The sequence below is a fragment of the Triturus cristatus genome, chromosome 4_1, assembly GCF_964204655.1.
Source record: "Triturus cristatus chromosome 4_1, aTriCri1.1, whole genome shotgun sequence".
Classification (NCBI taxonomy): domain Eukaryota; kingdom Metazoa; phylum Chordata; class Amphibia; order Caudata; family Salamandridae; genus Triturus; species Triturus cristatus.
Genome location: NC_140585.1, coordinates 915,444,335 through 915,516,423, shown reverse-complemented (window position 1 = coordinate 915,516,423; position 72,089 = coordinate 915,444,335).

Sequence of the window (72,089 nt, the reverse complement as noted above, 5' to 3'; positions counted from 1 at the left end):
TGATAGTATTTTAATTAGATAGGAGTAGTGGAGAGTTATTTGTGAAGAATTAATAGATGTCAAATTTTTATGCCAAACTGAAGTGGTGTGGAGTGATGCTGAGATGGTTGTGAGTAGTGGCAGAGGTGATGCTCAGGTGATCCGGAATGATATTGAGGTGATGCTGAAGTGGTGGTGCTCTGGTTCCGAGGTGATGCTTATGTGATGCTGAATGATACATAGGTGGTACTGAGTGATGCTGAGGTGGTGCTGAGTGATGTTGTGTTGATGAGTTATGCAGATGTTGTGTAGCTGAACTGGTGCTTATGTGGTGCCAAGTGATGTTGTTTTTGTTCTGTGTTGAGGTGTTGCTGCATTGAGGCTGAAGTGGTGCTTTGATGGTTCTGAATTGCTGCTGGTGTGGGGCTTTGCAGGTGCTGAGCTGGTGTTGCACTGGTGGTGGTGCATTGATGTGGCAGTGGTGCTGTGCTAATGCTGAGATGGTGCTTTGTTGATAATGAGGTGTTGCTGCAGTGCATCTGAGGTAGTGCTGTGTTGATGGTAACTTGTTGCTGCACTGGTGGTGGTGGTGCCCTGATGAGGAGGTGTTACTGTGTTGATGCTAATATTGTTATGTGGTGATAAGGTGCTTAGATGGTGTTGTGCTGGTGCTTAGGTGGTGCTGAGTGATGCAGAGGTGCTGCTTAGTGATGCTGTTGGGGTGCTGAGTGATGCTGTGGTGGTAGTGAATGATACTTATGTGGTGCTGAGTGATATTGAGGTGGTACTGAGTGATGTTGAGGTGGTACTGAGTGATACTTTGTTGGTGCTGTGTTTGTGTTTAAGTGGTGCTTAGTAATGTAAGTCTGGTGCTGCGTTGGTGCTGAGGTTATGTTGTACTGGTGTTGATGTGGTGCTGTGTTGATATTGAAATGGTGCTGCATTAGGTATTATTTGCTGCTGAGGTGGTGCTGCGCTGGTTCTGAGTTGGAGGGGAGGAGGCAGTGGGAGGGAGAGAGGGGAAGAGTGAAGGGGTGGGTGAGGAGCCAGTGAAGGGAGATAAATTGCAGTGATAAGAAACAATACACAGACTGTTTAATTTAGAGCCGTCTGTTGGAAGTGTGGGAGGGGTGGTGGGTGTGCCTCCTGTTACAGTGGCAGTACTGGTGTGCTTCCTGTGTCTGGGCAGCACAGGGGCACACATATTGCTGCTGATGATTTAAAAACTAACAAATATTGTAATAAAGGGCAATAATGTCAATGTCAAAGTTGCTAGGAATAATACAATTAATAATATTATCATACTATCACAGCAGCTTGTGGTGAAGGAGTTTGTCCCTCAGCCGGGTGGAGAGGATGCGCCTTGTAAGGAAAGCTGCAAGGTCCAGCGCCTTGGTGCTTCTGTCTGGGTGCTTTATAATCCAGCTTATGGCGGTGTGGTCTGTCCCTCGGCCGGGGTGGAGGGGACGCGCCTTGTAAGAAAAGCTGCGAGGTCCAGTGAGTTCACAAATGCTAACATTGGAAACATGGGCATCTGTGTGTGAAATTTGTTTATTAAACAGAAAACGTGAGAACCACATGGGTGTGATGAAGGGGGCACGTGCAGTTGGGTGAAGGAAACACGCACCACAGCTGTGCACTGTGCAGTAGGGTGAAAGGAAGCATGCACCACAGCTGTGCAATGTGCAATAAGGTGAAAGGAAGCACGCACCACAGCTGTGCACTGGGGTGAAAGGAGGCACACACCACATATCTGCAAAGTGCTGTGTTGTGAAAGGAAGCACGTGCCACTACTGTGCAGTGGGGGGGAAGGAAGCAGGCACCACAGCTGTGCACTGTCCATGGATGTCAAAGGTTGCACACACCACAGCTGCGCAGAGATGTGAAAGGAAGCACGCACCACAGTGATGAAAAAACGCGAATGTTAAAAGGTGCGGTCCATTTTTAAGCTGTGTACTGTGCAATGGGGGTAAAGGAAGCACGCTCCACCGCTGTGCACTGTGCAGAGATGTCAAAGGTAGCACGCACCACAGCTACGCAGAGGTGTGAGAGGAAGCGCGCACCACAGTGCTGAAAAAACTTGAATGTTAAAAGGTGCGGTCAATTTTTAAGCTGTGTACTGTGCAACGGGGGGAAAGGAAGCACACACCACAGCTGTGCACTGAGCAGAGATGTCAAAGGTAGCATGTACCACAGCTGCGCAGAGGTGTGAAAGGAAGCGCGCACCACGGTACTGAAAAAACATGAATGTTAAAAGGTGCAGTCAATTTCTAAGCTGTGTACTGTGCAATGGGGGAAAGGAAGCACACACTGCAGCTGTGCACGGTGCAGGGATGTGAAAGATAGCACACACCACAGCTAAGCAGAGGCATTATTTAGCAGCCGGAGCCAGCAAGCACGCACAAAAGCAAGTGCTAATAATTAAGTGCCCATGTGCGCACGGGCAGATACCGGCTCAAATTAAGCCCCCAGCAAGGGCCTGCGTTACGCCCCTGATTCGAGCGAGCACCAAAAGCAATGTGGGGAAAGGAAACACGCACCACAGCTGTGCACTATGCAGAGATGTCAAAGGTAGCGCGCACCACAGCTGTGCAGAAGTGTTAAAGGAAACGCACATCACAGTGATGAAAAAACACTAATGTTAAAAGGTGCGGTCAATTATTAAGATGGTACCGAAAAAGAGGTGACTATAGAGCCCAAGTACAGAGTACAGCAAATGTCTTAACAATAACATACTACTGCAAAGATAACGGTGCAGGAAGAGAGTGCTGGCATAGATGAAATACGAAGGCTGGAAAAAGAAGTGCGCACTCTTGTGGTGGTAGGGTCTGTCCCTTGGCCGGGGTGGAGAGGACGCGCCTTGCTAGTATCTTATTGTCATGAATGCGAGTGCTGGAAAAGAAGCATGCACTCTTGTGGCGGTGGGGTCTGTCCCTTGGCCGGGGTGGAGGGGATGCGCACACCACATATCTGCACTGTGCTGTGTTGTGAAAGGAAGCACGCGCCACTACTGTGCAGTGGGGGGGAAAGAAGCAGGCACCACAGCTGTGCACTGTCCATGGATGTCAAAGGTAGCACACACCACAGCTGCGCAGAGATGTGAAAGGAAGCACGCACCACAGTGATGAAAAAACGTGAATGTTAAAAGGTGCGGTCCATTTTTAAGCTGTGTAATGTGCAATGGGGGGAAAGGAAGCACGCACCACCGCTGTGCACTGTGCAGAGATGTCAAAGGTAGCACGCACCACAGCTACGCAGAAGTGTTAAAGGAAACGCACATCACAGTGATGAAAAAACACTAATGTTAAAAGGTGCGGTCAATTATTAAGATGGTACCGAAAAAGAGGTAACTATAGAGCCCAAGTACAGAGTACAGCAAATGTCTTAACAATAACATACTACTGCAAAGATAACGGTGCAGGAAGAGAGTGCTGGCATAGATGAAATACGAAGGCTGGAAAAAGAAGTGCGCACTCTTGTGGCGGTAGGGTCTGTCCCTTGGCCGGGGTGGAGAGGACGCGCCTTGCTAGTATCTTATTGTCATGAATGCGAGTGCTGGAAAAGAAGCATGCACTCTTGTGGCGGTGGGGTCTTTTCCTTGGCCGGGGTGGAGGGGATGTGCCTTGTAAGGAAAGCTGCAAGGTCTTGAAATGAAACATAATCCACAACAGATAGCATGCTGCACGCAGCTGCTCGCAGCTGCTCGCTCCTGACAGTTAAACGCTGTGGGAGTAAACATTTTCAGAAACGGTGGGACATGCACCCGCCTTTGGCGAATTGCGTGCTTTCATTTTTGAAAGCCACACGCAAAGGCCAATAGCATGTGTGGAAAATCGAACACTACATTCACAAGTTTCCAGAAAGTCTGAAGTGATTCCAAGAGGCCTTCTCCTAGACAGTGCATGCGCGCTGTGCTAGGCTCGACCTAAAAAAGATCAATATTGTCAGTAAGAATGAAAGGGCATGTCCTTGAAGTGCCGACAGTGGTCCCATTTAAGTGATTTGGGGGTTTCAGGTGCCTGGACAAGTAGTCACAATGCATGCCGTATAAGCTCCAAATTCATATAGAAAATATCCTCATAACCAAACCTGACCTGGTATTGGGCATGGCAGTAACTCAGTCCCAGTCCAAGCCCCAGCCTTATTTAACTGGCAGCAGTATTATTAAAACTTCTCCAGATTTTCAAGTAAACTAGTCCAGATATGTAGTCCTTCAGCTGAGGACTATCACAAGAGAATGGCAATGTGTAGCTAGAAACCAAGACTCTGCAATGTAGTGTTAGGCCTATTCTATCCGACCCTGTGCGGCTGAAGAGTAATTAGCCACTCCACACGACAAGCGCTGCTGCTGTTCTTGGAGACACAGCAACAAGGTAATCTTTTTTGAATTGCTCAGTACGTTTTAAGGCTTTGACTTTCAGGAGGCAGCAAAATTGAACACTCAAGGTTTAATATGAGGGTCAGGCGGTGTATGTTATTATGTCTAGATCAGGATATCACTCACAATAAAGAAAATGACGAAGCGGTGTTACTCCTTTGAACAAATATATAAGACTTTTATTACGCCAAAAGTAATATGGTCAGCACGAACGTCAATGCACCAAAAGGCCATGGGTAGCGGAAGTGATATCAAACACCATTTGACCTTTACGTTCACCCACACACATGCTTACACATGCACACGATCTCTCACATAAGCACACTCTCACCTATAGGTCTGCACACAACATACATTTAAAAGCATTTTTTACTTACCTCTGCTGCCAGGGAGAGTCATATTCCAGCTAACTGTTCTCTATTTTTTATTACATTAATAGTGAATAATGTACTATTATTTACTATTCAGACCCCCAGAATGAAATTAAATGAGGTGTGCAATAACCATTAATTGTAGGAAAAAAGAAACCACGGCCTCACTTCTTGTGTTATCTTGTTTACATAATGCCCGGCAATTCACTTTGCAAGTAGCACTCATGACCTGCCTCTGTGTCCCTTCCCTGCTTCATGTACAGGGCTGGCATTAGGGCAGTGCAACTGGTGCGGCCGCACTGGGCGCTGACCTGGAGGGAGTGGGGGGGGCACTGTACTCAGGAGGGTCGCAGTAATAAGAAACTTTTTACAATTTAAAAACGCCTGCTGTAGAGTTCCTTGTGCATCCAGCTTTCAGGCAGCAATTAAAATGTCAAGATAACTCTTGCAATTAATGTTCCTGCTAGAGAAAGAGATCAGAGTTTTGTCTAGTGGAAGTTTTGACTCGCCATAAAGTAGCACAGAGGGTTAATATGCCTGCTGCACAGAACAGATCTGTATTTTATGAGGCTAGGTGAGTGGATTAGTAAAACCAGCCTTTACCAGTGCTTTAAAACAAATTGAATGTATGTGAGAGAGGGACTATGGAGAGATGAGGGGCACTTTTGCCAGATGACAGTGAGGGAATCCGAGGAGGAGATAATTGGAGGAGGGGCGCCAAAAAAGACTGTAGCATCGGGGGCCACCAGCGCCACCTGTTCATGTATATGGGAAAGCTGGTTATTGCTTTCAGTTCTGCACTGTGAATTTGGCATCCCCCTTCCCTGAGACAGGACGGGTTACTGATGAAGATCCACATGTATGTCTACAAGGCAGACACAGCAGAGAGATGACCTTCCCCCACTCCTCCTTCCTCGCTGCAGAAATTGTTTTGAGAAACAGAGCGAGGTCTCGAGGCATGCCTCTTATCCATAAAGCCTTTCACAGTGGCCCAGATAATCAGCGCAGAATTAAAAAAAAGAACTTCCCTTTTTTCCGTGCATCATGTTCCTAGGAGGCCTTGTGAGTATATAGTTAATAGATTATGATCTGGTGTTCCTGATGGGTATTATGACTTTGGCATCTCACCCCACAAGGCACTACAGAGCGCTGACGGAGATAAATTGCAACTGCCAATGTATCATTAATTTGAGAAAAAAATATGAAAAACGATAAGAGCAATAAAGAGCTTCCTGCATTGCACTGGACCCTTTGAGAGTGCATCTTACTTTGCAACTAGTAGGATTAATTTTGTCCGGATCTGGGTTTCCCGGCATCACGCACCACCTGATCACGGGCTCGTTGCCAGAAGGACCCGTTCTTTGGTTTTGGAATATATATATATATATATATATATATATATATATATATATATATATATATATATATATATATCCATACGCAATCCCTCCAGCCGGAGAGACCAACGGGACGCACTCTCTCAATCCTTTTGCACTTTTTGTTTATTTTTTAATCTCTTCATTAGCGAGATGCAGGCAAGAACAGAGCTACGCATTTCGGTATACCACGATACCTTGCTCACGATCAACTGTTCACTTTGCACCGTCCATTCAAATATTCAAATGGTTGTTACATCATTTCCTGGTGGTGTCATCAGTGCCCCTTTGCTTTATGAAAGATGTAGTTTTTACATATAAATCGTGAAGGTGAATAAACAAAACATGATGTTATCTTTTTTTCTTTCCTTATAAACAATAGTGAAAATATGTGAAAAAATCAGTGTGATTTTCATGTGCTTTCAAAGGGATAGTTCAAATTAATAAGTCAATTCATATTTTCATTAATGATGTTTTTCTTTTTAACTCTTTTGTGTGTTGCTACAATTAATCTCCATTTTTTTCAAATCATTCAGTCATTCTTTTACCCCTCCAGTGGGGAATGATATGATTATAATTTCCATTGATTATTCCTTTCCATGATTTTTCTTTCTTTACTTGTATCCCTCTGGTGGTTCATCACTTCATACTTGATACAGGGAGGAGATTCCGTTCACTTTCTAAGCTCCTCTGAGCATGCTTCCTCTAGCTGTTATCAGGGTCAATTATTAATTGTTCAACTATGCCATTTTATTTGTACTTTCCTTGACTCTTTTCTTTAAAATGATTTATTACTTGTCTCCTTCATTGTTTGTTCGCAGTTTAAGAGAAGCCACTTCCGATTAAAGATGAATGTAAAGAACTTCTGATTGATTCAGGCCATGTGGATGGACCGTTCGCAACTTTAAAATGTACCATGATTCTTTTTGGCGCCATTGTTTTTCTCGATCTCCACCACGTTCCTTCCTTGGGATTGTTTCAATACCAAATATGTTTTGTTGTTTCCAATCTCCTTGGTGATATTGCTCCATATGTTTCGCTACCTCGTTTGTTCTGTCCTTATGTATTGTCCCTCTTACATGCTCAAGTATTCTTTTCTTTAGTTCAAAAATCGTGCTCCCTACATACCTCAGTGGGCACGGACATTCCACTGTGTATACTGTGTACTGTGTCTTGCAAGTGATTAGCTGTCGAATTTCCCATAGTTTATTATTGGCCAGTTTTATTTCCTTTGTTTGTTTGGCAATTTGATAGGCTTTACACATGTGGCATTTTACAAAGCCCTTAGTATTGAGCCATGAGCCTTCCTTCTTCTTTCCTCTAAAGAGGCTGTGGATTAGATGATCCTTTAGGTTTTTAGCTCCCGTGTATGTCACTGTTGGGTGTTTCCCCACTATTTCTTTTATGGTGCTGTCCAGCTGAAGAATTTTCCATTTTTTTCTTAGTATTCTCACTATTTGTTTACTCTCCAGTGAGTAATCTGTCATCTGACGGATCGGTTCTTGATCCACCACTTTATCTTTTTGTTTCTGGGTTAAGCATTCTTCTCGTGCCTTATTGTTTGTTTCTCTCCCAACATTTTTTTACAGTCTTCATGTTGTATTTTCTCCTTTTGAATCTTTCGGCAGTGTTGTTCCCATGTTTTCGCCATTCTTCCTCCTCGCTGCAGATTCGCTGAATCCTCAAAAATTCCCCATACGAAATACTTGAGATTAGGGGCTTCTGATGAAAACTTCTGGCTTCCAGGGTGGCATTCGTTGCTGTGCTCTTCGTATGTAGCGTTGTGTGGATCTGGCTGTTTTTTATTTACATTTCTGTATCCAAGAACACTATACTTTCGTTACTTATTTCATAAGTAAATTTCAAGTTTGTAGTACTGTTGTTTAGCATTTCAAAGTATGCTTGGAATTCCACTGCTGTGCCATCCCATATTTAGAATAAATTGTCAATGAATCGCTTCCAACTGACGATTTTATTCAATTTTGCATCATTTCTTGAGCTCCACGCCACTTTCCTTTTCCCAGTACCCCATAGCTAAACAGGCGTAGCTGGGGCTAAATGAAAACCCCATTGCAGTCCCGTTCTTTTGCCAATATACCTCTTCTCCGAAGAAAAGATGTTCTTATTAAGGCACATTGATATCATTTCTAAGAGCATGTTGTTGTGCTCACTATATTTGATGTTACGCTGTTGTAAGAAGAAATTGCATGCTTCTAACCCCATGTCATTCCCTATGTTTGTATAAAGGGATATGACATCCATCGTTATCAATTGATACATTTCTTGCATTGGTGTATTCTGTAGTATCCTTAATAAATCCGTTGTATCCTGTATGTAGGAGCTAAGTTGAGTTACGTAAGGCATCAGGAAATAGTCAATACAATTTGCCATTGGTTCCAACAAAGATCCTTTTGCAGACAATATCGGTCTGCCAGGTGGATTTTTCTGATCTTTGTGAAGTTTAGGTAAAAAATAGATTGTAGCTCTTATCGGGTGGGTCACTGTTAAGTATTTTCATTCATCCTCATTTATTAGGCCCAATCCTGACCATTCCTGAAGCTTGTCATCAACCATTTCTTTAATTTCCATGGTTGGGTTCTTTTTCAATTTCACATAGTATTTTGTATTCCAAAGTTGGCGATGTGCTCCCAAGATATACGTTCCTGTTTCCAAAATAACTATGTTTCCTCCCTTGTTCGCCATTTTGATTTCAATCTGGTCATCTGGTCATCAGTTGTTAGATTAACCAGTGCTTCCCTCTCTTGTTTTATTAAATTGTCTTTGAAATCAGGGCCTTTCAATTTATATAAATCTTGAATGACAGCTATATATATATATATAAAAAATAAACCAAGCACTGCATATGACCTCACATATGACATCACTCATGACATGGTCACTGACATCACTGAAGACATCTCAAATGACATCACAGATTACATCACTGATGACATCATCCAGTGAGTGTAAGTGTTTCGTTAATGTTTCTGAGACTTAAAGATATATACTAAGTTACACCAAAAGTTAAATTACTATTCTTTCTGGACTTCTAATGAGTGATACTGTTTCTAACATATGTCATATGAGTGGCTTTGTGACTGTCGGTATCGTGTGTGAGTGGGTGTCTAAGTGGCTGTTTGATTGTGTGAGCGGCTGTATGGATCTGTCAATGGATGTGTGAGTGGCTGTATATGTCTGTCAGTGGGTATGTGAGTGGCTGTATGGGACTGTGAATGGGTTTGCAAGTGCTTTTCTGGGTGTGTGATTGGGAATGTGAAATGTTGTATGGGTGTGTGGGTGGTTGTATGGGTGAGTGAGTCGGTGTGTGAGTGTTTGTATGTGTTCGTGAGTAGGTGTCTGAGTAGCTGTGTGGGTGTGTAGTGGATGTGTGAGTGGTTGTATGGGTGTGTGAGTGGGTGTATGAGTGGTAGTGTGAGTGGGTGTCTGAGTGATTGGGTATGTAAGTGGGTGTGTGAGTTCTTGCATGTGTCTGTGAGTGGTTTTGTGGGTGTGTAAGTGGGTGTGTGAGTGGTTGTATTGGTGTATGAGTAGTTGTACTGATCTGTGAGTGGGTGTGTGAGTGGTTGACTGGATGTGTGAGTGGTTCTGTGGATGATGTCATCAGTGATGTCATTTTAGATATCATAAGTGATGTCATCAGTGATGTCACTGACCATGTCATGAGTGATGTCATAAATGAGGTCATAAGCAGTGCATTGCGGGGTGCATAGGTTATTGTTAGCTCAGGTAACTATAACTGCTGAATTACACTGGTTTTGCACGAGTGAAATCTGAGCCTAACTTTAACGTCCCTGTAATCTTTGTGTTTTCAGTGAATTTCTAAGTTTTCTGTAGTCTATTACCTAATGCAACCTATAACTTTAAAACTGGATGTGTGAGTGCTGTACAGGTCAGCGAGTGGCTGTGTGAGTGGCTGTATGGGTCTGTGAGGGTGTGTGTGAGTGGCTGGATGGGTCTGTGACTGAGTGTGTAATTGGCTGTATGAGTCTATGAGAGGGTATGTGAGTAGCTGTCTTGGTGTATGACTGATTTTGTGAGTGGCTGTATGGGCCGATGAGTGGGTGAGTGATTGGCTGCATCGGTGTGTGAGTGGCTGCATGGATCTGTAAGTGGGTGTGTGAGTGGCCATATGATCCTGTAAGGGGGCATATGAGTGGCTGTATGGGTGTGTGAGTAGTTTTATGGGTTTGTGAGTGGGCATGTGAGTGGCTGCATGGGTCTGTGAGTGGGTGTGTGAGTGGTTATGTGGGTGTATGAGTGGCTCTATGGGTGTGTGTATGATTGTGTGAGTGGCTATGTGGGTCTGTGAGTGGGTGTGTTAGGGGTTGTATAGGTGTAAGTGGCTGTGTGGGTCTGTGAGTGTATGTGTGAGTAGCTGAATCGGTGTGTCAATAGTTGTGTGAGTGTTGGTGTGGGTGTGTCAGTAGCTGTGTGAGTGACTGGGCCAGAATGGAACTTCACCTGCCCCTTTATCAGACAAGGCTCCACAGTTTTTCAGAAAAAGTCTACCCAACCAGAGTACTTTCTACTGGTTAATTAGTAAGTGCTACCTCATTGGGTAATAACTAGTGCATATTCTACACTACAGCTACATAATGGACCACAAGGGAATGTCTCCAGTGACCTTGTATGCATGTAATTTCAGCAATGTGATTGTTCCTTAAGGGTCTTGATCAACAAAACTGTGATAACATGAATTCTCATCTAGTGAAGAGGACAAGACTACAAAGAGGGGAATCTTCTCCGAACAAGGGTACTTCCTCCTAAATATATGAAGTAAGTGCTTCTTTGTTTGGTGGAGATGTCATCAAAATTCCTCTGCATCATGAATGCATCACCAAAATTAAAGGGAAACGCGCTCAGAGGCCTTTTGGCAAGCTGTCCATCAACATGGGAAAATGCAGGAAGACCTTTGAATACTACTAAGGAAAACGGGGTTCGTCCAAATGGATGGACCTTGCAGATGATTTTGGGCATTTGCATACTCATGGTAATTTGTGCTGCAAAATGTTGTTGTCTGTGCCTCAATATCCTGGAGGGTCTCACTATTAGTTTAATAAAAATAATAAAAAAATTGGGAAAAAACAAGGAGATTGGGGCCTCAACCAATGTCAATAAGGACGAGCTGCCCCTGTGTTCCTGCACTGATTTTGCTACCTCTGAGCCCTGGGGTCGCAAATGCAGTGCCAGCAGTTGCAAAGGGCAAGCCAGGGGCCTCAGCTGCAGCCCCTGGTGACCCATAAATGATGTCCATGATGCTCAGTAACTCTAGATTTTTCATGACAATTTCATTTCTTCTAACTGTACATCTTAAACTGCCTTATTTCTTAGCTGAGGTGCAGTGAAGAACAAGAGTAATGGGGTAGAACCAGCAGTAGCTGGTAAAATCTGAAAGTGGTGAGGCATTAAGCCTACAAAATTAACTTACTTTACCTGCCACTTGACCATTGTAATTCGCTGGAGTTTGAAAACTCTGATCTCCCTTTTCTCTGCGTGCACGAGTATAGTCAGTGCCTGCTCCTCATACATAGCCAATCACAGCGCTGCTTTCAGGCTCTGTATTTCAACACAAAGGTGGAAAGCAGCATCGGGATTGGCTGGGCTGACCAACCCAGCCCTCCCTCCAAGCAGAGGGTGACTGGGTCTCTGTCCACATAGTGCTCTCATCCAGCAGATTCAGAGGGCAAATGTGCGCATGTAAGTCGGACGCATTGAAGCTAACGGCCAATCGAACATGCGCACTTCATGGCAACCATCAGGAAGATGGATGATGTCAAATTCTGCACTGTGAAAGGACCATGCCTCCTCCCCTGACAATACTGCACGTACAGAACTGCTTCCTGTCCCTTATCTTCACCTACTCCAGATGACCTCACCAAGACAGCAGTGATGCATGTGTCACCACTGATAGCTCTAGTTGGGGAAAGAGAGGGCTCAACTGCTGGTCAAATTGCAGTCAAGCACCACGACTACTGAACTCTTGCAGTCTCCTTCAAAACCTGATGGAATCTAGATGGAATCTGACATGTTTCCTTGTTTCTGGAACTGGTTAGCCTGCATATGCTACATGCCATAGTCTATGAGCATGATGCAGGAGGCTGTCAGGCCAAAAAGACTTAGAACACACTCTTCCAAGACCCTGGACTGAGGCTGAAACATCGGGAATGCAGTTCAAATCTCCTGGACTTGCTGTGACAGAAGAAAAGGCTCTGAACTGCACCATATCCAAGACAACTCCTATGAAAGGAAGCCTCTGTGTAGAAATCAAGTGCAACTTCGGCATGTTGATCGAGAACCGTTATGATGTCAGGATGTCCACCATTTTCTGAAGTTGGCTCCTGACTGAGTGTTGAAAGTGTGTCTTCAACAGCTAGTCATCGATATAGGGGAAAACTGGTATCCATCGCCATCACTTTCGTGAACACACGAGGGACATTGGTGAGGCTGAAGGGGAACAAGGCAAATAGAAAATGTTCCATGCATAACTTTAACTGCAAGTAACATCTGTGGGACTGCACAACAATTATACGAACAGACACGACCTGCAGGTCCAAGGCTACTATCCAGCTGCCCTGGTCCAGGACACACAGACCTGGGCCAGCGTTAGCCTTCTTCATCCACAGAAAGGCATATTGGGGTGAAGATATAAAATAGGATGGAAGCCTCCTCCCTTCTTCGGCATAAGGCAATAGTGGAAGTAATAACTCATCCCTAACTCTGAGGTCAGAGCCCTCTCAACAGCAACTTTTGACAGCAGAGCAGACACCTCCTACAGCAAGATAGAAATATGTTCCTCTGAATGTTGCAGTGATGAGGGAGGATGCTGTAGTGTGTCAGAAAGGAATAGAAGCGCACATTCCTGTGGAAAGATTTGGAGGACCCATCTTTTGGATGTGATGGATCCTGCCTACCACAGGGTGGCTATGCGCTGCTAAGGATAAAGTAAATCACCTTGCCAGTCGATGGCGCAGGAATGCCCTTGTGTACCTGTACAGTGACTGCTTGATTCCCGACCGAAGCCACAAAAAGACTGGGGTGACTGCTGCAAAGGAGGAGGGGTGAAGCCCCTTGAGTAGCCTCGGAGAGGCCAAAACTGTTGGAAAAACTGTCTGGAAGGGGTGTAGAGGCCTAAAGAATGTACTGTGGTCTGGCTTTTATTAAAACGTTTTGAAGCACAGTCAGCTTTTTCACCAGATAGGTGATATCCGTCACAAGTCGTATCTATAAGGGATGTCTGATATCTCCTGAAAACTCTGTAGAATGCATTCTCATGTGGTGAAGGAGCACCACACTGGTGCCGACTGGTCTTCTCAAGGAACTGGTCATATCCAGACAGTACAAATACTGGGGCAGATTTACAATAACTGGTGCATCCCTGCATATCAGCAGGGATGCGCCAGTTATTGTGCGTCACGGCTCTGCCACCATGGATGCGCCGCATTTACAATGCGGCGCACTATGGGGCAAAAATGGACAGATGAGTGACGTATCTGCTGCCGTAAAGGCAGTGCATTGCTGGGATTGCATCGCAAGCGCGACGCAGCTCCAGCAAGGCTCGGGGGTGCCCTATCTTTAAAATTCTGCGTCAATCCTTACGCCTGCTTCAAGCAGGCGCAGGGTTTTGACGCAGCATGGCCTTAAAAGTGGCTGAGTGAAATCTTGTAGATTTCACTCAGCCACTTTTAGGAGGCGTTCCTGCGCCAGAACGCCCCCCCTGCGCCGGAATGCCTACATGTGGCGCAGGGCTTTACAACGTGACGCATCTCCCAGATGCGTCACGTTGTAAGTACCCCGCACCATGGTGCTGGCTTTGCGTGGCCGCTGCGTCACAGAAGTGACGCAACGGCGGCGTAAAAGAGGCGCAAGTGGCTTGTAAATCTGCCCCTATGTATTTAGCCACATCCTGAATAGCTTGAGGCACAGAGGCCCAAACTTCGTCCTGAACTGCCAGCAAAATCTCTTTATCCATGTCGGCCTAGTGGTCTCAGTGGATTGACCAACCTCAAGGCCAAACTATCTCAAGAGAACATTTGTTTCCCGAATGCCTCAGTCTTTTTTAAACCACTGTATGGAGGGTGGGGGCACAGGGAAAAGAGTTGTAGTTCACCCTGCTGGTGAAAGCCTAGCCCACCAGACTTTCAGGAGTGGGATGCTGTGTCAGAAAGTAAGTGTCACTTGGTGCCTGTATGTGGCATCTGGTCACCTTCTTGTTCACACGAGTGCAAGAGCAAGATTAAGACTGGGTGCTCACCAGGGTATCAGTTAGGACTTCGTTGAATGGAAGTAAGGGCTCAAAGGAAGCAAGCCTGCAGGACCTATGTGAGGACATTTGTTTTAACCTCAGCAGAAGGCAGTTGTAGGTCTGGGACCTCAGCAGCACATCAAACAACCACTACAAAAGAAGCACTCTCTTCAGTTGGCAACCCAATGGGATAACCCTTCATCAGGGTAAGTATCAAGACCACTGGCCTCATGTACACCCATGTAAAAATTGTCATCATAATGTAGGTATAATCATCCCCCATTGTTTCAATTGTCCCATCTCTGGGAGGCAAACTTTCTTCCAGTCAGAGCCAAAAAGGTGATAAATTATCAGAGGATGGCTTCATGGTAGTGGTTGTATATTGTCAGAATGAGGTTGTACAGGAACCATGTGTGGATTCGGAGCATGACCTCGGTCAGGGTCAAGATGGATTTCAGGAGAGGGTCAGACATCAAAGTCGGCAATGAAACCCTCTCCAGCATCAGTGATGTCGGTATCACCATCCTTTCCCCATGCCATGAACACAAGAGGTGTCTCCTCCTAGACAGCCTCTCCTCCTGCAGTGCCAGGCACTAACCTTCCATCTCTCAGAAGGCGGGCAGGCTTTGGAATCTAGGCAGACACTCAGCTCTTCCAGCAAGTAGTGCAGACTTCAGGAAAACTTCCCTTAGTTCTGGTAGGCTGGCTGTCAGCCAACCCTGATCATACAGCAGTCTAGTCGAATATTGAGTACTATGTGGCGAACTCCCTTCCTAGGTCATGACGAACATGGAATTGCAACAAAGTGGATTAGTTCAAGTCCCACTTTTAGACACATTTTCATGACAAGAGATGTGGATCAACTGTCTAAGATTTTATAGCTGGTTTCGGTAGGTTCTGAAACTCCCATTACCATGGACAGGACCTCTGACCACACAATAGCTTAGGATGACTACAGGACCAAACAAAAAGTCAGGATACCTGATTTAAATGCAGTCTGGCACTCAGGACAGGGGTACAGTCTTGATTATTATGCAGGGGACATTCTAGAACCAACACAATACTTCCCGGGGTCAGCTGAATGGTCATGTGCTCTACATCCAAAACTTCCTACTTTTGAACAATGGAAGGCACAACTTCAATACTGTTTCAAGTCTATGAACTTGCATAATATTCACCTCCTTGTAGTTTTTCAACCTCCTTGTTTTATTAAAGATGTGAGGCAAATATATTTAGTCCTTCTATTAACCCTCTTGAACATGTTTGTTTTCTGTTGTTTTGTTCTTTTCATCCCCTTTAACAATTTAGACTTGCTGCAGATTTGATTATAGATTTGAGATGCTGTCCAATTTCCTCTCCTTCCTGTTTGACTCACAGTCTAAAGAAGGGAGCATAAATGGTATATATATATATATAAGGCCATGTTTATGTAATTGCTGTGTATATAAGTGACATTAAAGATACTTGTACTTAACATTAGCGAGTGTTGTCTTTAATAAAATCAATATTTCTTACCCACAAGGGAGAAATCTATATGTATTGCCAAAGCCTTAATCTATTTCCATTAATGTAGTCTGTGGCATTTTTTAGTTTTGTCCATGTGTTCTATCTAATTGTACTTCACAAAATGGTGTCTAGACTCTGTTAACTTTAGTTCAAAGCCATAAAAAAATATTGATATGATTGCAGACTCAACTGCAACCATCGCAATGCCCCACACTGCAGCTGTACTACAGGAGAGGACATGAGCACAAATGGTTCTGCATTGATTTCAGTACTCAGAAGTGAAGCTTTTGTGCCAAAGAAGGACAATGCATTAAGAGCTAGATAGCATAACGGATGACTTACCTCTTTGGAAATCTGCTGGGTCCTCGGGTGGTTGTCTGCAAGGAGGATTTCTACAAGTGGAATTGCCCCTTGTGCATGTGCAGACTGGGTCACTCATTGAAGTGTGCTCCAGCGACTGAGTGCATTTGAGGTCACTTCTGGTAGTATCCAGCACTGACTGTGTGTTGGAGTGCCCTTCACTTACAGGATCACTGCAGATGTGGCCTGTCCAGGTGGAGTCATCAACTGGCTGCATACAGGCAGGATCTCTCCAGGTAGGGTTCTCCACTGGTTGTGCACCCATGGGATCTCTACACACTGGGCTGTGGTTTGGTAGCAAGCAAATGGGATCGCTCCAGGTGGGTTCCTCCGGTGAAGGGAGTTCTTCAAGGCTGCAGGAATAAAGGATCTCAACAACCCTGGCCCGGTCCCTCTCTTGCGTAAGAAGCACCCAGTCAAGGATGGTTTGCTGTTGGAAGACAAAACAGTGGGCATATGTGAGATGACTTGGTTCTCATCGGTTCAGTAAAGGTAGCACCACAATTTAGAAGACTATGGCATTATCTTGCTCCTTTTCATGCAAATGTACACATTTGAGTTGTTCAGATATACCAACTTAACTACTGAGCCTAGAGGGCCAATTGCTAAGACACATGTGATAAGTGAAAGTCATTATGTACAAATCAGAATTGGTGATGGCCAAGTCATCAATATATTTCCACAATTGCTTTATCAGTCTGGCATTAAGAGCTTATAATAAAATATAATACAATAGTGATTTCAACCAGAATCTGGCCTAATAACAGATGTTAGTTACTGTTACTCAAGTCTATGACACTCAATTTGTCAAACCTCACAATAGTGTAAGACTTAGTCTGCCTGTTGGGTCTTGAACCTGCGTACGGCAGGCAGCACTCATGTCAACAGTGAGGAGTTAACTTAACCTCTTCTGTGCCCATGACGAGATAGTCTCGTCATGGAGCACGGTTGCGCTGTGCCCATGACGAGACTATCTCGTCATGAACCCCACCCACTAATACAACGCCCGGCACAGGAGGGGGAAAGGGCGTGGCACTGAAGGGGTTAATAATTAACCAATTTACCAGCTATTATTGCAAGAAGCAGATCGCTTGACACAGGAATCCTAGTAGCCTTAGTTTGGCACTGATATTACTCGAAAGAGGTGCATTTTTAGTATGTATTTTGTGCTTAGGCATTGTTAATGTTACATGATTTTAGCTTCCATCATCCAGATTTTCATTGTGGGATCAAAGGGTTCTCCATATTATTTCTCACCTGTAAGTATCCCGGCAGTTTAGGCATTTTCTCGTGGCCCATCTTCCAATCCAGTGTGGGTCTCCCAACCTGTGATAATCTGAGTCTGGCCAGCTCCTCTTGACAATCGTTTAACGTGGCGGGGCTGGAATCCCTAAACCTATGAAAAAGGTAGGTGTGCAGGTCAGCATAAATTCCCCAGGAGTTTCCCAGAAATAACCCTGAGATTACATTTACAAGCCACAATAGCTATTTCCACAGAACCAAACTCAGCCCTCACAATCCCTAAAGCTAACATTACAGCACCTGAGACAGCCTTCCCCTCTCTTTCTCTAGGTCTCCCCTCAAAATCTTTAACTCTACTCAAACAACTAAGAAGATGCCTTCAATAAACGTCTACTAGCACACGTTCCATTCCACATCTACCTATTAAGACTATTATCGAAACTCACAACCAAAATGCCTATTTTGACAACACTTACTATTAACGTTGCAACCTGTGATGTCATGGAAAATTACCAGATGCAATCCCTTTTTAAATTTTTTACAAAAAGAGAATCTATGATTGGCTTAGATATGTCTAACTTCTTATGGTCCCATAACTCATATGAATTTGGTAAATGTAGTTAAATGAGTAGACAGATTATTTTAAGATAACTACTATGGCCCTTTAGTTTTCAATAAAAGAACGTCTTAGTAAATATATCCGATAGCTCGGGTATGCATCCTGAAGAGAACAGGAGATGGAAGGGGCACAGAGAAGCAGAGGATAGATGAGCTCCCTTTGAAGACTACAGATAGACAGATGTGCAGGATCCTGTAAGTGATTCACCTCGTCCTCCAATGATGTTCCACTGCAAGAACAGCTGCTTGAAACGTAGGCGCTCGTTGGGCCAGCACTGCCTGCACGTGGAGCTGAAGCAACCTCTGCTTGTGCATCGAGACAGTACTGTCAGAATACAATGATTGAAATTCGTGAGGATGAAGTAGCAAATTAAGTGCATAAAACTTGGAGTTCTTCAGCCACATGTGACAGCCACCCAACATATAATCATATTCTGTTTGGATCATACACGCGACAAAAGAACTGAACATAATTAGTGAGCTTTCCCGTCAGAATTAGAGATTTTTTTTTTTTTTTTAAACTCTTGCAAACAGCAAACTCACCCATGCTTCGCAACAAGTGTCACCGACCATGGCCACTAAAATTCTAAACTGCCTCCCAGTGAAACACATACTAAATGTAAAATGCTATTTCTTAAATAAAAAGGAGTGCTTCCAGTAGCCCTATGTAATTACTGATGTTAAGTCCTCAGAAGATCGAATTACTCCTGGAACTTTCAAAGCACCATGGCAAAGTCGAAACATTGTTAAAGAATGAAACAAAACTTGACGGTTTCTCTCTAAATGTTTCACCGGAAGTACTAGGATTCATCCTAGACAACATCGTATCCCTCTCTTCTATGTCAACAAACTACTTCCAACACTCCCTCAGAAAATATAAAAACTCCATCCTTACACAACCATAAATTAAGTCAGGCCGGAAGCTCAAGCACACGGATTGAGGCAATGCCCTGCTCGCAGGAGCACCTCAAGCAACCATAGTTCCTGTAAAAGCAATATTTCACTCAACAGCTAGATCGGTGTCATCAAAGGAAAAACTCGACCACGATGTAACGGTCTAGTTGTTGGAGGCGCTTCGCCAGTGCCGGAAGTACATCTACACAATGTATCACTCTCTGGCCAGGCGTGGCCAGAGAGCTTAAATAAAGGGGCCGGGGTCGCTCGTGACCTTCCGGCCCATATCACTGCAATAGCGTGTGTCGCAATCCTTATTTGCTGCCTGCATGATGCGTGTATATGCTTGTCTCATATAACGGTACCGGCGCACCTTACCGGCGCCGTAACACTAGCGACGAGGGTGGGATGAACTCTGCCCACGAACCGCTGATGAAGGAGCCGGTGAGCGAGGGTGCCTCCCAGTCGACGGAGACCGAGTCTGCTGCAGCCCCGAAGATCAGGCGCATCGGCCGATGCGAAGGAAGCCCCTCGGCCGACGACAAGCGAAAGGTATTTGGCCCCGTGAGAGTCGACGCTGCCCCCAGTGCGCGCTCAATAAATCACAGCGCTAATAACAGAAGAGACGCGAGGCGCGTCTGAAGGTCCCGGTTGAGCGCATAGGGCGGAATGAGGCGCGCATGCGCAGTGTCACAACCGAGCAGCGCTGCCTTCAAACAGTGAAGCCGGCGAGAATCAAAGCGGACGCGAGTCCGTTGAGTCAGACGCTCTGCCAGCAGCATATGGGCAGCATCAATCATCATATCAAAAGGAGCAAAAAAAAAACAAGCTTTGAGCAATACAATTGCTAGGTGGGAAGCAAGCACAGAGCAACACCAGCACGAGGGGCAGAACCAGGCCATCAAGCAAACAAGCATTGGACCACACAAGCAGACAACTAGAAAAGAGAACTTTTCAAGAGCAAGTGGGCCCCAACACGTTCACTCTAATAAAGAGGAACAGCATCTCTTACTGGCTATGAGCTTCCAAGTTGCAACTGCACCACAGTATAGCCACATAAACTCTGAATATGGTCGACCAGGCAGAAGCGCCACCTCCACAACAGGTTGCACCGGTGGCCCCATCAGCTCACATACACTCGCAAGTCAGTGCGTTACCCCCTTTTAGCGAGCTGATTGACCCTGCAACAGCATCGCCCAGAAGGAAAGTGTGGATAGGCCGTCTCAACAACTATTTTATAGCCACCCGAGAAACGGACGGTGGAGTAAAGAGATCACTCCTACTGCATTTCGCAGGAGACAAAATATATAAGCTGTTTGCGCATCTACCTAACACAGGGCCATCGACGGACTACGATGCGGCAGTCAGAGCATTGAACGCTCATTTTGACCCCCAGCTAAACCCAGATTACGAACGCTTCAAACTGTGACAGGCTCGGCAAAGAGAGGGAGAATCAATAGACGCGTTCCACGCCCACCTACGAGAACTAGCTAGCACGTGCACAGAGGATGACCCAATAAAAGAAGTGCGTGCGCAGCTAATCCAAGGGTGTCGGAACAAAACACTGCGGACGCTCATCCTTCGGCAACCTCGCATACTGCTAGAAGATATACAAATCCTAGCTCGATTGCATGAGCCTTCGGATGCCCGGGCATCCGCGATGGAGGCTGTCCTCAACGCGACGACCAAACAAATGGTGACAATCAAAACCGAACGAGTAGACGCTGTACGCACAACGTCTCGGGGAGCACGAGGAAGATGGCCGAACAGGAGCCCACGACAAGTACACTGTGGATACTGCGGGAAGGAGGAAGACCCACAAGAAAGTTGCCCCGCAAGAGGGAAGACGTGCACGAAATGCGGCATTCCCAACCACTTCGCGAGTGTGTGTCGTGGAGGTGCGAGGCCCAGAGGGACTTCAGAGCGCAAGCCACCATACAGACAAGTGAAACAGCTATCACTGGACGAACCCGCACACTCGAAGTCAACAAGCACAGGCACCCAACGCCGCCAATACCTAGAAGATTCGTCATCGGAAGATGAGGAGGAGTGCCATTTTGTTTCCTTTGTGAACGACCTTAAGCGCCGCCGCCGCCCGCAGCCCACAGGTGCCATTAGGATAGCCGGGACTCCGGTCACAGCCCTCATCGACACTGGAGCGTCGGTGAACGTCATGGGGTACCAACATTATCAAACGCTGACGCCAAGACCAGCACTAACGCCATCCAAAGTGAAAATTCTCACGTATGGAAGCCAGACACCACTCCCACTGAGAGGAAAAATGTCGGTACCCGTTCGATCAGACGACCAAGAAGTAACCACAACTTTTCATATCGTAGATAGGGAAGCAGATATATTACTTGGAAGCCACACTGCCGAAGACCTAAGTCTGATCACTTTCACCAATGCTGTGAGATCCGTTCAGACCGAAGACATCTTAGAATCCTTCCCACAGCTGTTCAAAGGATTAGGAAACATAAAGAGGCCTCCCATAAAGCTACACATGGACACCGCAGTGAAACCGGTTGCTCTGCGACACAGACGGATCCCATTCCATCTGAGGCCGTTGGTAGAACAAGAACTGGCAAAGCTCGAACAACAAGGCATCATAGAAAAGGTGACAGGCCCGACCCCGTGGGTATCTCCCATGGTAATAGCAGAGAAGCCCCGTCAACCAGGGAAGATCAGAATCTGCATGGACATGAGAATGTCCAAACAAGCCATTAAAAGAGAACGACATCTAACACCAACGGTTGATGATATACTGGCAGACCTAAATGGGTCGTAATGGTTTTCCAAGTTGACTTAAACGCTGGTTACCACCAGCTGAAGCTACATAAAGAAAGCAGGTACATCACGACGTTTTCAACACACTTGGGCCTGCGAAGATACAAAAGACTCAATGTCTGGATATCCTCTGCGGCAGAAATATTCCAAAACGCAGTAAAGGAGGTACTGTCAGGATTGCAAGGGGTCATCAACATCAGTGATGACATTCTAATACACTCTGCCACCTTTGATTATCACCATCGGCAACTCAAAGCAACCCTGAGATGGCTCGCAGAACACGGAGTGACACTCCACAAGGAAAAATGCCAATTCTTCCAGCGATCAATTGAATTTTTTGGGTATGTCTTCAGTCACGACGGAGTCAAAGTAGACCCAAGAAGTCGGCGGCAATTCAGCTAGCCCCTGCACCTACCAACGCCTCGGAAGTTAGAAGCTTCATGGGAATGGCGACCTACTGCGGGAGGTTCATCCCGAACCTTGCCACAATTGCAGAACCGCTACGCAACCTGACAAAGAAAGACTCTGTGTGGCGCTGGACTCGCGAGGAAGAAGAAGCTTTTCAGAAAGTGAAATCAGCACTGCTAGCCAGCACGACCATGGCATATTTCGACACTAACCGACAGACGGAGCTCATAGTAGATGCCAGCCCAGTCGGGTTAGGCGCAGTGCTAACCCAAGAGACAGAGCCAGGGACCTGGGCGCCACTAGCGTTCGCCAGCAAAGCGCTGACAGCAACGGAAGCTCGATACTCCCAGATAGAACGGGAAGCGCTCGCCATAAAATGGGCGTGCAACCATTTTCACCTATATGTCAGTGGCCACCCGTTCAAAGTGGTGACTGACCACCAACCACTAGTGCCGCTTTTCAGAGGGACAGCGCCCCATCCCCCACCCAGGATTGAGCGGTGGGCTATACAACTCCAGCACTATCACATGGAGCTAGTATATCGACCTGGAGCCAAAAATCCAGCAGATTTCCTGTCGCGCCACCCAACACTGTCGGCAGAGATAGAGTCTGGTCAAGAGGGGAAGACAGAAGAATTCATCAATATGATCTCTCAATGGGTATGCCCACAAACTATCTCGAAAGATGAGATAAAATCCCACATGGAGTCTGACATGGTCATCAAAAGAGTATTAGATGCGATTCGAAAAGGCTCCTGAGATGGATTTCTGCAAGGTGTCCAAGGATGGAACGAGACAGAGAGGTCCCGATTAGGGAAGATGTGGAGGATCCGGGATGAATTGAGTACCGCAGAATGCGGCCTCCTGCTGAGAGGGTCACACATCGTCATCCCTAAAAGCCTGCAAGAACGCACGACCACACTAGCGCATGAGGGACACCAAGGCACAGGAAGGATGAAATCTCGAATGAGAGAAAAACTATGGTTCCCAGGGCTTGAAGCAGCGGTGGACGATGTAGTCAGGAACTGTCGAGCATGCCAACTTACAGGAAATGCGCAATTGCCAGCACCAATAATAACTGAAGATCCTGCCCCAGCACCATGGTCGTGGGCAAGTCTGGACTTTGGGAGCTTCCCAGATGGGAGGGTCACAGCAGTACTAGTGGACAGCTACACCCAATACCCCTGCTTGGAAGTCCTATCGTCCACTGCCTTTAACCATCTTGAGCCAGTGCTCACAAAGATATTTGTGCTATTTGGGTTGCCCCACGTGATCAAGACCGACAACGGACCTCCGTTTCAAGGCAACAAATTCAAAGAGTTCTTATCTCGGCTAGGGATAAGACACCACCGCATCACACCCCAGTGGCCACAAGCTAATGCGGAAGCTGAGCGCTTCATGAGAACTATCAATAAGATCTTACGCATAGCCGTAGCAGAACACACAGACCCGGAAGTGGTGCTACAACAATTCTTACGAGAGTATCGAAGCACACCTCACTGCACAACTCAGAGATCCCCGTGGTCGCTGATGCTAGCAGGACCCCGGAGCGATGACTTCCCAGTGGCTGACAACTGGGAACCCGAACCTTACAACCCATCGACTACCCAAGATCGAAGAACAACAAATAATGACAAAGCAAGTTACCGAAGACGAGCAAAAGTCCGAACACTCATGCCAGGGTGCATGGTACTAATACGGAATCGAAGGAGTGGAGGAAAGTTCCGCACCCCCTATGAAATAGGGCCGTGGACTGTGCAAAAGGTCCAAGGAACAGCCGTAACAGTACAACGAGATGGTGAAGTAATAACCAGAAACATCTCAAGGTTCAAAGAAGTACCGAGACCGGATACGGAACGACCGGTCCCTGAGCAATTATCAGGGAGCGACGTCACAATCAGAGGCACGGAACCTAACAGCTCTGATGAACATCCTCATGGACAAACTCCATCGACACCAGAGGCAGAGCGCGATCCCCAAGTGCTGAACAATGAGGAGGAAGCGGCTAGACCTACCAGAGGGTTTAGTAACGAACATCATCGCTACAACCTAAGGCCGAACCCCAGACCGAATCGCCAGTTGGCTGAGTTTGTGTGGGGACGCAACCTCGAAGCAAAAGAAAAGAACTGATTTGGAAGGGGATGTAACGGTCTAGTTGTTGGAGGCGCTTCGCTAGTACGGGAAAGACATCTACACAATGTATCACTCTCTGGCCAGGCATGGCCAGAGAGCTTAAATAAAGGGGCCGGGGCCGCTCGTGACCTTCCGGCCCATATCACTGCAATAGCGTGTGTCGCAATCCTTATTTGCTGTATATGCTTGTCTCATATAACGTTACTGGCGCCGTACACACATAATACCCATACTAATACTATTGTTTGCCATTAAAAGTGATATTGAAATTTAAATTAGGCACTCTTACATTCAAAGCCGTTCCCCTGAATATCCCCGAAAATCCCAAAATACCGATTGTTGACTCTCTCCAGTGGATTTTGGGGTTGAGGACGCAAGGACTCTTCTTGAGACACGATAACTCTAAATAAACTCAGCCGTAAATAACTCGGGGAAACTCAATTCTCCCAAAAATCTGAGAAGCATGAAAAACTTCCTTTCTTTCAGAACAGGCCTAAAAACGCACTAGTTTCGCCCGCAGCTCGGTTAAACTCGAGAGATTCTCCTACGTCCAAAAGAAATAGACACCATGGCAACTGCCAATAATACATTTTTTACCTTTCACATTCCCTTATTATCATACTATCTATAGCTGGACTTTACTTGCTGTTTTAAATAATGATTCTTATTCCATAGAAATAAATAAAAAATATAGTGTGAAAATAAAGTAAGAACAACAGTGAAGACCATTTTGAAATCGTAATCGGAGTGCGTTGAAAAAACACACCTTTTTATCACTTCCAGTGCGTGCATGTAGGTGTGATCTCTGCTGATAGCAATATTGTGTATCTTTCACACAAACTATTTCACTAAGGAAGATAGAAAGGACAGCGCCAACAAAATTGTGTTTCTGGGCCTCCAGGGAAGACAAAATCATAACACATTGGTGGAGATTAACACTTTTTAACAGAGAAAATAAAGATTTCTTTCTTAGGAAGCCTTTGTGTATTCTACAACGTTTAGAATCCTTTTTGCGTCGATGTGAATGAAAATGTTAAAACAGTTGCTTTTCATCCCATAATACACGCATAAGCATTACATTTCATTTTGGTATAATTTGCCTTACCTTTCATCTGGCACCAAGCTTAGTCAACCCTCCGACAAATTTGGTGCTTCATTGCCGCATAATTCCAGTTGCCCTCACTACATCAAAGGACAGTGCCTCCTACTGTCCTAGCAGCGCAAGAACAACTACATAGAAAACGCTATTCGAATCTGTGTCTCTCTACGGGGCTACGTGATATTGCACAATAGATGGTTTAAATGTAATTGAATACATATTGTATACATTTTCTTGAATGCACCAGTACTGTTTAACTTTCAAAGTATCTGCATTGTATTATACTATAATTGTACATATATATATAGTGCTTACTGTCCCTTATGATATGTTGAAGTACTTTACGGCAAGCAGCACGCTGCTCCGGAAGCCAAGGTTAGTGGTTAATTCAGTGTTTGTTGGTTAATGTTGGTTATTGGGAGTAACCTTGTGCTCTGAAGGAGACTACTCCATGCATTTACCCCACTATCTTTCTGCTGGACTAAATTTGTAGGATGAAGGTGTAATCATTAGTGAGGGGAGAAGTATGTTAGTTCAGGCAGATGGTTGATGGCATTAGTAGAAGCGCTGGAAGAAATGAGCTATTGCTAGTTTGCAGGGTACGACTTTAAAAGGAGAATGTGTTATATCTTTGAGATGAAGTGTGGCCAATTTGCAGAAATTCAATAATGGAGATGAATGCACACATGCATGTCTTAAAATAGGCTGTACTCAGAAAGAGGAGGCATGCAGAGGATAGAAAATAAGGAGATGGCCATTCAAAGAAGAGAGGACAATTGGAGGTTTGAAGTCAAAGTCAAACTTTTCATGCAGGGTTTTAGGAATATAGAGTAGACTTTTGAGAGAACATGCACTCTCAGGATGCAAAACTTTAAAAATAAACATCATTGTTTACATGTAAGAAAGTGCTACATTCGGTATTTTTTCATGGGCCCTAGAATCAGGCGAACAATATGTCTGCCGCCAGGTCGCTGCTAGACCACCGATACAGCAAGGACAGATTTTAGCTCAGGGGTTGGAAGCATAAAGTGATGGCTGGATGCATATATAGAGCTTTATGATGCGCTTGAATGAAAACCACCCCCTCTTGAAGATTAAAATGGGACATGAAAGTGTGGGGAGATGCTCACGTTTGCATAACTCATGTCTTTGAGGGAGGATCCCTCAAAGAGGGTGACATTCTTCTTGTTCAGTGACCCTGGACTGAATCTGGTAAAGGAAGACCTCTGTAATCATAGCTCATGGCATTAGTTATCAAATCCACTTGCTCGGCATCGAGGAGGAGGAGGAACACTTGCTACATGATAAACCAAAAGTGACAAACCAAAAATTTGACGTCCGAAAGGAAGCTGCTTATTTTTAAGGATAATGATAAAGGACTATAGACATCTAACAAAAACAAACTGTTTTTCTTCTGAAACTGTCTTGGGAAAAAAGAAGGGAGGACATTGTCCTGAGAACAGTAATACATAGAAGAAGAGATTTTGGCAGAACAGGAGAAGGCCTCAAAACAACCCTTTCTTGAAAAAATCTAAGGGAGGGCTCTTTGCGCAACAAAAGCCCCATCTCACACACTCTTCGACTCAAACAAATAGCTACAAGGATCTAAACCTTGGAGAAGGAAAATTTAAATCTATACATTTTGAGTGTTTCAATTGTAGATCTTGAAGAGCTTGGAGACTAAATCACAAGAAGAAAGCAGGAAACAAAGAACAGATCTATTTAAGAAATAAACTATTGAGCTGCCAAGACGCCAAATCAGAGATAGGAATAAAACTGGGGCCTCGAGTACGAATACCTTTTCAATTGCAAACCCTGTTATTCACAAAACCATAGGGTTTGCAACAGCAAAAGGGGTTTTCATTATGCACTAAAGCCCTTCTACAAGTCAGAACATTCTTTCCGACTCATACAGGGACTTCTATGATCCTTTCTGAATGGCAAATATGATTCGGAAAGGGATGTATCAATGGCTTACAACTGCAATTGCTAACCATTGATGAGTTACAGAAGACCCCCCATTTGGGATTAGAGGTAAATTTTGGGAATCATGTTGGCCTCAAGTGTATCAGGCAGTAGTAGAGGAGACCACTGCCTTCTCCCCCTGTAAGACAGACAACTGTTTTTGTAAAAGAAGAACTGATTTTTAAGGAACAAAGTCTGAGGAAAGAAAAACTTTTCAGTTCTGGAATGCAATCATGGGGATGGTGAAAAGAATGCGTAGCTTCCAAAGGGTTCTTGAGAATTACCTTCATGATATAAATTGTGGTATAAATTTCAAATTACTGCAAACATTTTTAAAGTTAATGCTAAAAGGCTTTCTTTTCAGGGTTGACTCACACAAGTTAACAAGTTCCAGTTCACTGAGGATCTTCCCACAGTGGTGTAATTCAAGATCATGTGACCGACTGCAGATTGTGGTGAGGGGCCCTTAGAGTCTAATAACTCACCGATACTCATAGGCTTTCAGTTGAATGGTGGCTCGCCTGAGGGGTGGGGGTCCCTTTGCACCACGGGGCTGCAGGCGCCAGTGTTACACCCTTGGCTTGTCACCTCGTTAAAGTCTGATTAAGCGCCAGTTGTCCAATCTTTGTTCAATTATTGGTGCTTTTAAATGTTTTTTTACAGACAATGTTAAAGAGCAGCTGGGGTGTTCTATCACATCGTGTGAAGTAATATTGCATCAAATAGCCCCCGTGGAGTGATACTAAATGGTTAAAAGATTCTGTTTCTACTAGCCTTCCGATGTGGCTGGCAGCAGGAATGCCAAAGGTCCCACCTTGCTGTGATGTTGGATATGCAGATCCTGAAGCCCCGGATGGTCTGTAGCACCATGGGACTGTCAGGACAGGGGTGGGGCTGCCGCTGAATGACATCAGCAGGGAGGAATGTGGGCTGATTGTGAACTTTTTAAAGTGTGCATATCTCTTTGGCCGGCCGTCTTTCGATGGCCAGCCATACATGCGTACTTTGAAACCACTAACCTAGCTGTCTTAAGACAGCTAGGTTAGAGTAAGTGCAGGGCTCCAGTGTCCGCGGGAGCGGTGAGGCCACTCCCTTCAATCGGGCGCTACTCTCACAGCATGAGAGCGCACCAGGATTGGTGTCCGCACTGCATCCAGTTCCTGAGAAGAGTTTCAGAGCGGAGGACTTCAGTTCAGGTAAGTTTTTTAAATATTAATATTTTTGTGCGTGGGCCTAGCCCCTCCCCAACCCCCACCGTAGATGCCAGCCGCCACTGAATTCATCTCCTGCCTATTTAATCCACTACCACATACTGCTACCCCATTTTCTTACTCATGCCGTCCCTGCATTCTCCTATGGTGAGAGGACAGGTTTTAAGTCTTTCTTTTCCCCCTTCTTTCCAGTTTATGTGTCCCCCTCACTCACAGGCAATATCTGTTACGGAAAATTAAGTGTCAGTCCCCAAACATATGTGCCGGTGCCCTGCACCGGCAACCACAGGCTCATATTAAACACTGATCTTATGTAAAAACTCAGATCTACATTGTAGTCATTTTTGCACCCACTATACTACTGGCACATTAGCATTGTGCATAATCTCTGAAACCCAAAGAAGCACAGACACAAACACTTTTGTCCATGATGTCCTACTGCAGAGACAACAAATAAACTTGCGTCCAGGCATTCTGTGACTGAGACATAATTTAAGTGTCACCAGAATTTGCTACTTCTTCCCCCCCCCTGTTTGTCAGCTTTAGTGCGACATTGAAATCATTAGTTTTACACTACTTATTGTAGGTTTGTTGAATCCATTTAATGGATTACATCAGGGTAATTGTGTAATGTCACTTCCTCTGACTTGACATGGAGTCAAAAAGCATTTAATACCATTTCAAGTACCCCTCTGATTTTAGTGAAATGACACCAATAGAGAGCATGTGTAAATGTTTTGGAATCTATAAAGCATGAACTTAGCTTAAGAGCAATGGAGCGCCGAACAAGGGGCATTGCTCCTGGGAATGTACAGTCATTGGGGGATGGTCAAGGTATGTTAAGAATGTTAATACCTCACAATTGAAAATGGATTGAAACAACCAGCTACTTAGCCTAGCATTATCCAGATGCATATATAATCCTATGAATAAGTTAAAGCTGGAACAGTCATTTCCAGAGACGTCTTTGTAAGACTTTAAGCCAAAGTCTTTGCTGTTTACATTGTCTGGGTCAATTTCCTTTTGTTTCCTATTCTGATGTCACCAGTTCTTTTGACTGTGTTTGGTTCTGAGTGAATGCTTCTGTTTGAATTTGGACTGTGTTGGTATTGTTGACTAGGCTGGCAAGTTACTGTGATGTCACATAAGAATTTTCAGTGAAGACAGACGTACCCTCAGGTGCAAAAAGGACATTTATTTATTTATGTGTGTGTGGTGGTACACTGTTAGCAGTGGATAAGGCTCATTTCAGGGTTTTTGACTGTTGATGTGTGCCACTCACATAAATAAACTACCTTTTGCATCAGAGCATGCCTCCATCCGCTGTCTTTAGTTCAAAGGAGTGGGCATAGGTTCTCTGTACACTTTGTACACTTTGTTATCCGTAAGTTGCAAACTATTCAGAATGCAGCTGCCAGGATGCTTTCGGGAACCCCTAAATATAAGCCTATATCTCATGTTATTCAGAAATTTCACTGGCTCTCTGTGAAGAGTCGTATAATGTTTAAGGCCTTGTGCATCGCATACAAGACATCTCACAACACAGGGCCTCAATTTCTGATTAGAGATTTAGCAGCCTACATTCCATCCCGGGCTCTTCGCTCATCTAAGGCATCCCTGTTCAAAGTGCCACGCACTAAAACTGCCTCTTGGGGCGATAAACGTTTCATTGTTGCGACTGCTAAACTTTGGAACTCGCTCCCATTACAGATCAGATCATCCCAATCCTTATTAACGTTCAGGAAAATGACGAAAACATGGCTATTCACACAATAAGTAACCTAGGTGTAAGTTTCATGCTGCCGTCCTCTGCGCCGAGACACCCATGGATATTTGAGCGCTTTATAAATCTCATAAACATAAACATTTGGGCGTGAACTACACATGTGGTCCACAGAGTAGTGGGGCATGTTGCCACTGCACCAGCTTGAGAGGTAAGTGTAGCACTGGAGGATTGGGAGGAATATGGCGTAGACATCAAGTAAACCATGCAATACAACCTGGATTGTGTTCCAAGGTCAGCTGGGTGCGTTATTGGGCTATAGCGGATGTTAGTTACTAGGATAGTGTGATAGGGGTGTTGGCATCCTCTGTGACTTTATGCTTCTAATAGAGTTTCCACCTCTGTGAGGTGCAATACGCGTAACAAGACTGACTTTGCCCATCAATGGAAACATTTTGTGAAGTGAGTGGAGTAGCAATATAATTGTACGAAGCAAACAATGTGTAGGAAAGGGAACTGATTTAGGGAGGAGTTTAAAGGGAGGAATAGGATAAGTTAGTCAGACAATACAATGCTTGTATGCCCTTTGTAGAGACTTCTACTAATCTTTATCCTCCTTATCTTCCCTCCTTTCAGAAGAACCAAAGAGAACCAAATCGGGCAAGAGGGGAAAGGCTGCCAGCAGCAGCAGTATGGCCGAGACCCAAGAAACAGATGATAGAGCTGGTGTTGCCCCAGATATGGAAGAAGTTTCTGTTGATGATGGTAAGTAATGTTTTTAATTTATTTCTTACTTTAACCATTCCCGTCTGGTGTGTATTATCATGATTCTGTATTTTTCATTTTTCATTTTCCCAATTTCTTTTGACTCTTTTAATGTTTGTTATGCCTACATATTTCTTTCTGTCTTCTATATTCCCTTTCTCCGCAACTGACTTCTTCCTGTCTGTAACTTTTTTTCCCCACCCCACTGTTACGGTGACAGAAACCATTACCTCACTCGTCTTGTACATATCTATGCTCCACCTCTGAGTTCGCCGAAAGATGAACATGACCGTTCGTGCTCTCTGTGGCTTTCGGGAGGCCTGATTTTCCCCGAAAGCGAGAATCAGTTACATGGCGTGGCTTCATGGCTTTACAAATTACAATCGACAATTCTGTGTCACAAGAGTAACACGGAATCGTCGAATTATTCCAATTATGCCTGAGTAATTAAAATAACACCCAGGCCTAGAATGCATAAGAGGCACAGAGCTTTACGGATTTTTCAGGTATCCTTAGACGGTCCAAACCTGAGTGACATCCCAGGGTAGTGCAAACACTATTCAGGGCCCATCTCAGCTACTCAAAAAGAGGACGCTTGGCTCTCATATTCATGGCCAGAAGTGGCTGCGTCTTCCAAATATTCAGCAGAGGTACTGGCTGATAGACACCCAGGGGCTCACGGAATCCTTTTGACACATCTGTAAGACTGGCGTCACTTGTTCAAATGGGCGCTAAGACAGGTAGGACAAACAGAAAGTGCAGAGTGTAGAAGTGGCATGTGTGGGCGGCACATGTAGTAACTGAGTTTCTGTTTAGGTCCCAAGCATATGATGAAATAAAGTTAAAATGTTCTTGATAAACTACCGAAATCCTTACGTTTTGAGACTGTTCTGCCATAATAACACTTCTTTTATTTGAGGTTGGTTTTTTTTTAGTCTCCTTTAGAAAACATATATTTACAACGTACTTAGTCGGCTGTAGTAGAACTGTAGTGTGTAGATTCCGCCCCGAGTGTGGAGACTCCATACTCCTAACTTTACTACACGTAAGTACCTTTGTGAATCGAGCCGAGGTGCTGATCTTTGCACAAGAGGAACACTAGCAAAATGATTTCTGAATTTGCCTGACTGTTTTATAGGATAAATGGTTTAATGCTAAACGAAGGCCGACTTAAGCGTGGAGGCGTTAACGAGTTATTTGTAATTCAATCACAAGTTGTTGCAGGCAGTTATGTGCTTTACTAGCAAACCATACTGAGTTCGCCAATTGTAATCAAACAAAAGATTACCTAGATCTTTCAAGCAGCCCCTCCGCGGTTTCAATGCCATGGTGATCACATCATTCTTGCAACAGATGACAACTGGATTTCATGATAGTACACTGCACAGTAACCAGCCGAGTTAGCCCTGTGCTGTCTGAGAAGTGTCTGGGAGAGGTCGATAGCTCTACTGCGTTGGGACTTTTCTGTGGTTGAAAATAGCTGCTCTGTATATGTGACTGGAACCAGTGGCCGACTCTGGCATACTGGGGCAGGCGTTCATACCTGCTTTAGTAAAGCATATGTTAGGTTGTGGTGAGGGTTAATTTACCTGTTTGGGTTTGACCTCTCAATGTGGCTTCTCGTCACTAATTCTTCAGAAAAGTTTACCTCTCATATATTTTGATATGAAGAATCTCAGGTCTGACTGGCTCCAGATGTGCCCCTTCCTTACCTTTCACCCAAGCTGCCCTGGCTGTTGAAAAGCGAGCTCCTCTCCTCCTCTTGCCTGCGCTGAAGCGTCTCCAGGCTCTGCACTGCTGTGAGAGCAGGGGATTCCTCACAGGGACCCCTGAAAGTAGGCAAGACAAAAAATCACCTGAAATTGTTTAACAAAAAATACATGTGAATAGCAAAATATGTAAATACAGTTGTGCTAGGGAATGTGGAATATCGGTGCAGTGCCCCTGTGCATCAGTCCTTCTGCACACACCACACACCTCCCTGGGAGTATACTTTTAATGCTAGGCTACACAAGGCCTCGTGCCCTAGACGCGAAATAGGAAAGACAAAAGCAGGCTCACCACACTGGGACAGATGCTCCCGGGAGCTGGGACAGAACTAAGATGCTGCCTTTCTGGACTGCAAACTCAGCAAGGACTTCTAGCTCCGCCATTCTTTCCTCCTTCTCCAGGCTGGACATGGAGGACCAGACAGAGCCACCTGCAGGGATGAGATATAGAAACTAAGGGTGGAGTTGGACTGAATATAGTAAAGGTACCGCCTGCTCCATTGATTCCTTCTGCTGCTTTAAACCCAAAGGGTTGTAATCTCTGAACCGCCTGCAGGACAGACTAATATACCGATGTGCTCTGTTTCTGTTCATGTATTTTCACAACAGTGATTTCTGCTTGTAATCATTGTCACTGACGGAAGCGACAGTAAATGCTTTGTTTAAAAGAGCTGCAGTCTATAGAAATAAAAACCCAAAATGAATATAACCTTTTGAACAAGATCATTTCTGGGCCATGTATATCAGATACTTTCCATTCATCCTCCTATTGTAAGCTGGCATTAATAGTAAAAAAATCATAAACAAATTGCATAGAGTATGTTCGTCCAAAAAACCACTCGCCCACTTACTAACTGTAGAAAATACACCCACTTCCATGCACGGGAACACAAAAGGAAGGAACCGACACAGCAAATAAGAGATGCAAAGAACAAAAAACGAAAAGCCTCCGAGGTTATCTGTCAAGGGATCTGTCAAACAATTTGGGCGCGAGAGTGGGTATAAAGTGACTCTGAGCCGACCAGAGTTAAGAGCTTGTAGCTGATATTGGTGTGTAACCTGCAGAACACACATTTTGTTCTCGACAAGACTGTCTCCCCAATACAAACTCCCAAGGAACACCAGCTTTCCACTGCTGGTATATTGTGCAATAAGCAAGCAGCCCCCTCCCACCCTGATAAAGTGTATGGAAAAAGAGGTGTGTGACCTCCGTTTGGGGTCCCATCATTTGCTCTAATAGACAGCCCTGCCTAAGTCGCCTGCTCAACCTCCCTGCGAGATTTGCTTGGACAAGAGACGTCCCTTCTGGTGAAATCATCTGTGGAAAAAATGCTTTAAGGCTGATCCGTCCCCTTGCCTGGGAAATCTGGAACTTGCCATCTCTGCTTCTCACTCTCTTCAATTCATGCTCCGCTCTGCTCGTTTTATCCCCTCTCTTTTGTGGCACTCTTCGCCACTATCAAGCCTTTCTCCCTCCATCTCCTTTCCATACCGTAATGCTGTTCCAGCATCTCTGCATACAGCTTCTCCAGGAGCACCTCATATTTCCATTGCAGGGCCAAGGCCAGGTCTGTAGCGTTCACAGCTTCCATAGCCCTCACAGCACTGTCCTTGGTCTCGCCGCTGCCATCACAGGCAACTAAACTTGCCAGCCTGTCCTCTTCCCACCTGTGGCCAAAAGGAAACATCTGTGGTTCATTTCATAAACAACAAACACAAGCCACAGGTCAGCTAATCTAACATTCAACAAAGGGCGCTCTCAGAGGACCTGAAAGACCCTTTCAACCATTGAGCCCATTAACAATAAGGATTATGTTACTAACCCAGTAAGCATCTGTTCTTGGCATGTAGAGCTGTAGATTCACATGCTTTGCATACTCCTGCCATCTAGTATGGGTCTGGATGTTTGCAAGTTGATTTCTTTTGAAGAAGTCACAAGGTAAGGTGACTCCTCCTTTCGGTGATAGTGCGCAGGAGCATCGACTTCATTGTTAGATTGTTTTCCCGTAAGAGGGTGAGAATGGAGTAAGTGAGTGTAGTACAGAGATGTCCCTGCATATGTAATGTAGATAAGGAGAACTGCATCAACTACAGGTGCCCGGGGAGGTGGGAGGGCACTTGCACACATCTGGACCCAACACTAGATGGCATGAATATGCAAAGCATATTTATCTACAGCACATCTACAGCACACATGCCTCGAACTTATACTTTCATCAAATGCCACAAAGTGAACTACTGTCTACAACCCCCTTTGAGCTTGAAGCCAAAGTCAATTGACCCACCAGGCCCACTCTCTAAGAGGTCTTTGCCAGAGCGTTAGCTGAGGCATGGATGCTTGCTTATTGGTCGTATGCTCTTTCACAACCGCACATGCAGCAAATTGTCCCTTTGTTGGTGAGCAGGGGAAAACTGGCAGCTGAATTGATGATCAAGATTTAACGCTACCAAGAGGTATGTGTGTAGGCATTCAGGTGCTGTCCACCTATACCGGGGTCTCAAAATCCAGCACTGTACAGTAGAACATGGGATCAGAGCTAGACTGGCTCATAGGAAGTTAGGACGGGTCTCAACTAGCGCCTCTCTAAGGCCAATTGGGATGGGGAGAGTCAGACACATGTTGGGCAAAGGATAGAATGTCACTTTTCTGAAAAATAATGATAGCTATTTTGCCATTGCTTAAAACATAGTTCATAAAACAGCATACTTTTAGTTGTTTACTTTTAGAATTATAATGTATCAGATTATCGGATTCCATTAGAGTGCAAACACCCTGCACTTTAGCCTCCACGTGTTTGTGCCGGGACAAGCAACGTACAGCACTGTAAACAAATCAGGAGAACGACCAAAAGCTTAATATGGAATTTCGACTCATCCTGCCTGCTCCACATTGTGAAAGATACGGGTGTCAGACCTCAGGAGGTAAAAGGATTATCTCAGAATCACACACTGTGTTGAGTAGCGGCGATGGATTAGAACACCCGGCTCTGACCACACCTATTCAACTAATTCTGCACTTCGCAGAAGTTGAAGGGCGACGTGTCCTCGCATAAGATTAGGGTCCTCTTCAAGGTTCTCTGCTGGGTGCTGGAGGCCGGATTTCATGTGTGGAGTTGGCTTGACCTGGTTGTATCCCTGTACATCAGTGGACAGGTGCACCCAAGACCACCAGAAGCTGCAATGTCCAGGGTGTGAGGAGCTGGTGACAGAGAAGCTTCCCATTGTGCTCCTATTATGTTTACCATCAGAGGAACATACTGAAAGTGGACAAAAAGGGAGTCAACCCCTTATTGTTTGACTAAACAAAAGCCTAAGCAGAGGATGGGCTAGCGGGATATTGGACAAATTCTTAACCAAAAGCTGCCTCTGCATAAGGGCACTTCTGGGATGAGCCAGCCATGAGTGAGGCGTTCCGGTACAGTATGCAACGGACACAAGGAAAACATAGGAAATACTAAACTAGACTACCTTGCAAAAGACATTAGTCCACTGATGTTTACTGGGAAAGATCTTTAGGGCCTAAACCTAAGCTTTCTACAGACTGCTGCTCTCAGGAACTTCAAGTGTGAAGGCTGCTGCACTACTAGAACCAATATGCGCTACAACTTCTCATAAAAACCCAGCAGTGTGCAGGTGGCTGTGAGTCCTAGAACTTCCGATCAATCTGAGAAAAGCTAAAACCATGTCTCTTGGAGCAAAGATCTCAATGTCCTTGACCTCAGACCTACCTCACTTGCAGCTAAGGTCTTCCTCCCCTGGATCTGGAACCTGACTCTCCCTAATCTGTGACCTCCTTCTCCAGCAGCTGAGGCCTAACTCTCCTGGAGTTAAAACCTACCTTTCCAAGAGTTGAGACCTGCCTTTACTTGAATGATCACCTTCCTCTGCTGAACCTGAAACCGTCACCTCCTGGAGCAGCTAAACTCTGGCTCTCCGTCATCCGAGAACTGCCTTGCCTTGGCTGAGCCCTACCATTCCTGGAGCGAAGACCTGCATTTCCTTGATGTGAGGCATGTCTCCCATGGTGCTGAAACCTGCTTTTTGTAGACTTGTGACAAGCCTCCCCTTGAGCTGAGACCTGCCTCTCAAGGTCCTTGAACTGGGACCTCACTCTTCTCGAGGTGGGACCTGTCTCTCCTGGAGTTAAGAGCTATCTCTCCTCTCCTGTAGCTGAGACCTCCCTTTCCTGCATCTGAGACCTGCCTCTCGTTCAAATGAGAGCTGTCTCTCCTGGAGCTGAGACCTGTCTCTCTGGGAACTGCAACTCCTGGAGCTAGACTCCTGTGCTTTAACATGAGACCATACATCTGACTTTCGCAAACTACCTCTCCTGAAGCAGATGTCCCTTGTGCTTCATTTCCCAGTGGTAGGTGACTGGATTTGTTCTGGAATCTTCCAGGTTATTTAGAGAAATAACAGAATCATCACGAGCAGCAGGGATTCCATCACCCTAGAATTAAAGACAACAGCTCAATACAGAGGCATCCGTAGCGTTTACCAAGGCAGGTCTCACTCTGGCATGTACTCGTGAATAATGCATTCCTGACACGCGCAGCTCTGCTTTCGAGTGTTACAAGCCCACACATCACTGCCAGTGCCCCTCAAATCAGACCGCTTGCATCTGTGGCGCACCCTGGGAGCCAAGTGCACAGCGCTGATAATACACTTTTGTGCTTTCCTCTAGCACTGACTGTCGCTCCAGCCTGGGACCCACTTGCAGCTCTGCCAAAACCACCTAATGCTTTGATGCAACACTTCAAAATATGCAGTGACTGGCTACCACACATAGCTAGGCTGAGCACTTCCGCTCTAACCTGCAGTGGCACTTCCTGGTATGAGCTGAAGGGGGTCTTCATACAGCTCTCACAGCACACCTTCACTGGGGCCTGCGCTGGCACCATCTTGTATTCCTGTTGTGGGACCCCCACACCACTCTGCTTGTGCACCTGACTTGCGGTGGCATCCCCTGCTAATCCACTACTGAGACCCCCGCACTGCTCTGGTAATACAGATCCCCACTGCCATTCAATGGCTTTCCAAAACAGATACCTCCAGGCATCACCACATGGTTGGCCTGCAGAGTCCCTGCTTTTTCATTACTGGCACAGCTCCTCCAGGTATGACCTGTTGCACCCATGCCATGCAAGTCTCGAATCACAAACTCTGCCATTTTATTGGAAACAAGGGCTGAGACCCAGCAGCGCTAGTAAAGTCCTGAAATCGCTCTATAAACCCCTATAACTGCACATCACTCTGGACTGTCCTGATTCGCCCTGCTATAGGCCAGGCACCCACCTGTGCAAATGCGTCTTATTGCTGCCACTCACAAATCTGCAATTGCAGTTAACAATCCCGATAGAAAACCCATCCAAACTCCTAGGAAGCTCTGCTCATTTATGTTTTCTGACTTGAACTAGAGCCCCTAAAATCTCTGAACCCTACCTTGGAGAGGATTCCCCCTGCAATGCCGTCCTGGGCGGGCAGCTGAATTGATGAGTGACGCTGCGGCTCTCCATCAGCTCCCACAGCAGGCAGAGATTTCCCAAACAGAAATTCCTGGGTAGAAGTCATAAGTGTGTGAATACTGTATCCGCCTCCATTGCCAACCTCAAAACGAATGTCGCTTTTTGAAACAATATTACACTGCATTTCCTCTTGAAACAAAGGTACGTGAATTTCAATTTCTAAAATCTGCTGGGAGCTGTACACAGAGGCTATTCTCTACTCTAATTGAATCAGCGGAAGGACAAACATATGGGAGGATGGGGCAGAGTTCTGTTCATGGGCGTATCTTTGGCGAGAGTAGAAAAGCTTTGAGCCAGAGGTGTGTGTATCAAATGTACTGCAAAATGTATTACCGCTAAAAACTTGTAACAAATCTTTCAGCTATTTACAAGTTTAGGCCCGATTATTTGTGACATCATTAAGTCGATGTGATACATGTCTGAGAAATACATCCCTGCATGTATAAGCCAAAAAGGGCATTGCTTATGACAAAACTCCTATTCGTAAAATATGTTTATCTTATTCTGGCATTAGTTTTTAGGTCGCAGCTCACCAGACAGTGCAGCTATGTGGTATGCGAAAGACATCTTGGGGAGTTTCAGAAAGTTGGTCAGGTATGCATTCTGCCTGTTGCTTGCCACTGGCTTTGTGGTTTGTAACTCATGTTTTCTGGGTTTCCATTTGCTGGCTTTATTTGATTTAGGCTCCCCAGCTTATGTTCGTACGTCCCTATGCCAAAGCTGAATTTATAATATTCCTACACAAACTCATTTTCTGTAATAAACAGGTCTGTACATCTTGTTCTCATTTCGTCACATTTGCTAGGCATTCAAAGACTGAGGTCAAATGTCAAGCTTTGTCTTTGAAGTAGCCTGATGTTTATTTTTCTTTCGGCTGGCTTCAAAGTGAGAGCATTTAGAGGTAAGAGGAACACAGGGTACTTTGTCCATGGAACCTGCTTGTGCCCTTTGTTTTTTTTAATTTTAGACTTAGCCATCTCAAAAGGTATCTTGTTTTTCAGTTGCACAAAACATTTGGCTTTCATTCGGGGTGCATGAAGTTCACTATTGGCATTGTCAGGTGGAAGCATGAATGTTTCAAAAATCCAGTTTGAAAACTATAATTCACACAAAGAAAACTTGCACTGATTTCATCTGATGTACTAGTACTACTAAGATGAAACAGTGCTGCATATTAATCAAATACATTCTTGGAATTTTTGCAGATACTTTTTCATATTTAACACGTTTAAAAAGAAATTCTCTACAAATGAAGGTGGCCTGAAAGTTAAGTGCAAAAACAACAGTTGATGGACAGAATGCAGAACAATGTCATATATTCACCCCAGTACAGATATCTGGGCCTAAATCCATCATTTTTTTGCTCACCATGCCATTCCAGTTTGAACCCAGCCATATGCAAATCAGTCTTGACCCCGTGTCTCATGGGAACAGTCCAGCCCGAACTGCCAAGCCAGGTCCTCCCTGGACTGGAACCAAGCATTCTAGGACCGGTTTCGGGGTTTCACCCCTCTTCAGCCAGGATAGCTTGATTCCAGTGGCATGGAGAGCACGGGACTCACATCTGAGCATACCCGTCCCACTCGGGGTGACAAATGCAAAAACAACAGTTGATGGACAGAATGCAGAACAATGTCATACATTCACCCCAGTACAGAGATCTGGGCCTAAATCCATCATTTATTTGCTCACCATGCCATTCCAGTTTGAACCCAGCCATATGCAAATCAGTCTTGACTCTGTGTCTCATTGGAACAGTCCAGCCCGAACTGCCAAGCCAGATCCTCCCTGGACTGGAACCAAGCACCCTAGGACCGGTTTCGGGGTTTCACCCCTCTTCAGCCAGGATAGCTTGATTCCAGTGGCATGGAGAGCACGGGACTCACGTCTGAGCATACCCGTCCCACTCGGGGTGAGAAATGCAAAAACAACAGTTGATGGACAGAATGCAGAACAATGTCATACATTCACCCCAGTACAGAGATCTGGGCCTAAATCCATCGTTTGTTTTTTGCTCACCATGCCATTCCAGTTTGAACCCAGCCATATGCAAATCAGTCTTGACCCTGTGTCTCATGGGAACAGTCCAGCCCGAACTGCCAAGCTAGGTCCTTCCTGGACTGGAACCAAGCATCCTAGGACCGGTTTGGGGGGTTCACCCCTCTTCAGCCTGGATAGCTTGATACCAGTGGCATGGACAGCACAGAACTCCTCTTCTTTGGTTTGTCCATTTAATTCGGGAGGCTGCCTTTTCAGAAACAAAGTACGAAAACGCATTTCATTCTCAGATTCAGCCAAATATGTGGTGATCTTGGGCTATTTACACTGATTATGGCCTATTCACTGTCAAGCACAGGATACAATCTTTTCACAGGAAAGAGATAGCCACATTGTAACACAATTTAACAGTGCTTGGTATTCACTTTGATGTGTAAAGCCATTTGCTTTATTTATAATATCTGTGGCAACTCGTTTTGGAGAGTTGGATAACGTTTAAGATATTTTTGCTGAAAGCTTTTGTGTTTATGTGTAGCTACACAATAATTATGTATTCCACTGCAACTGTGCCTTTTTGGGAGCACGTAATACTGGATATAAATGATTTCCTCATTTGTCCTTGCAGGCTCTAGGGTCAGGATTTGAATGGTGCAGCAGGTGCAATGGCACAGGGGCTAGACTCTAGGAAACACACTGAGCACTGATTATTGCTATATTTTTCTACTAAACAAGCTGTCACAAGGGCAGTTACCTTGCAGGTGCTAGGGCCATGACTTGAGTGTTGCAGCAGGTGGAGTGGCACAGGAGCCAAAAGCTCTAGGAAACCAACTGAACACCAAGTATTGCTACATTTTACCACTAAACAAGCAATCAGAAGTGTAATTACATTTTCGAGCACTAGGGACATGATTTGAATGGTGCAGCAGGTGTAGACACAGTGTCCAAAATGTCTAGGAAACCCACTGGACACAGATTATTGTTATATTTTACTACCAAACAAGCAGACACAAGTGCAATTAACTTGCAGGCACTAGGGTCATGATTTGAATGGTGCAGCAGATGCTGTGGAACCGGGTCCAAAAGGTCTAGGAAACCCATTGAATACCAATTATTGCTATATTTTACAACAACCCCCCAACTCCGAACCAGTGGTGGACAGTATCTCGGGGGAGTGGCGGGGAGGGGGGATGGCGGCGGAGGGGGGAACAAATCAAATAAATAATTTGAAAAAGACAACATACCTGCTGCATCACTGGATCACCGCAACACACTCTTCCAGGTTCCTCTTCTTCGCAGGCACAGGCTCCACTTGCCCATCGGGATGCTGATTTTATGCTGCTGGTGGCAGCATGAAAGCAGACTCAGGATTTGCCTGAGTGCTATGAGTTTGCGTTCCCAGTTAGATTGGAGCCTGTGCCTGCTGTGTTCAACCAGCAACACAGCTGGGCTGGAGACAGCTTTAGTGCGCATGACAGTTTGGCTGGCCCAGAACGGCCAGCCAAACCATCATGCGCACTGATACCAGTGCTGAACACTTCCTCTTATGCCTGCACCCCACTCGGCCATGCCCCAAAGCTCAGCAGTAGAAATAAAAAATAAAAAGATAATAAACCTGATTTATTATCATGTTATTTTTTGTCTTTATGGCTACTGGCAGGGAGGGCGATGCTCCTCAGCCATAGGGGAGGAGCCGCTGCTGCTTGGAACCAGCTATGGCCGATATCTCCCTAGCGACTGTCTGCTGTCCTAGTGCTCCCTGTGGCGCAGTGCGAGTGCCGCCTCCTGCACCGCCGCCACCGCACTTCCTGACCCTTCCTCTCTCCCCTCCCAGGCTTCCCTCGCAGCCTACCTCTTCTTCTCACCTGGGACAGTGGCACACCTTAAAAGTGTACGGATCACTTTTTTTCACAGTATGGGCAGCTTTTATAAAAGGACTTAAAAGTTCAATAAAGTATTTCAGCGCTTTATAAGTGCACTAGTTATATTGCAAATAGACACTTTTTTATGGCACTGGGATTTGTCCCGGATCACAGGATGTTGAGCTGATGCCGAGACATGAACCCGGTTCCCAAAGTCGGCAACTCTTTCCGTTACTTCACATCTTTATTATAGTCATCTGGGACATGTTGAAAAAAATTGACATAGAATATAGAATTTGCATAGGCAAAACCTATTGGCTTTGCCAATGCTTGTTCTTTATTATTACATATAATATGATCTCGGAACACAAACCTTCTGGATGTGCACTGTACAAACACTTCTCCAACATTTGATTTGACCAAAATATTGTCCATCTAGAATAGCAACCCAGGCCATCCGAAGGGTCACATTATTGACTTGCCTCTTAGTTTACTATTGGCGCAGTCAGGGTGGGTGAAAGCATGAATGTTTCAGAATTCATGTTTGAAAACTATACCTTAAAATAAAATACTTGCACTGATTTAGTCTGATGTACCACTGCTACTAAGATAAAACAGTTGGGCATGTGAACAAAATACATTTTGGAATTTTTTAAGAGACTTTTTCTTATTTTACACGCGCGTTGCAGAATGTCTTTAAAAATGAATGGGACCAAAAGTTAACTGTGCAGGACACCCTAATTACTTGCTTGCTTTCAAGTCAATTAACTTGTAAATAAATGCTTGCAGGTTTTGAACAGGGGGCCGTATGCAAATGTCAGGAGTGCGCTTGCCACCCCCAGACTATGGGGCAGATTTATGTTGGACTTGCGCCACTTTTACGCCGCCGTTGCGTCACTTTTGTGATGCAGCGGCGGCGTAAACCCTGCACCACATTGCGCCCTATTTACATTGTGACGCATCTATGGAGATGCGTTACGGTGTAAAGCCCTGCGCCACATGAAACCTGCATCAGGTTTCATGTGGGCGTTTCTACGCAGGGGGGGGCGTTCCGTTGCAGGAACGCCCCTGAAAAGTGACTCTACAAGGTTTCACTGAGTCACTTTTCCAACGCTGATGTGTCAAAGCCCTGCGCCTGCTTGAAGCAGGCGTAAGGCTTGACGCACCACGTTACAGATAGGGCAAGTTGGAAGAGTGCAGGAGTTATGTGTCGCACGCAACACTACATCAGCACTGCGCCAACTTTACGCTCCAAATGCGACACACATCTGTTTATTCCTGCACCATGATGTGCCGCATTGTAAATACGGCGCATCATGGGTGGCGCAAGGGTAAACTTGCGTGCCGCATCTTTCCTGGCGCATCCCTGCTGATTTGCAGAGATGCGCCAGGCAACATAAATCTGCCCCTATAGATCTACAGGGACGTTATAGAATAGATTAGTAGTTCCCAAACTGTGTGTCGTGACTTCCTGGTGTGCCACCAAAACCAGCCTGGGGCGCCACCGTCGCAGTTGCTGAGGAGAATCCATACTCTGCCCTATCAATGTTATTTATTCTTCAGCAGAGAAGCCAGATTGTTTCAATAAGCTGCAGTTCTTATCGTGGCCACTAGATGCCAATAGGAGCACACGCCTCAAGACTTGCTCTCTGTACTCTGGCAAAATATTTTTTATGCAGAACGTTTATTACGTTTCAGATGCAATTGAAATTCTATCTAAGGCCACCTGTCTGATTTGGAGGAATGCAAATAGACTTGTGCATTGAAAGGGCCAGTTTCACGAAACTGTTTGATTATAAAACAACCATTAGGGAATAGTTGTCCCATCTTGTGCAGCTGTAGCCGGCGTAGTGTGGTCTTTTCTGATGTATCCAGTGATGGAGACAAAGCAGGGCGATCTGCGATGGGCCTTTCAGAGAATACACCTCTGCTTTTCCTGCCATATTAGCAGCCGTCATATATCCCAGTGTGTACAGTTAACTGTTTCAATGAATGTAAATCCTGTCATGACACCAGGCCCTTTACGGGGATCAGTAGAATGTGAGTTCTACCACATATGAGGCCCAGTTCAGTTTGTCAGCTTATAAATCTGTTCATTCCAAATATCAGTTTCAATCCTCCGCATTACTGAAATTAACACGTCGGTTTTCACCATACTATCCTAGCTGTCCAGCTGCACTAACTCTCTTGATGAGAAGCCTTGTTGCTACACAGACGTGTATATTCTTAGCAGGTCACATGTGGCTGATATGACTTTGTTCTTCTGCAATATGCGTGAAAATGCATTTCTACCCATCAATCATTCATGCTTGCTTAGTTACATAAGGCTGACTCTAGGTGCTATTGATGACAATGCACTTTACAAGGAGTTTTAGGCTACAACGAGCTGACAGTAAGCACTTTTAAAATGCCATCCTCTTGCGCTTATATGCTCCTCTTGCATCTAACGTCTTACGACTGCTGTGGTTTGTTTCTATGCTATAAAAATAACAACTTCAATCACACTTTCGGTGGCACTTATATATCATGGCCAGGCCCAAGTCGCCTACATGATCAAAAATTACATTAGTAAATAAATAAAAATAAAACCAATAGAAAAAAGACTGATTCTTGATTAAACCGTAGATGAGCATGTCAATCTTTAGTATCTGGATTGTAATGTGAAATGTGGACGATATTCTTAATTCCTGTTACTTCCACTGACATGTATCTACTTAAGTAAAAATGTTAACACGGCAGCTAACTTGTTACTTATTGCTTACCACATCTCTTTGATATGGTTAATCCTCTCGAGGGTAGGTTTGGGAGCGCCTCGCTGATCTTGGAGGTTCCTGTTCCAAATATCTCTGGCCAAGCTACATCTCTCTTTATTTTTTTATTTAAAGAGTTTGTGGTGGCGTTCTGTCTCACATGTCAGTTGTACAATGCCTTCTTGCAGGATACTAAAGGCCCTATTTATATTATAATTATAGATTGGATAGAAACTTATATAGCACTCGCAAATCAAAAAGCATACTAATGAACAACGTAACAACTTGCATTGTTTTATGGGCGCTGTGTTCTGTTGTGTGTTAGGACACCATTGGTTTGATATGTCTGCCAGCATTCACCATCATTACGGCTGCTTTCCTTTTGGTCTTCAGCCCTGGCCTTGACTGACAAGACTTCTAGCAGTAATAATTCTTGCTTCGATTGCTGAGCTCTTCATTCACATGGAGGCAACTATCACATCACTGTTCTCTTTCTAGGTTAACGTGATGGTGTTACTTGCCTTCCATCTATGACTCATCCATTGGAATTGATTCCGTTGTGTTTCATAAGTGGGGGGGGGGGGGGAGGTGCAACACGCTCTGATAGGCAATCCGGATTGTGATGGAGGAGCAGGCTTTGGGAAACTTTGCCTTACAGACCATATGACACTGTTGCTGCCTGTTGGACTTGCCCTTTCTGAAGGTTATTCCCCAAACGTTTTGCTTTCACCCGCTTGCTTCTCAACACGTTTTTGTTGGCTTTTCCATGATGCTGCACACTTACCCACTGTTAACCAGTGCTAAATTGCTTGTGCTCTCTCCTTTCAACATGGTAGAGTTGGCTTACACCCAATTGGCATACTTACTTGTGAGTCCCTAGTAAACCGGTACTTAATGTACTCAGGGCCTGGAGATTAAATGCTACTAGTGGGCCTGCAGCACTGATTGTGCCACCCACTTAAGTAGCCCTGTAAGCATGTCTCAGGGTTGCCATTGCAGCGTGTGTGTGCTGTTTTAAAATGCCATTTCAACTTGGCAAAAGAAATCTTTTATCAGGCCCAAGCCTTCCTTTTTAATACATACAAGTCCCCTATAAGGTAGGCCCTGAACAGCCCAGAGGGAAAGGTGAAGTGTAGTTAAAAGGTAGGGCATGTACTTTTAGCTTTTACATGCCCTTGTAGTAAAAAACTCTTAAATTCGTTTTTCACTACTGCAAGGCCTGCATCTTCCATAGGATAACATTGTGGTTACCTTATTACTTTAAAAAAAACTGTAACTTCCAAATGGGAACAGGTAACCAGTTCATGTTTATTTTATTTGTTTATTTTATTTATTGAGTTTTGGTGTCATTGGAATTGTAATGAAAAAGCCTCTCTTATTGTAAAGTCGGATTTTGAATTACAGTTTTGAAAATGTCACTTTTAGAAAGTTGGCATTTTCTTCCCTTAGCCATTTAATGCTTGCAGCCTGTCACTGGGTGACGTGAATAGGTGTAGCTGGCAGCCGGGCTTTGTGTATTCCTCCTTGACAACCACACACAATACAGAGCTTAGGAGTGCCTGGGTGGGCCATAACTAGCAGAATGGGAGGGCGGAGTAGGGGAGGCAGGAAACCTGTACACTTCAAAGGGAAAACTCTAGAAGCATCTCCCACTGCAAAGGAGGCAAGCCAGGACCTCGTATCTCAACTTCGCAATTACTCGGAACCGACGTATCACCTTGGCTACGTGACACATCCTCGACGCTGGACCTTGCAATACTCCGCAACCTGGATTTAAGGTACTCTCATTCAGCTGGCCTAATTGAATCCCTGTAGCCGGCCCACACTCCATCGTGATTGGCCTGAACTTGTGACTTTGTCCAGGTCTGGCGCAACCAGACATCCACAATTGAAACTTTGTGGTCTCCGGTGCTATTTTCACTAAAACCTTTAAATTTACATATCTCCTGTTCGATTGGATTTTTGTCTTTTTGATCTTGTTTTATTTATTAAAGATTATTTTATTTTCCTACATCTGATGGGGGATCCTTTTGTGGTGTGTTTTCACCATGTTACTGTTTGAAGTGTTGCACAAATACTTTACACATTGATTCTAAGTTAAGCCTGATTGCTCTGTGCAAACTTCCAGGGAGTTGAGCATAGGTTAATTTAAGGTTTGCTTGTGACTTCATGCTGACTAAGATTATGGTTTCTGCTTGAGTAGGGTTTCGCCCGCCTCAACCAGCAACCCAATTTCTTACACTGCCTCTGTCACATTTGATGAGTCAACTACAGGTCCTGCAACTGTTATGTTATGTTGCTATTCAGGCACCATCTTTTTCTCCACTGTTCTATGTTTCTTTCACAGATGTTCAGTGGCAATGTTGGCCCGTGCTGTTATGGTTGTAGTTATCTGACATTTGGAGCAGCAGCCTGGAAAGATCAATCTGATGTCCCCCTTCAGTGACTCATATTGTCTGTCCATGTATTGTATAAACGTTTGTGAACCATTTACAGTCCATCCCTAAGTAAATTAGTGTTGGGGTTAGTTCCTTTCTGCAACAGGATCAATGATCACTTCCATGTCCTTGACTACATAGACACAGAAGAAATATGCTTGGATCTGGCACTGGGAGGATGCATGTATGTTTATGTCTTTGGACAATTCTGCATTTGTCTTTTGACAAATTCTGCATTTGTATGTGCTCTGGTGTCATGAGTTCCTTTCAGGCCTATGTAAAAATGCTGAGTTGGCGATGCGGCGAGCGCAAGGTAAGTGGTTTTATTTATTTATATTTACTATCCCGTCGTTTGTCATTTCCACCCCGCCACCCCCGCCCAGCCCCACCGTGCTTACCTGCACAGGCTACCACAGACTTCTACTCCTCTTCGATGCATTGCCGCACAATGTTCACTCACCACAAAGTTAAACAATTTAAAAACAATTACATAGAAATTATTATACTGGACAAATGTGCCTACAACTTAGCTTCAACAGACGTTTAAACCATTTAACTTTATGGTGAGGGAATATCAGGACTGGCTTTACTGCACCTGGCGCTGAGCTGTCCTTAGAAATAGCTGTGCAAGTCTTATGTTATGTAGGCTGCACAGCAAATAAATCAGACAGAAAATTTATGAAGTGACGACAATAGGAGAACTTACAGAAAAGGACAACTAGAAAAAAGTGAGCACAAGAGAAAAAGCAAAGCAGATGTAAGGTGAAAGACAAAAGATGAAAGAAACAACGGGTAGAGAAATGAAAGAAATATGATCGGAATAAGGAAGAAAAGGTGAAAGGTGGCATGGAAGGGTGTAAGGAAGCATGAGAATGGATATAAGAATGAAAGGAACAATTGAATGGTAAAAGGATACATAGGTGAATGGATCAAAGGAGGAAGAATAGACACCTAGGAAAAGTGAAAGGATGAGTGGGTGAAAGGACGGATAGATGGTTACATGGAGGTATTGATGGGTAATTACATGAAAGAGTGAAAGGGTGGATGGTAAGGTGAAGGATGGACAAATAAATGTATGAATAGATAGAAGGGAGAAATGATGGATGGATAGAAAGATGGAAGGAAAATGAAAATAGAAGGGTGAAGGGAACTTTCCTAAGGGTCAGTTTTACTTGCGCTTTACGTGTGCTTGGCATGATTAGTGGTATGGTTCAAATGGGAATTATTTTAATTTTCTGACTACTCCCTTGATCTTACCTGCATAGGAGTACTGACCTGGTTCAAGAGTAAGAATGGTTACTATCCTAAAAGAGATTTGTTATTCTGCAGTTATTTTGTAGGACGTTTTTGTTATCCTGTGACAGATTATCTCCTTTTTATTGTTAGGGGCTTTTTCTTTTTGACTTGATGCCTGTCGAAATGGCATGTTTGTTACTGCTTGGCTCCCTAGCCAAACATTGTATGGGGAAATGAACATCTTTGTCTGGTGATATCCCTGCTCCTCTCTTCTCTTATCTTAAGCATACTGGATCCTGTAGTTTGTACACCTATTCACCGCAGGCATATTGAGTCCACTACTAGACACTCCCTCTCCCTTTACTCACTCTTGCAAGTTCTTGCTTTCTCCCTTTGTGACAGTTGTTTTGACTTTTCTTTCCTCAGTCTTCCCACTTTGTGTGTTTTCCCCTCTCTCTTTCAGTAAATGTCTGATGTTGGTAAATAAGTGCCTGTCCCCAAAAATTAGTGCTGGTGGGCCCCACCTGCAACCACCGGCTTAAATTAAGCACTGTTTCTGCTTAAAGCCACTGACATGAAGGGTTATTAAACAGTCACATACTTACTGCATTTCTGGTATTTGGGAACCAATTTATATACAAGAATCTAGTGTTGTGCATGACGTGTGGGCGGTTGTTGGTCAAAGACTTTGTATATCCTAACAATTTACAAACTGAGACAAAGATATGGGACAAGGTGATAATGTCTTGATTACTTACAGGTAATCTTCATTACATTGAGTTCCATTCTTCCTTGTAACATCCCTAAATTGCATCCCTCCTACCCTCCTGTGCAGTCTCTTTGACTCTTGTGAGACTGGGTACAATAAACAGGCCATTGCAAAGAGGACGTACTATTGAAAGGTCAAGCATTTATATCCTCATGGCAAGGGGAGGGGCAAAAAATTAAATTACAATCCAACCCAAAGCAAGATTTTCTACTTCCCTGAGATAATTCACTGTCATAATGTAAAGACTTTGGCAAGAAAGAGTAGGACACAGTGTAATTAAAGTTACCTGTCAACAATTGGGGCATTTAACAGAAACCAAGGAGACAACCGACTTGCTATCATTTTGTGGGACCCAGAAAATATTAGTGCAAACGAAGTGAAGGAAACTATTTGAGGAGGAAATGGGTTCGTATAAACACAAAGCATTTGACTCTTCCTCAGTGGACAATGTCATTTCAAATGTAAAGAATTGCAGGCACTTTTTCAAAAGGGAAAAATAATTCAATGTAAACTCTGAAACTTTTATCCAAAGAAACTTTGAAAAAATTGGACTGACATTACTATAATTATTATTTTTAGAAAAAACATGTAATTTATATAGAAAATCCAGCGCTTCCTTGGATATTCGAACCAATGATGTTTCTTCAAGGTGACTGGGTGAGGTCATCTTGCTTCAAAGATTTTCCAGTGATATATAAAGTCTATTTAACTCTGGTAATTCCAAGCTTCCCCATGTGCACCCGAAGTGCGCTAAATAACACAGAGCATACATTTGAGACCTTCCAGTGGTCACTTTCCTACTACCACTTCCAGGCTCATAGACTCCTGCTCACATGCAGGGTAAATCATGAGGCTATATTCATTTTTGGCACTTGACACGTCACCCCTGGATATCTGGGACTATGAAGGAAAAATAAGACTTTTTTATGTGTAACGCTTCCTCTTCATGAATGGGTTACAAGGAACATGCTGTGTTACATATGATGTTGTTTCACCTCTGTTGCACCTGGGGCTACTGAATGACTTCTGTTATAATATGACCTGTCTTTACCTCTAAAACGTCCCAGGATACACTGGTTTTGCTGGGCGCACAGTCTCTCAGGAAGTCCAGCCATGTTTTGTCAGTAACCTTCGATTCCTGTGCCCTTTCCAGGAGCAGCTTGGTGTCTTCAATTGAAAGAGCATTGTCCCCATCGCAGTCCAACAGCTGGAAGTCCCAGTAAAGCTGTAGTAGCAAAGGAAGACACAGGAAAGTGACATAAGAACCAATAGCTCTCTGTCTAAATCGCAGTGGGTATAGATCAAACAGGCTCGTGACATAATTCTTGCAATACCCTGGAGCCACCCAAACTAATTCATGGGATCTGTGAGGTGTCTGTCCCATTTGAGTCAAACAAGACACTGTAGCATGTAGTAAATCACTCACTCTGTCTCACTACAATTACCCTGTGCACCCCATGTCCAGATGACATCAAGCCCAGACAACTCTCTTTATGTCTCGTATTATATTTTGTCACCCCAACACCATTTGATTGAAGCATTCTCTTAAAAAATAAACTGTACTTCTATACAAGGATGCCAAAGACAAAACACCACAGCAGGTGTTTGGAGCTCAGACAAGACTAGAGCTAGGGTTATTGCAAAAAAGATTGTGGTATTAAGAAGTTCTTATCTGAAAATAAGATTGCAGCTGCTAGTGGGAATGACGATAGGCCCTAGAAGTATTAGGGGTAAGACTAGAATCACAGTTTGAGACTAAAGCCAAAATGCTGTGAGGGGTTAGTGATTTGTTGTGAAATGGGAGTAGAGATCGACTTACATCAGAGCTGGTAGGTGGGAGATCAGCAACATGTGGAGTTAGGTATAGATGGTTCGGGGGTCATGAGGGTCTTAATCCCGCTTTTGTCTTGCATCTTATTCAACTTGATGACAATGTTGGAGCGCGTTTACAGACACACAATGTGATTCATTATATTTGCATAATGTCCTTCAACAGTAGTAAGTTGACTTAAATGATAACATTTGAAATATTGAATTGTATCCATTAGAAATCTGACCTCCACTTTAATTGATTTACAAAGGCCAATTAATTTAACCAGCTACAGTTGTATAACTAAGTGAATCATATTAAGATCACCTTGACAAATACAGATAACGTTATTTCCGGAGCGGTGCAATTACTTGCAGTGAAGTCATAAATGGAACATCTTGACTCTTACCATCCAGGGTTATCCTGGACACCATGTTATATTGGAAAAATCATTTAAAGGAACCGAAGCAACGCTCTTTAGGAGTGAGTAACGTGTGACAATACCTTCTACATATAAAAAGGGGCGAGCTACTGGGAAAGTGCTATTTAAAATAGGCATTCAGACCGTGGATCTATATGCACTCTACTGCATTTGGGAAAATGACTCCGAAATTAAATTTAACAGCTATCAAGCCAATTCACAAATGACTGAATCTATGCAATGCAATTCCAGAGTCACAGATATGCTTGAAACTAGGTCAAAAAAAGATAACAGCCTTGGATGATATCCGACTTTTGTGTTATCTTAAATAATGCATTAATGCCAATTCGGATACACTGAAGGTAGAAGTAGTATCACATTTAGGAATTATGTTGCGCTCTAACACCGAAACCATGTCTTGTGTATTCCAGCGTGGAATGTAATATCACAATGCGCACTGTTAGAAATTAAAGAAATAGTGAAGTTAGGCATAAAGCAAACAGCTTTTAGTGATGATGATGGGGTCGGCATAAGGCTTAGGAACAATGCGCACTTGGCTATGGATACCTATACTGAGAAAAGGCAAGCATATCTTGACAGTTCCCAACAGCTAAAGTTAAAAAGCAATGTTTAATATTTATGAGGTTGTAGACCCTCACAGTTTGATGGTAGATGATTAAAACATCGACTCAAAAGGATTTTGTGACTGTGTAATTTATTAACAGAGTCATTAGAACATGTTTTGACTATCTGTCCAGCATTGCTTGCAGAATGAAGGAAATCAACCCATTTATAATGCATTCAAAAAGATTACAGAACGGTTTATGTATATACATCCTTATGACAGACTATTTGTTGAATTCATGAAACATTTTAACCTGTTAGAGATAAATTAAAGGATTTACTTTAGATTTAATGTCTTCAGTATACCTCTGCTGTGAATAGGAATTTTGTAGTTCCTGTCATTTTACAGACGGTGAGGATTACTCTTTGGAACATTGTTGGCTATTCTTATAATTGATTAAATTATTTTATCTTTACAATAAGTTAATATGATTTAAATATCTATATTCAATTTAAAGTATCTTATTATTATTATAACTCCTACTAGTAAATAATAATACTAAAAATAATAATGTATATGGTACTATGACATTATATTTAGGATTCATAGTTTTCTGATCTTTACATTTGTATTTATCCATATTTTTTTTTTGCTCAGTTTATTTTCATTTATCCATATTTCTTTGTGTGCAGTGTAAAAGGCGTAATACCAAGTTTATTTAGCTAACAAATATATACTCGTGTTTGAGTATTCAACAGGTTGTAGACATTCACAGTAAAATAGTAATATGTAAACATTTGCACCGTAGATATTTAAGCTTCATTAGGAAATCTTTTTTCTTTAACTACACTCCCTGTCAATCTGCACACCCACTGTCCTAGCACTCATGATTGACAGTAGTGCGAATCATCCAAAATACCTATTTTCTGCATTTTTCCATATTTAAAAATAGACAGGAAAATAGTTGGTTTCTGTCTGCATATATCTGTAAAATGAATGTATATTATTTGGTTATTACTTACTAGTTCAAAAATCATATTACTGTTATTATTAAATATTATATTATAGCATTGTATATCCTATTTTATCTCATTTTGTTATATTATATGTATTATTATTATCTCTAATGATAATAATGATAATAACAGTAATACTACTAACAACAATGACAACTGCGTAGTTTATATGTCATTTAGATTTGTGTGATCAAATGTATAGCACAACCATACACCTTTTAGGCAAATTATATATGTTTTTCCTTCAGCATAGCTAGATTTGGGAAAAATGTCATATCATCCTCCGCACTGGTCCATGGCCACACTGTGAAGCCTCAGACCCAGCACTGCCACCTCCTGACCAGCCGACAATAAAACTGGTTGCTATGATGAAAATAAATGATACAGAGGATGGAGGCGATGATAAAGGAACCGATTTGGCATTACAGAAGAACATGTAGATGCATCAGCCTGTCAGGTCTCACAAAGTGGATGGATCCCACTTTTAAATCCCCACTTTAATCTCTTTGGATGTTATAAACTCACTTTAAAATCTGTGTCTCTGCACCTTTTTTTCGGAAGCAGGTGTAAGATATTCAATGAGTCCTGGTGCTTAGCTCAGCTAACCTTGAAGTCTGGTACTTTACAGTTTTCCATTATAAATACAGGAATCATACAAAAAGGCCCAAACTAAAGGGTCAGGGCTCTCTGGTCCTTCCACATCTGACCTGCGGCCACTTGAGAGCTCTGCTCTGGTCCTGGCCTGAAGGACAGTCTTCCATGCCTTGACTGCACTGCGGTAAGGAGTATGGCTGTGATTCAACGTGCCAGCATGTGACTTTGGGGCATATGTATCAAGCGATTTTGTATTCGCAAACGCTGCGATTCGCAAGAAAAAAGCATTTGTGAATACAAAATCGCAAAACGCAATGTATGAGCCTTTTTCGCATCGCACAAATAAGGAACCGCTAATTTTGCGATTCCTTAATTTTGCGTAAGCATTTAAGGAATCGCAAATTGCGATTCCTTCAATGCTATGTAACAAGCACCCAAGTTGTGCGATTTCTCCTTAAGAAATCGCAAATTACCACCAACTTCAAGTTGGTGGTATATTGCGAATTCTTTCAAAAATGCACTTTTTGGCATTTTTCTAGGTGCCATGTGGCGCACATTCATGCCCTTATGGCATGTATGTGCTCCATATGCGCACACATGCTCATTTCAGGGGTGCATCAAGGTGTCATCATGACACCCTTGCACCTTTGAAATTATTCTGAATTTGCGATTAGCAAATTGCGAATCGCAATTTGAGAATGACTTCCCAGTCATTCCTGGCCCATAGGAATGAATGGGAAGGTATTCCTTAATTGCGTTTTCGCAATTTGCTAATCGCAATTAAGGAATATTAAGAATTCGCAAAATATGTGCGATTTTTTAAATACATCCCCTTTTGCAATTCTCAAATAGCGATTCTCAAAAAATCGCTATTTGAGAATCGCAAATACGGTTTTTGATACATATGCCCCTTTGTTTTTGCCGTTACCTGCACTTAATGTCTTAAACATACCTCTGCTGTGGAAGGCAATTTTGTGGTTCCTGTCGTCTTACAGAAGGTGAGGATTACTCTTTGGAACATTGTTTGCTATTTTTGTAATTGATGATTTCCTTTGATCTATACAAAAAGTTGATATTTTCTAAATATCTAAATTCTAAATTCAAATTAAAGGGTGTTATTATTATCACGCTTACAAGTAAATGAAAATATTAGTAACAATAATAATAATAATTATCCATTGCGCTCCTTCAGTGCATCCCTTCCTTCCTTGAACCTTGATAGTAAACTTGTTCTGGGGTGATCTCGCAAACACTTACCTGCTCCTTTATCCAGCGCAGTCTCTCAATGTCAAGAAGGGCATCCAGCAGCTCCCTGGAGCAGCACTGGTCAGAGCCACACGGCACAGCACACACCTGCAAGGAAGCAGACGAACATGGAGGTCAGGAAGAAGAGGGAACAGGGATCCGTCATGTCATTGTTCGCCGCACACCTACAAAGTGATGAGAGGGAAGCGGTGAAATGGGATTGGACAGCTCCAAATCAACAGCTCCTGAGAGGAGCAAATGCCACACTTGGTTCTGACCATACAGCTTAAGAAGAACAAAGAGGGACACTAACTCTTTCACTTGTAAGGCAACAAATGCAACCTAATAATACAATAAGAGACATGCAAGAGTGAGGCAATGGGCCCTGGCTTCAGCCAAGCCTGTCAGCTTTGAGAGAAAACAGAAATGTCATTTCTAACAACACATCTCAGGATAGGAGTAGAAACCATTGCTCTATCTGACCCACAACTGAGGACAGCAGCTCAGACCACTAGCCACCCAGGCAAAGTCTTTGAGGAGGAGAAAAATACCACATGCCCGAGAAGGGTGACATATGCCAATGTCGGAGAAGCACAACTCATAGTGAATCCTAGCAAGAAACCTGACCAGGGGAACACTGGTCACTATAACGAGGGAAGAGGGGGGTCATTCTTTCTGCTTTATACGCTGAATTGCAGGAGGTTATTCCATTGTTTGAAACAATGATTTGGAATTTTTTTAACATGGTGACAGAGTACACTTACTATCAGATATGTCATTAAACTGGCTGTAGCCGACATTTCCTAGCCCCACTCACTTCCTGTTCCTTACCTGTATTCAACAGGAAACAGTTAGAACGCAGGCAGAGAGCCACACATGTTCCAACAATACAAGCGCTACCATGCTTGCCTTAACCACGCACATGCGTGGTTAAGGCAGTGCGCGGTCTAGCTGCTGCTGGGCAGAAGCAGGAAGGAGAGAGAGAGAACACAGTGAGGTGAGTGGGGCAGGGGTGGGTTTTGGAGGTGGGGTAGTTTTTAAGTGTCGGGGTAGTTTTGAGGGCTAGGAGGTTCGGGTTGTTTTCAAGGCTGGTGGGGTCAGGAAGGTTTTTAGGGCTCAAGGGGAGTGGACGGTTTAGGGGAGGGCTGGGTAGTTTGTAGGGCTTGGGGGGCAGGGACATTTTTAGGGAAAGGGGGAGAGGGGTTGGTTTTCAGGAGGAAGAGAGTAGTTTTAGGTCTTAGGGCTGGGGTTTGGGGGGCCTTTTTAGGGCTCAAGGTGGGGGCAGGGATCGGGATACTTTGGTGGGTGGGGGGCAGGGTCGTTTTTAGGGCGCAGGGGGGTCGGGGTCGTTTTTAGGGCGCTGGGGAGGGTGGGTTTTCTGGAGGGAGGAGGGTAGTTTTAGGTTTCTGGGCAGGGGGCAGGAGTTGGGGAGGTACGACTTACCTGATAAGTCTTAACCACACATTTGTCTTTGCCATACATGTCTTAAACATGCATATTTCACTGTAAAGGCATGCGTGGTAAAGGCATATGCATTGTTAAGACTTGCGTAGTTAAGACTGTGTGGAACCGGCAAGCATGGTAAATGCATGCGTGGTTCCCTCACGCAACCGTATTTAACACTGTGTTGCTTAAAGCATCAGGGTTCTCTTGCTACCAATATCACGTCTTTAGCCAATAATGAGAGTTTCATTGCTAATTGCCTTACTATATCCATGTTTATGCATAATTACACCCACTGTGCCATCTTCATTCAGTTCACAAGCTTTCAGACATAAAGTGCAGGTATTGTAGTAAGGTAGGTATTTTTGACCTGGAAAATGTCCTCAACTTTATGTGAACACATTAGCTCAGAGTCACAAAGCCTTTTCTTTGTGTAGCTGTAGCTTCCTCCTGACTTGGATGTCATTTACTCCTGAATTTCGACGAGTAAGACAACTTACACTAAAATCTCTGTGAATTTAGCCCAATATATTTTGTTAAACAACTTTTTTAATTCAGTTCCAGCTATGAGCAGATTACCAGAACCGGTTCATTATCTGCAGCTCACTACCAGCACTTGGAATATCAACCTTTGTAACTAGAGCAACACTGTTGATTGGCAGCTCTAATAAAAACCAGTTCCATTCCTCCCAAATGTCATGATGTCTGTGATTGCACCTATCAAGTCTTCTCAGAACTTCACTGATTTTTAGCCCATACCAATGATGGAACATTCCCACCTGCACAGCCTTGATTCACCTTCTTTAAAGCCTTTAAGTATAGCCCCTGATTGTGACCACTTGTTACCGTTTTGAAGTCCTCCTACCACTGCTTAAAATCTTCTCCCATATATTTGCATCACTAGATTTACACTGAAACCATGTACCTGGTCTTAATATATGCATGGGCGGATAGCACATCATGTAAGGTGCATTAACAGTACGTTCAGTGCATCCTTTCTCAAGCATTGCATAATTTCAGACATACATCTTTCGTAGTCCTTATCGTTTCCTTCTCACAAATATATTTATGGGTTTTACAAACATATTCTTTAAGTACACTCACATCCAGGTGTTTTCGTGACAACCATGGAGTGTGGAGTTTTAAAGGAGTAATGAAATGTTTTTACAGAGCCTAGCTTCTTTCAGTTATGTACAATAAATCCCTAAAAGGACTATGGTGGCTGGGAAACTCTTAGGGGTCTAACAGAAGACGCAACAGTGATGCACTTTAGGTAAAGAGAACCTGCGTTTTTTAATGATACTGTTGTAAGGTTCAACAGGGCCCAAGCACAAATCGCCAAATTGGTTACATGTTTAAACTTGTCATCTTTTTCCAGACGACTTTCTACATGTTTTGCACGTACATTGATATTATACTTAAAAAACGTTCTACATGCAGTACTTTTCTTAGTAGGCATATTATCAAGTTGTCTAGTACAGTCCATCCAAGGCTAAGAACATTAGGCACGATGACCTTGTCTTTGATTGTCCAGTCGGAGACAGCTCTGAGTCACAAGGCAAACAATCACATCAGTACTGCACATCTGCCGAGGAGCACTTCTATGGATACTCTTGGAATGCTTTGCCTGTGACTGAGATGCAGCCCTGCTGACTCCAATCTCTATCCTGAAAAGGATGGCAGCCTGTTCTACTCTCGACTAGCCTCCTGACAAATCATACACAGGTATGGGGAGTTGGATTGTCCCAAGACATCTGGCAGAGGGTACTCTCACTATGCTCTCGATAGTGTAGGTAGTAATAGGCAGGAGTGCAAGTATATTCATAATCCTATATTCATATAATCACATATTGCTGTCATAATGGTTGAACTGTTTATCCTCTTCACCATTCTTGTAATGCTGGTAACAATGCTTTGTTTCCTACCGCTAAGAATTGTAGCTCATGTTTTTTAACACAGCAATACTATTGCTTCAATAAATGTTTGAAAAGCCAATTTGTATACTTCTTGTGTCTCCCTTTGGGCATACCTAAGAAATAACGAAAGCGTAGATCTGTTTCCACAATTTCCTTGGGGAATTAGAGTGGTCATGTTCTGAGGTTGTAGACACCATCTGGTACCCTGTCATGGTTAGGGGTTCAGATAGGGCACTGATCTAGCTAGGAATTAGGCCGACATACTCTGATGATACGTGTGGACTTAGTCCCCATATTCTGAAGGCTATGTTGTCCCGGTACACAGTCTTAATTAATTCATTAGGACAATATAGCAATACCTGGCAATGAAAATGGAAAGTGTCTCTACTCTTTTGCTAGCAGGAACCACTAAATATCGAACATGTAAAACTAAGTAACTCCCCTGCAGAAAATGTTCAGGCCAAAGCACAATATACAACACAAAATGTACAGGATGACATACAAGTAAACAGTCTTATTCCAAACCTACCAATTAACCATGCAGTAAAATTGCATTCAATAAAACCTATAATAAATGTATGGAAACTGGTACTCTATGTGGGTTTGTTGAAGCAGGATGGCCTGGCTAAAAGAGGACCCACACCCAACACCATGCCAAGAACCTTGGGACCATCCTAGATAGCAAACTTGACACGACCACCCAAGTCACTGCCTCCTGCTTCCTCACTCTGAAGATGCTGCGGAAAATCTTGAAATGGCTCCTGTCAAATGCCTGTTAAACCATCAAATGCACCCTCGTCATGAGCAAATTGGTCTATAGCTCTATGCTGGGATCAGCAAACTTACCCAACGAATCTAAACCATCCAGAATTTGTCAACAAGAATCAGACTCATCTCTCAAGCCACACACATCACGCCGCACCTCAGAAAGGTCCACTGGTTCCCAATACACATCATCACAGGTCAAATTTCTCACACACCCACACCTCTAAAGTTCTTCACAACACTGACCCAGCCTACCTCAACACCGGCATCTCCTTTCACAATTTATGCAGAAACCTCCACTTGGCAGGGCTCTTACTTGCATACATCCCAAGTAAAATCAGAGCAGGAGGCAGGGTCTTCTTCATCACTCATAAAGCCTGGTATGAGCTGCATATACACATCAGAGCCTCCTCCTCAATTCCTGAGTTCCAAAAGAAGCTGAAGACCTGTCTCTTCGAATAAGACTTTCTGCGTGCCCTAGGCGAGGCCAGATGCACTGTTGCTCATTGTCAGGATAGTGTCTCAGGTGATTGTGTGCTTTACAAACACATATAACATAACAAAACATAACATAATAAAACATTTGACAGGAATGTTCAAAAGCCTTTTAGATAAATAAGGAAGACATACGTAGTCTTTGCAAAATGGTGTATGAGATATTCATATTCGTGTTTTTGGGCACAGTTAATTAGAGGTGTTCAAAATGTATATCATGCCAGTGAAGCCTCACATAATCCTGATTATTGGCCCACCCATAGTTTGTGGACTGTCCTTCTGTTCATATGTATATGCCCTGAGGTACCTGCCCACAATATGCCAATATTGCCTTACGAATGCTAGTTGGCACTGAAAATGGGTATGTCATTTTTTGGCAAGTTAACTTTAAAACCATTTACCTCGCAACTTGGAAGCAGGATGGATGTTGGCAATTTGTTTTCTTGAAACAATTTATAAGAGGCCCAAAGGTTCTGAGTAGAAAGCATCCTGAATCAGGTAATCGTCTGTTGTGTGTGTGTCCTTTGTTATGCAACTTTAGCACATCTCAATTCCTTCTTCAATCTTTTCAACCCTCTCTTTTCTTTCTTTTTCGTTGTTAATTTGTACATTTTTCATCATCTTGTATAGATCTCCTTTCATTTCCTCTAACTGTATTTCATCGTATTTTCTCTTCTTTCCCCTTTCGTTTACTGTATATCTCAGTCCCTTTTTGTAACACTTGAACCATGTCATTACTGCTAGAACTAATAGTGTTATTCCTAATACTGGTAATATTATTTGACCTATAAGGCTATTACCTAAGTTAGAAAACCAACCACCTATGGTTGTAATACAATTGGTTAATTTCTTCCATACACTGTCAACTTCCAGTGGTTTCAAATCTTCCTTCAATTTTGTAATATTTTTAATATAACCTCCAATTTCGACACTTCTGTCAGAAATATAAGTGCAACAATGTTGCGCTTTCAGCATTTTACAGACTCCGCCCTCTTTTGCCAATAATATATCAAGAGCAAGTTGATTTTGCAAAACCATAGATCTAATCGCAACCATCTCTGTGTTAATCATCAAGAACTCTCTAGCAGTATCAGTCGATAGACGATCAACCACTGTAGATAATTGACAAATCCTACGTGCGTTTAGAATTACTCCCACTGAAGGTATCAATGCACTGAATATGCCACCTACAATTTCTGAAAAACTAGCCCTCTTCATACGTGTTAGTTCCTGTCTGTTTTCATTGCTTCCAATGATTCTTTTCACATGGTACACCTTTGGGAACACTATTCCAAAATAGCAACTCCCGTACCAATGATCAGGCACCCTAAAATATGCTTTGTCTCCACATACATAATAAATCCCAGGAAATACTGGATCTGTTCCACCTGTTAGTCCCCATCCCCCAATTACTAGGAAATTATGTTCACACTCACTGGAACCAATAAATACTTTGTTATAGTTAGTCTTCAATCTATGGAGGCAGATCTTCCCTTTCTTGTCAAAGTCCAGGGACATAGCAGTATGAGTGTTGCCGGTTATATATATATTTTCTTTCTCAGCCCATTGAGATTTCCGAGGTTTTGGTTCAGAAGCCCTTCTTTGGAAGTCCTGTCTCCTTTGCTCAACTAAATTCAAAAATATATTTTCTTCTTCACGTAATTTACATGTTAAATTGTGCTTGTGTGCTTCAGCTATATCTATTGGTTTCATAGTTAGAAAATATTCTCCCATAAACAGTGCATCCTTAGTACTAAGAACTGGGTTCATGCTTTTTTGCATAGGAACCTCAGAGAAAATTACATCTACATTAGAGTAATAATACTGTAACTTTCCTGTTCTATAAAACAAACTTGCTAAAATGCTACAAGAAATAACATATGTTAAAGGAATATGGTGTTATGTTACGCCTTCTGCTACTGATTTCATACACACATAGCAATCACTCACTTCCATAGTGTTGACATATTGCACTAATACATTTGTGAAAACTTTTAAAGCAGTGTCATTATTTGTTAGAGTGTGGTGTACATCTAACTCATCTGGTGCATCTAAATCTACTCTATCTCTTTCAGTCTTAGATTCATTCGGTGAATTGAATCCTACTCTATCTCCTTTAATGTTATCTACCCTTTCATGCGTACTTGTGTTATTCTTTTCTTTTGTAACCATCAAATAAGGAATGGCTACTGTCAGTACTAACCAAATTACGAGCACTAAAAAAATACTACATATGCATATTCTACAACATTTTTGCACACAATTTCGTTTTGGTTTTCCAGTAGCCCTATCATCAGCCATTTGGGGCTAAGAAGATTTCTCTTCTTTAATTTAGATTAAAATTTGAAATATAAATTTCTTGGAGAAATTTCAAGTTGGCCTCACTTCTTCGGCAATCTGTTCTGCATTTATTTCCTCATCACTTTCTTCATTTAAATCTAAATTCTCAAAATCTTCGAGAATTACATAGGTCCATTCAGGACCTTTGAACTTACTGTTCAATACTTTTAGTCTTTGACTTCGTCGTCTGGGTCTTTCAGCAGATGTCTCAGATTGGCTTGAAATTTTGTTTACTTGGTCAGGTTCTTGATTAATTGTTTTGAAACAATACTTCAATCTTTTCACAACACTTGGCCAATTATCACCTCTTCTGACCCTTTTTGCTTGCACTGCACTGTCACTGTCTTCGAGTGTTCTTTTATTCTCATTAAGTTGTGGCACAATTTGATCCTTTTCGTCTTTGGAAACCCTCTATGTCTGGTCCTGTCCAGGGATTGTTTTTGTAAGGTCCTTTTCTGCCTGGATGTGTTCTTCTTCTCTAACTAAACCCTGTTCAGGTTTTATTTCGATTTTCTCCTATTCTACCTGAACTTATTTCTCGTTTCCTGTCTGGTCCTGATCAGGTCTTACTGCACTTTGGCTTTCTGCCGCCTGAACACGTTCTTCTAAACCTATCTGTCCCTCCTCAGACTTGTGATTTATTTAATCCGCTTCTGTCTGAGTAGATTGTTCTTTCCTTATCTGTTCCTGCTCAGATTTTCTAATAATTGTGTTTTCACTTTCCTGAGCCTGTTCTTCTATACCTATCTGGTCCTCACTATTTTCCTGCCTTTCTAGCCTAGTTTGGCTTCTTGTTCTCACAATTACTTCAGGTATGTCAACCACTGGTATCCAGTCATCCTGACTTGTGCTCGGTTGTTCTTGGTCAGCTACTTCAGGATCTTATATTCTAGATCCTTCAGCTCTACAACCTTCTGCAGCCTCAACTGCTTGAGTCAGTTGGGGACCTTCTATGTCAGGTGCTGGCACTTTCTTAGTATGGCTTGCATTAATCCAATTAGGCAAACCTGCACATTTCACTGCTGTGGTTGTAATCAATATAACCTGATGTGGTTTTCCCCACCTGGGTGCTAGACACGACTCTCTTGTATGTTCCTTCACCACCACCGAATCAGCAGGATTCGTATCATGTGCTTGGTTCAGCTGCCTGGCAACTGCGTCTTCTCCAACCTGGTTAGAGATAGAACGCACTAGGTCAGCCAGTTCTTTGCAATATTCCAATACCAAGTCATCAGATATATTTAACAGTTTATGTCCTGGTATGTTATGTTACATTAATTGGCTTGTATAGCGCATGAATCACCCCCGGGGGGGTCTCTCGGCGCTTGCGGAGTTGCGAAAGAAGGTGCGGTAACGTGTTATTCCAAAAAGAGAGCAGTTTTCAGTGTCTTTCTGAATTTCAGGTAATCCGGGCATTGTCTTAAGGGCAAGGGAAGTTGGTTCCAAATTAGGGGCGCCTGATTGGAGAAGGCTTTACCTCCTATACGTGTTCTTTTTACCCTGGGGATTTGAAGCAGGGATTTAGATCGAGATCTCAGGTCCCTTCTAGGGATATATTGGTGGAGCCTCTCCGCCAGTTAAGGGGGACCGTTGCCCCACAGTGCCTTGTGCGTCAGTCAGGCAGCTTGAACTTCACTCGTTTCCGCACAGGTAGCCAGTGGAGTTGTTTTAACAGTGGGAGCGAGGCTGACCTGTAGGGTGCGTTAGCAACTAAGCGAGCTGCGGTATTTTGTACCATTTGCAAGCGGTTTAGGGCGGCCTCATTGGCAGCAACCAGAAGGGCGTTGCAATAGTCCAGTTTGCTCAATACCAGGGCCTGTACGAGAGTCTTACGAAAGGAATCCGGGAGATAGGGGGGGGCTCTTCTCAGGAGGCCCAGCGCCTGGAAACAAGCACTGACTGTGTGGGAAACATGATCTTTCATTGTCAGAGCCTGGTCGAGACGCACCCCTAAGTTTTTTGCTGTGGTTTTTGGGGCGGGAGCAGTACCCAATTCATTGGGCCACCAAGTGGGCGTCCACAGAAGGGGAGCTTCTCCGAAGAGGATAATTTCCGTTTTGCTGGCATTCAGCTGCAGAAAGTTACTGCTCATCCACTGAGAGATGGCCAGCATGCCAGAGGAAAAGGAGGCTTGGGCTGTCTGAGATGACTTATCGAAGGAAAAGATGAGTTGGGTGTCATCTGCATAAGATATAGGGACGAACCCGTGGTGTCTCAGTAGTGTGGCCAAGGGGGCCACATAGATGTTGAACAAGGTAGGGTTCAAACATGAGCCCTGTGGCACACCCTTGGTCAGTTTTTCAGTAGTGGACCGAAATGGATCCAGATTGATAGTTTGAGTGCGATTAGAGAGGAAGCTGGTTAACCATTTCAGTGCCGTTCCCCCCAACCCTGTTTCCCTCATTCTGCAGAGCAAGGTCTGGTGGTCGACCGTATCGATTGCGGCAGAAAGGTCTAAAAGCACCAGGAGGGTGGGTTGGCCTTGATCTAATGCGAGCCTGATGTTATCTGTGATGGCCACCAGAGCAGTTTCCGTACTATAATTAGCGCGGAAGCCAGATTGAGACAGATCCAGGTAGCCAGCCGATTCGATATGGTCAGAGAGGTGTTTATTGACATGTTTTTCAAGGACCTTGCTCAGGTAGGGTAGGAGGGAGATGGGGCGTAGGTTGGGGAGATCTTACATGGGGGCTTTGGTGTTTTTTTGCAGTGGGATGACCTGGGCCGCTTTCCAGGTAGGAGGTACGAGGCCTTCCTTCAAAGATGAGTTTAGTAGGAAGCCGACAGAGTCGGATAACAAGGTGGCAAGGGAGGCTGAGATTTTAGCAGGCAGGACATCTAGGGGTTATGCACGCATGCCTCATTGCTCTTCCCATGAGTATTTCATGGGGACTCAATCCTGTATTCATGTCAGGAATGCTTCTGAGCCCCATCAGAACAAGAGGTAATGCCAGTCCAGTGGGATAGATGCACATACTTTTCCCAATCTTGCTCTTATAGTGCCATTCAGTTGTTCTACCCCTTCAGAAGCCTCTGGGCGGTATGCACAGTGCAGTTTTTGTTCAATTTTAAATACTTTACAGATTAGCTGAATTACTTCATTATTAAAATGAGACCCTCTATCTTATTCCAAGGTCACTGGGAAACCGAACCGTGGAATCAGTTCTCTCAACAGTAGTTTGGCATCTGTTATACTGTCATTTCTTCTAGTAGGGTATGCCTCCACCCACCATGAGAATAAGCAAACTATGACAAGTATGTACTTCAAACCTCTGCATGGTTGTAATTGAATAAAATCTAATTGCAGCCTTATAAAAGGACCTTCTGCTTTTCCAATGTTTCCTGTGCTGACTTTTGTCTTGTGACCTGGATTCATTTGTTGACAAATTAAGCATCTTCGGCATATACGCTCAGCTATGTACATGAACCTTGGGTTATAACAATTCTGTTTCAAAAAGTCTGACCATGGCATCCCTGCCTACATGGGTGTCTCCGCGGTACATCCTAGCAAATTGAGAAAGCAAACAATTTGGCATTACTGGACTGCCATCTTGGTAAACCCACACATCATCTTGGGACCTCTTTTCACATCCTTCTTTCACCAATTCTTCCTTTTCTTTCAAGTCTACCTCCTCTTGCAATTGCTTTACTTCTACCCATGTTTCTAATCCTGAGAGTAGCATAAGTTGGCAGCTGATTCTGCATGTCTTAATCTTTTTGTTCACTGCTATTTTATATTTTGCACAGTGTAGGGCAACCTGGTCAGCATACCTATTTCTAGCTGTCACATAGTCATTTCCTGACTGATGTGCGGCACACTTGACCACTGCCACTTCTTTTGGCAATTGTATTGCTTCAAGCAATTCTTTTACAAAATTTCCATTTGTTATCGGGGATCCTGAAGAAGTCGAGAAATCCCTCTGCATCCAGAGCTGGCCAAAATCATGCACAACCCCATAACCATACTGGTTATCAGTAAATATGGTTACTTTCCAATTTTTCCCAATTTGACATGCTTTAATTAAAGCCACCAATTCAGCTACTTGTGCAGATTTGACTCCTGGTAAATAGGATGCTTCGACTATTCCAGCCAATATACACACAGCGTAAGCAGCACTTAGTCCTCCCTCCTCATGGCGCATACACGAGCCATCAACAAAGAGCTCATGTTCAGTATTTTTCAAGGGTTCTTCCTGTATATCTGGTCGGGTTTGGTGCAAACTTCGGTCACATCCAAACAGTCATGCTCGACTTCATCTTTCACTTTCTCTCCGTATACATCTGGCAACAAAGTGACTGGATTTGAAACGGTGCATCTGACTATTGTCACATTCTCAGCACCCAATATTATCCTTTCATATTTGGTCATTCGACTAGGGGTAAGATACTGAGTTCGAGTTCTTGTCAGCAGAATTTCAACTGAATGTGGAACATGTACCTTTACCGGATGTCCCATCACAATTGACTCACTTTGTTCTAAACTCGTGCAGGTGGCAGCTACCGCTTTTAAACAACCAGGTAAAGTGGAGGCCACAGGGTCCAAAGTGGCAGAAAAATATGCCTCTGGACGTCTCATCAAGCCATGTCTTTGAGTTAAAACTGAAGGTGCACAAATATTTCTCTCAGAACAAAACAGTGCAAATTCTTTCGAGTAATCTGGCATACCTAAAGCAGGAGCTTCACATAGACATTTTCGTAATTTTACAAAGGCTTCCATACTTTCATAATCCCATTCTTTTGGATCTTTTGCTAGTTTTTTGGTCATTTGTATCAGAGGTTTTGCTAGTAAGGAAAACCCTACAATCCACTGCCTACAGTATCCCACAACTCCAAAGAACATTCTTATTTCCCTTTGGATTTCAGGCAATTCCATCTGTCTTATTATTTCTATTCTTTCAGGAGTCACTCTCCTCACTCCACGTTCTATTTGGTGTCCAAGATATTTGACTTCAGTCCTGCAAAACTGCAACTTTTCAGGGGACACTTTATATCCACCATCAGCCAAATGGTTCAACAAAGCAATCGAATCAGTAACACAGTCATCTCTTGTTTTCGATGCGACCAATAGGTTGTCAATATACTGCACCAGGACTGACTTTCTAGGCAGCACTAAGGTTTCAAGACACTTTTTCAAAATGTGGTTAAAAATTGAAGGACTTTCAGTATACCCTTGAGGAACACGATTCCAAACGTAAACACGCTCCTCAAATTTGAAAGAAAACAAATATTGGCTATCAGGATGCAGCGGGATGGAAAAGAAAGCATGACACAAATCAATTACAGTAAACTATCCAGCTTTCTGGTATCTGGTACAAGATTACTGCTGGGTTAGGCACCACAGGGCAACATGGTACAACAATCTTATTAATCTTTCGTAAATCTTGCACCACCCTATATTTTCCATTAGGTTTCTTAGTGCCAATTATAGGTGAATTGCATGGACTGCTCATTATTTCTTTTTAAATGCCTTGTTCAACCATTCGATCAATTTCTGCTGAAACATCAGCTTTTCCTCCCCTCTCAGGCACCTTCATTGATCGCTATCACTGAAATAATTATCCTGCAAAAGAAATTGTGATGTTACAGAATTTTTCTTACCATTTCCTCCTTGAAATCTGGTATCCGCACTGTACTTGGCCTGGTTCACAAAATTTGGCATAGGGGCAGGTGGCAACTGACTCTGTGGACTTACAACCTGCTGCGGTTGGCTCATTATCCCCTCATTCTGCATCTGTGGATTTACATTTTTATTTGGGCCATTATTAGTCTGAATACTTTTACACTCATTTTTCCAATGCCCCAATTTTTGCACCTATGACAGGGAAACCTTTTCTTCGTTTCTTCTCTACTCGTTCTTGCCCTTTGCTTTCCCCCATTATTTTCACCTTGACCTTGCCCCTTCCTTTGACTTCCTGTCTGACTATTTAGTTGGAGTTCCTGATGTTCTGCTAGTTTCACTTGAGCCCACATCACCTTTTCTTCTAACTTTGTCCTTCTATTGTCAATTTCATCTCCACAGTACTTTGCGTACTTGAGGATATCATCTATTGGCCTTGCCTGCCAACATAACATGTGTTGACGAATCATGTCTCCAATTTCTGGGTTTAATCCTCTCACAAATCGATACACAAAATGTCCCATATCTTTATCTCCAATATTTTCAAATCTGCTGTACTGCTTAAATACTTGTAACAGTCGTTCATAGTAAGCATGTACTGACTCATTTCTATCCTGGGTTGTTCTGTCTATTTTTACCCAATCTGTTTCTTTCGGAGGAATTTTCCCTTTCAAGAAAGTGATCACCTGGTGATATTTCTTCATTACTTCTTCTGAAGGAGCTCATGTTTTCTCATCTCTTGGGTATTCATCACTAGGCCAATCAACATTATTACACTCTGTCCACAAATCTGCAGGTACCACTATGTCAAACAAACCATCCAAATCTTTTAGCAGAACCTTTGAAACTTTCACAAATCTTTCAATTTGCCTGTACCATTCAAGTGGTTTCTCTCTTAACTTCGGGAAATCATTAGAAAACGACTAAATATCCTGTTGAGTCCATGGAACATGTACATATCCTCCTCCTGGTACCTCTCTCATGCGACATAATCTCCCAACCTTTCCTGTTTCTTTCAATAGGTATTCAGAAGCAGTTCTATTTGACTGCGCTTCTTCCTTTTTCCTCATCCATCTAGCTTTCCATTTGTCTAGATCACCCCATTTTTGCAGAATAGTAATTAATTCTTTAACCTGTAACTTCCTTCCGGACACATTCATATTTTCTAAACGTTTATCACTAAATTCTGCTCTGTATGGTTTTTGTAATGTCTTGGATTTCCCTATTTCAATTCGCATTTCATAAGCCAAATCTGTCAATTTCTCATGGAATACCTTTGTATTTCTGGTGATACTCCTACAAATTAACAGTAACTCTTCTTCACTGTAAGTATTTAGCCTGTCTAATCCCACATTTCCAGCTATCAGTTCCTCAAATTCTACTTTTAATTTGTAATTATCTAAAACTTTTAGTGGCTGTTTTGGCTTCTCTATTTCTTGTGCCCACCTTTCTATTTCTTCTGGTGATACTATTGTGGCACTCTTGACTCTTGTTGAAGTCTCTATTTGTACTTCCCTTTAACTGTTAGGTATAACTATTCTCGGGGTTTCATTTATCTGTCCTCTTATTGGTAAATCCATTAATGATATCACTGATTCACATTCACTGCCTTGGTCATCAATTAATATTTTTTCTTTTCTGGGTTCTATTACAGGTGTGGACATTACTGGAGGTTTCGGGCCGATCACTTTATCCCCATACAGTGGAACAACCAGACCTATAGTTACGGGTATGGTTAATGCTTCAGGATGGGTATTCAATTGGGTTATTTTCTGTATTAATTCTTCCCTGTTCTTATTCATTGAATCTCTTTCCCTTTCCTGCAGTACCCTTCCATTTGTTGGCTCATGAATAACTTGTGGAACTAATGGTGTTCCTAAAATTGGGGCACTAGGAGTAGTTCTACTAGCTTCAGCATGATATGGTGGAGGGTTTTTCATTAATATGTCCTCCAAAAAATCATCTTCTTATTCTCCACTTCCTGTCATTGCTAAATGTTTTGTCTTCTCGGTGCACTTGCCTCCTGATTGTTCCTCTATCGTTAGTACAAGAAACAATCCTTCAGCCACCATTGCTTGTCTCCATTGTTTCATCTGATTATCTCGAGTTTCACCCTTTAGTCTGGGATAAAATCCACTAAGGTTTCTGCTACTTATAGATCTGTCACGCTCAAATGCTTCAGTTTCCCACTCTTCTAATGCCTCGTATTGAGTTAATCTAGGTCTGGGATCTAAGTCATTCATTCTCAATCTCAGATCATGTAAAACTCTACCATTAAATATACCATTTTCTGGTAAAGCTAGAACTCCATCACTTTTTTGTAAATTTTATCCAATTATCTAACCATACACAGGTATGATAGCCTCTTTCCATCATCATGAATGATGCGGGCGTTTTCAGGGGAGGGATAAGAATTCCCTCTCTAGTCTTAAGGGGTTTATCCTTCTTAAATTAATTTTTTATTTTTTGCATAAATGTCAGTCAGTCAGTCAAAAGTTAGCTTTATTCGGTTAAAAAATGTTAAACCATCAAAGCATACACAGTAAAATTCCTTTCACAATTAATCACATTACTGCATCATAATTAACACAGTTAAATATATTACAATATAAAAAGTGCTATACAACTGATGAGTACAAAAACACAATAAAAAGTTTGTCACCCAATGGAAAATTAATTATTTTTTATAAAAATTTCAGAAATCATTGCATCAAATTGTCGTTACAATAAAACTTTCTGTAACACTGCGGACATGAAGAGGCAGAGGGGGGCGATTAGGGTAGCAGCATTTTCTTACGACATCTCACAGCCCCTATAATGTAACTCGCCACCCCGAAACATATTGCAGAGACCCAAGCATTTGTAAATAAACCAAAGCTGGTCTGACCTGTTCAAAATTACAACATCTTAGCAGTGGCAGGATAAATTTATTTCGCTGCTGTGCATAGAACTCGCAGAAAAAGTCCCTAGAGTCCCACTTTTTGCATACCCCCGGGGGAAAGATAGCAACCATGGGAGCATGCCGTGTTTGAACCTTTGCAGAACAAACAAATGGAATGGCTTATTTATGTATGTTAAGTACGGCTGAATCTCTCTCCCTGTGCTTAACATAACAAAGTTTCTAACCAATGGTTTTGCCAATTCCTCCTCTTCCCTTAAGACCATCAGCCTGTTTAAGTACTGAGATTTTACTGCGTTAATCGCGATTTTACTTAAGGCCCTAGGGTTTGTAAACAAATCAAGGCTACCCATTGACTCCATTTGGGTTTTAATATAATGGATCCATGGTATAGCCATGGCCTTGTCCAAGGACAGACAGTCCTGAATAATTAGTTGATTTAGATTCGGAGCTTGCTGTGACCAGATTCTAAGCCATCCTAATATCGGTGCCACAGCAATCTGGTCAGAAATATAACCAGCGCCCAAGTCTTCATGTATGTTGAAGGATGCTGCAGATTGAGGGAGCGATAGGACTTTTCTAAAAAAGACATTTTCTGCCATTTGGATCTCGCTAGATTTAGTATAGCCCCACACCTCACTCTCATACAACACCATGGGCAAACATTTGGCGTTATAGATTTTCATGATGGCCGGTAATGGCTTACAACCTAAACGTTAAGCAAAGCCCAACAGGGCTCCTGTGGCCCTCACTAATGTGTTTTTTTTCAATGAGTGTTGCATTATTACCCACGATCTTCTATCGTCAAAGACAATACCCAAGTATGGGAAAGCAGGTATTTTACTTTGCTCCTGCCCTTTACAGACAAATGATGCCCTTTTCGCCCGTCTGCTGCCTAACGTCATAGCGTGTGATTTTTTAAAATTAGTTTTCAAATCCAAAGAGTCCATAAAACTAATAAAACAATCTAGAAGTGATTGTAAACCTCTTGCCGTCCTGGCTACCAACACAGCATCATCTGCGTATAATAGCGCAGGAATCTTTTTATGGCCCACTCTCGGGATGTCCTTACATGATGAAATTAAGGCTTCACCCAACTTGTTTATATAAAGTGTAAACAGCAGAGGAGCAAGGATACATCCTTGCCTTACCCCTCGCTTTACTGGCCAGGCATCCGTCAAGCTCCCGTTCTCATTGTAACGCACAGCAGCACTAGTGTCTTTATGAATTTCGGCTAGGAAGGATATCAGTATGGGATCTAGACCATGGGTACTCACAAACTTTCTCTCGGGGGCCAAATTTACAGTGTGGTTTGTGGCCGAGGGCCGCACCGGTGGGGGCAGGGTCAGAGGGAGAGGGGAGGGGCTAAAGCAAAAAAAAATTGTAACCATGAGGTTGAACACAGGTCCCTGCAGCAGACGCCTTCTTCCACTGAGCCAACAGACCCAGCATACACAGATCTCTCTCTCCCTCTCCCCCTCCCTCCCCCTCCCTCCCCCCTTCCTCCCCCTCTCCCTCCCTCCCTCTCTCCCTCCCTCTCTC